We start from the raw sequence: 72,089 nt of genomic DNA, 5'->3' as shown, positions 1-72,089 counted from the left end.
GACCGAAACCGCACCTATAGGCCTATAGGGAACCTAAACCACAACTATTGGCCTATACGGGACCTAAACCACATCTATAGGCCTATAAGGGACCTATACTACACCTATAAGCTTATATGGGTGTTGTATGGTATACTATAGTATCGTATTATATTGCATCGTATTGTATTGTGTAGTGTATAGTATAAGTCTCGTATAGGTTCCCTATAGGCCTATACAGGACCTAAACCACACCTATAGTACTATACGAGACCTATACTACACCAATAGGCCTATACGTGTATTATATCGTATAGTATATGATGTGCACAAAATGCAACATATAAATTACATCAATTGTGGCATAAAACTAACCCTTTTTTAGTACTAATGTTGGAAAAAGTATGCTTTTGTCTTCCTTTTGTATTTTCAGGATTAAATGAGCTCAAATGAACAAAAGAAGCAAAAAGACAACTAAATCTAACATAAATACAAGAAAAGGAACAAACGTGGCATGCCCGACCTCCCGACAGCATCTTCCCAAAGCAAAACAAGAAGACAGAAGACTAAACACGCCCCGTGCTCAGTGAGCACGGGCGCGTGCCCAAGTGTCAGCAGAAAAAACAAAGTGGTAGAAGCTTCTACTGCCCACCACGGGGCCGTGCTCAGTGGACACGGGGGCGTGGTCAACTGTTACAGACGCATTTAATGAAATTGCGAATTGCAATTAATGAATAGAAAGAGTCGGATGGACACGGGGCTGTGCCCAGTGGACAGGGGGTCGTGCCCGAGCTTCTGTTCAGCCTATAAATAGGAGTGCTTGGAGCTCTTGCAACTCATCCCTTGGCACACCACCTCTCTCACACTTCACCCACCACCCACCATCATCCACCACCATCATCCATTGTCCATCATAGAGTGTGTGAGTCGTCTCGGGATCCAAGATTGATCGTAAGAGTTCTTGACAATCAAAGGCCATGTTTGCCTAAGTCTCTTACATCACTTGGTGAAGACAAGTGTTTAGTGTAATACTTTTTATTTTTAATCTTTTTCACTTTTTAATTGGTTTTGTATTAATGACTTTAATTACTAGTTTCTTATGTTGAAGGTGATTCTTCCTTATCGTTTGTCCGTGGTGTCTTGGCATTATTTTACTGTCTATATAAAAAAAAAGATTTTCACCATTCATATCTCCACGGTCTATATGGAGGTATGTTGGCTACCTGGTCGGGGGTTAAGGGAACGGTTTGGTAACAGTCTTGCCATTGTTCAGTGTATAGATCCTGCAAAGGACCTAGGTCAAATTTAGTAGGACCTCCTTCAATACCCAACGGTATTGGATGGCGGGGGTCCAAACTCTTTGATCCCCTCATAAGTTAAACTACTATTAAAACTTTAACCCGGCTACTTATGATTGTATCCCTGCTAACTCAGACTACTTAGCCGAGGGTAACGTCGCCTTCAAAAGAGGGGCCTACCACATTATGCATTAATAACTTAATTAATTATCTTTCAATAATCCGACCCTTTAGGATTGTATCTGTAGGATCGTTTTCAGACCCAAACGAGTCGATCAAAAGAGTTTTACTCAGTTTGAACGGCGGAAACAGACAAACTGAGGTCAATTCAGTAAGAAGATTACTTTAAACTGTCTTTTTGATTGATAGAATGACGTTTACAGCGTGATGACACTTCGGCAGCACTTCGTTGCAAACCGAAAGACTGAACTATGTGATTTCGCTCGAGGCTGCCTATTTATAGGCTTTTGATTCCGCTTGAACATGCCATGTGCATTTCAAGCGGAATAACATCAACGATCCAAGCGAAATCATCACTTACAACTCGAGCGGAATCAATACCATGTGATTTCGCTTGAAAATGACCTAGGTCATTTCAAGCGGAATCTCCCTAATTTCTACTATCTCGTTTTTCGTGCCCTGATCTAACTAGCTCTATACAAGACTCGATACAAGACGAAGATGACAGACGGATGCACCAACAAACTCCCCCTCGGATGTTGACGGAGTCTTCAGTGTCGAGTCTTCGCATCTTCAGTCTTTATCAGCCTTTGGGCTTTTTTCTTTGAAGTATCTGACGTTGTAAGTATCCTCAAACTTTATCTTCTCTTCTCTTTCATCACCAACAAACTTTTTCTCTCGGATATTGACTTCTTCTCTATTCATTTGCACCAACATACACTCCCCCTCGAGTGTTGAATCTTTAAATTCATCAACAGCAACAGACTCAGGATCAGAACCTTACTCTTTGTCATTCAGACTCCCCCTCTCAATCAGCTGGGATCGCAGTCTGGCTTTCACAGGTTCAAGATCGTTGCCTGGCTCAATATTCTGCTTAGGATCGAAAACCTAGCTCTTACTAAGACCTGCAAAAAATCTCTACCTCAAACATAAGTTTTCTAATATAAACCTTTAACTCACTCAGACACCACTTGTAGAAATCATAAAATGATCTAACAATCCGTCTCTGATGAACCACTTGAAAGATTTAAACTCTTAAACACACTCTCCCAAACCAACTGTCGTCATGTTTAGCACTTGAAATTTTGAAAATCAGCTCTTCAACACCAGTTGTCGAAAATCTTTTTGGATTTTTTTCAAAATTTTATGCTAAAACACACACAAAATCTTTTTGGGATTTTTGAATAAAAAGAAATGCAGTAAAGAAATATTTACAAACAATATTTTTGTGAGTTTGTGTAAGAGGATCATATCAATTTATGAGACATATCACCAACACCGTTAAGCTTCATTTCATTTTAAGTTCTAAACAATTCACCTAGATTGTCAGTATACTGGTCCTCTTTAAATTTTCACACAAAGTTCAATTGTTCCGAGATACGAATTAGTGTCTTAAGCACTTAAACTTATTCGCGTGTCCCACTACTTGAATATACTCTCGTATCCAGATCCCAATATTCAGTCTTACAGGTGAGTATACCACAGATGAGATCTGTAAAGGGGTTAGATGCGAAACCGTGAGAGCTCAGGTCAGAACTTCCGTTCAGCAGAGAGATGAGGGTTCGACTTTTGGTGTGTCCCCTTTAGAGGATCTTTTCTTCAACAGCACATGATTAGCATTTTTCAATGTTTCATCATTTTTTATGCTGAGGATGGTGCTATGTTTCAAGCATTTGCAGAAAGTATTATACAGGGACTAGGTCAGAATTTCCATTCAGCAGAAGTCCCAGGATAATACCCCAGATATCACTGAGTATAAAGACCTAGTATCTCAGAAAGAGGGACCTTTCAAAAAAGATTTCGGGGGTTACCCATATATCCAAGAAATGTTACCCACAAAATAAGCAAGTTTGAATTTAGGTTTATATCTCGTCACAATCTACTAAATGTGTAAAAACCTACTGACATATCCACAGTGAGATTGTTTATCACATTTGACTTTTCATATCTGTTGGTGCACTGAATGTCTGTTAACTGCGTCTGTATCGAGTCTTAGGTCTAGATAGGTTAGATTGGAGCACGGAAATCAAAGTTAAGGTTTTAGAGTGTGATTTCGCTCCAAATGACACTTGTGTCATTTGAAGCGAAATTAGATGCATTGATAATTTCGCTCCTGATGTAATGTTTATGATTTCGCTCCTAGGGTTCATAGGGGTTTCGCTCCTAAGCTTACTTGGTGATTTCGCTTCTAAAGATCACATGGGGTTTCGCTCCTGTCGTTTGGAGCGAAATCAGCTGCACTATATATACCCTATGTGTGATCTCATTTTTAACGTTTGAAGCAAAATTAGGTCATGTGCTAGGTGTCAAAACGCTGTCAAAATTTACTCAGAAAGCATTAATAGAGAAGGAAATTGAAAGGAAAAGATGTTGTGACTTTGTTTACATTGATTCCGCCTCTGTACACGAAGATGAACTGCCTTAACTGACTATTTAGGGTCGCACACGGTCCAACAAGTGGTATCAGAGCTCAGGACGAGGAGTTCATACCATTACAGCTTGATTCTACCAGATTTTCTCACTTCTACTCACTTCTTCTCATACTTTTCTGATTTGAACTAGTTCCTATGGTGGAAATGACCTGAATTTCGAGTATATTGTGTAAAACATAGAATTAACAAAGCCTAGAAAGAATCAGGTCAAAATTCGGATTAAAATTGGTAAAAATGGCCTAAAAACCTGATTTCGCTCGAAAAATGAATCGCTAATTCCGCTCGAAAATTCTAATTTCGCTCGAAATACTCGTGGTCATTTGGAGCGAAATCTGATTTCGCTCAAGTGAAAGTTTTGATTTCGCTCGAAAACACATAAAAGTCTAATTTCGCTTGTGAGAGCACTTCTGATTTCGCTCGAAACCTTCCTAATTTTGTTCATAACTGAATATCTGATTCCGCTCGAAATCAGATTACTTTCTGATTTCGCTCGAAAGCTGATTTCGCTCGAAATTGTTGTTTTTCAAAACTTTGAAAATTTTCTAAGTGTTTGCTGATTTTTTTTCAGGTACGTGCAAGATGGATGATATTTTCAAGAACCCGTTTAACGACATGTATGCGTTTGCTGGAAATTCGGGAGACGATACATCTTCAAGCAATACCAATGAGAACGCGCAGAACTCAAAGAAAAAGTTATCGGATGCTTTGGAAGTTGAAAGTGCTTTCGGAACTTACAACAAACCACAGAAGTTGATGGCTATCGAGGAATATAGCTGGTGGGCCAAGAAGTTCGAAGATTGGTTAAACGCCTTTGCCTTTCCCAGCTGGAAGAATCTAAAAAATGGATACCAGGATGGAGGCAAAAGTGGGGAAAGTTTAACTTCACCTGAGGAGATAGAATCGTTTGTTGCTGAGCAGAAATGTGTTGCGTTGTTATTTCAATCCGTTCGAGAAGATATAATATCTTTGATCGAGTATTCTACTGCTAAAGATCTCTGCGATAAGTTGAAAACCAAATGTTTAGGAAGTACAGAAATTGTGAAAAACAAAAAGAAACTACTTAGAAAAGAGTTTGATTTGTTTGGGTGTTTAAAGAATGAATCTGTTTGTAAAATGATTGAGAGATTTGGGCACCTAAAGCTGGAACTAGCTAGACATGGAATTACTTATTCTGAAGATGAGCTAGTTGACAAATTGTTCGACTCGTTACCAGACGAGATGGATTGGCAATATTATGCGCTGATGCTGAAAAATACTATCAAGGCACCAGAAGTGTTGACTGTAGATTTGCTGATTGAGAAACTCGAGAGTCACGAGCTGGAATTGAAGAAGACATATAAAGTAAATCACTCATCTTACCAGCAGAACTTGGATTTGTATATCCAAAAAGCATGATGCCAAAGAACACATCTCCCAAGACGGCGTTTTCTGCTGAGAATGTCTCCACAACAAACAAAGAAAGTCAAAGCAGTGGATATCATAATGGTTATCACAGTGGATCTTCATCATATTCAAACCAGTCTGATGCAAAGAATTTATTTCACTGCAACGTCGCTGTAGACATGAAGAACGCTCAGAACTTCAGCGAAGAGTCGGCAAAGCAGCAGATGGTTTTCTTGGCGTCGGTGTTAGAATCCTATGAAAGTCTTGTAGCAGGGAAGATAGGCAACCCCAACTTGATGAAAGAAGATTATGATAAGATAGATCCTGAGGAGATGGAACTGATCGACATAAGATGGTGTATGGCCAGTGCAGTTCGCCGTGAACAGCGTTTCATGGAGATCACAAGGAGGAAGTCAATTGTTGGGCCTTCTACCAAGTTGGGCTTTGACAAGAGTAAAGTGACGTGTTTCAAATGCAAACAGAAAGGTCATAATAAGCGTGAATGCAGAAACGCGTATGCTGATGAATCTGAGAACCCGTTCAGAGAAGATTACTACAAGAAGGCGATTTATCATCAGAATAAATCAGAGCCGCCAAGATTGAAGCAGCTGGAGGAGAACAAAGAGAAGTCTAGAGCTCTTGCAGTAATTCACGACGATGAAGGCTACGACTGGAGTGAGTTGTTACCTGAGGAGGATGCGGTTGAATATGCATTCATGGCAAAAAACAGAACCTATTCCTTGGAAAGACAACAGAACTGAAGAACAAAAGTACATTTACAGAAGGTCGTTGGCCTCGAACAGATTGGTCAGATTAGCTGGTATTTTTAATGAAGCAGTAAGAGCTAAGAGATGGGATCCAGATAGGGAACGTTATCTTGACCCATATGGAAACATTGCTGTTGACCATAAAACTCTTGATGTGGAAACTATAATCAAAGAGTTTAAAGACGAAGATGAGTATTGGCAGAAGAAATGGTGGGGAAGCGGAGATGAGAAAGAGATAGAAGAAGAGAAGTCAAAGAAGATTGACACTGGGATCATTGACACGACGCAGGAGTTGAATGCTGAAAATCTTGGAAAAATGGCTGACAAGGTGCTGGCAGCTAAGGCGCTTGAAATAGATTCTAAATCCGTCTCTGAGTCTAAAGGACAGGTCAGTTCAAACATGCCAACGACTGAGTCAGGTATGAACGTCAATGGTGATGTTGTTTGCAAAAATTGCATCAAGGAATGCAAAGTTTGTAACACAGTCACTTATCGCAACATTAAAAAAATTGAGGATTTGACTGCGAGAGTCAGAAACGTTGAGGATCAAATCCTTGATCGTGATAAAAGGGTTAAAGCTTCCACTGAATGGTTAAAAGAATTAACTAACAAAATTGAAAATGATAAAATTGACCATGAAAAGGTTAGGCAAGAAAATGAAAGGTTAGTTCTTGAAAACCGTCAGATCACTGAAAAGTTTGAAAAACTTAAAAGCACAATGAAAGATAATGATGACAGGAATGGTAAAACATATAAAGAAAATGTTCAACTAAAAACAGTGCTTTGGTTAAAAGAGGAATCAATCAACCAACAACTCGATGAAATCGCAAAATTAAAACTTAAAGTTCAAGAGGCTGAAATTGAAAATGAGCGAATCCAGTTGAAGCTTAAGAGTTACAACTCCGCAAGCTTTGTTTTGCAACATATTGTTCCCAAACCCATCGGGAAAAACAAAGTAGGCGAAGATGTTTACTCTGATTTAACCGGGGTGGGTTTTCATCAAATTCCACCACCAGTTCTTGACAATTATTCGAAAAAGCAATCTGGGTTGGTTGAAATTGGAGAAGAGAATGAAGTAAAACTTCCTGATTCAATTGATGTTACATTTTCTTCTTCATCATCTGATGATAGTGTTCAGACAGAAATTGTTAAAAGCACAGCTGAAAGTGTTTTGATGTCTGATTCAGCTGAAGATGATGGATGTTTCTTGGACAAATACATTCCAAAACAAAAGTCCAAGAACAACTTACATGAAGAACCAAATCTTGTCATGTACAAGATGTTGGGTTCAGATAAGTTGTTTTCGGATTCTGAGTTTCCCATTGAGAATGTAAATGTGAACAAATTGACAAACGTTTTCAAATTGGTTGAAGTTGAGTTGTCAGAAGTGAACAATCTGAGTCAAATAAAGAGACAAATGAATTTTGAGAAAGATAAAGCTTACTACAAGAAACCTGTTGTTCCATCGCGTTTTTATAATAACAGACGAAACAATTGGTCGGGTGGTTATCAGGGGGCTAAGTCTTATCAGAAGAAGAATGTTCAAAACAAGAAGTTTGTTGAAAAGAAAATGTTTGTGAACAGTTCGAGTTCACTTGCTGATGAAGAGAAAAAGATTTTTTTGAAATCGAATGAAGAGTTCTTTAAGAAGAAAGTCTCACAGTCTCAGTCTGAAGGCACAAGTCGGGTAGCTGACACCCGAACATGCTTCAGATGTAATCAGGTTGGACATATTGCACGAAAGTGTAACAACATGAAGCCTAAGACTGACACTGTGAAGATTCAAAAGAAGAAAGTTGATATGAAGGGTAAAGCTTCAGTGGTTGTTGAGAAAAAGAGTTTGAAAAATGACAACACCAAAGTAAAAAATGAACCCGTAAAGAAAGTGGTAACTAAAAATGACAAGTTTTACAAACGGGTAGCATTATCTCAACAAGTTTGGAAATCTAAAACTAAGACAAAAATTTCAACTTCTGAGGAGAAAGAGGTTGAGGATTCAATTCCAATTGAGTATGACGCAAATTTTCCACCTCTTAAGGCTGAAAACTTTAAAATTCAAATTGTGAGAGTCAAAAGTACCAAGGTTACACCCAAGACTGATGAGGCTTGGGTGGACACAATGTTTGACTAAGCAGTTTGAATTGCCGGAGCTTCCTGGATCGCGAAGCATGAATCGGCATCTTTATTGAAATTTTTAAAATCAATTTGGGTTATGTGCAGGATCTTCCAAAACTTGTTTCGAGATGGATCATGGATAGTGGAGCTTCCAGACATTTGACAGGGAAGACTGCATTGTTGTATGATGTTAGAAATATCAATGGAGGTTATGTAGGATTCCCAGGTAATCAAGGTGGTAGGATTATTGGTGAAGGAACGTTATCCAATGGGATTGTGACGTTTGAAAGAGTTAACTACATTGCTGAGCTGGAGAATAATCTGCTAAGTATCTCCCACATATGTGACAGGATGTATACTACTCACTTCACTGATAAAGAATGTTTGATCTTGAAGCCAGGTTTTGTAATCCCTGAGGAATGGATTTTCATGAGGGCACCAAGAGTAAATGATCTGTACGTGTTGGACATGAGCATAGCTACTACAACCATGGGTCAGGCTCATTGTTTTGTGTCCAGAGAAACTGAAAAAGAATCGAGATTGTGGCATCGCAAGATGGGGCATATTCATCTAAGAAAAATGAATCACTTGGTGCACAACGATTTGGTTACAGGAGTTCACGTCAAAAGTTTTCATCTGGAAGGGGAGTGCATTAGCTGTGTAAAAGGCAAGCAGAAGAAAAAGTCACATCCTACAAAGCAATTCAATTCAGTTTTAAGACCTCTGGAAAGACTTCACATGGATTTGTTTGGTCCTGTGAATGTCAAAAGTATTACAGGAGACTACTACTGTTTGGTCGTTACTGATGATTATTCCAGATTTTTGTGGGTATAATTTTTGAAGTCGAAAGATGAAACATTTGATAGTTTGATGGCGTTGTTCAAGAAGATTGAGAATCTGTACCAAAGGCGTATCAAAAGAATTCGAAGTGATAATGGTACTGAATTCAAGAACAAGAAGATGGAAGAATTTTGTGATGAAAGATGTATATTGCATGAGTTTAGTGCTCAGTATACTCCACAGCAGAATGGAGTCGCAGAACGCAAAAACCGGACACTAATCGAGACGGCTAGAACAATGCTCGCAGATTTAAAGTTACCGATAAATATTTGGGCTGAAGCTGTTTCCGCCGCATTCTATACGCTCAACAGGGTTCTCACTATCAAAAAGTTCAACAAAACATGCTTTGAGTTGATCAATAATCGCAAACCTAATTTGAAGTATCTAGAACCGTTCGGGTCACCCTGTACTATTATAGAGCCTCATGGAAAGTTTGGTCCGAAGTGCATCGAGGGTATATTTGTTGGTTATGCAACTCCTATGCGACGTGTCTTCATTCCAAGTGAGAAGCGGATTATTGAGCATGCAAATTTTGAATGTCAAGGTAATACAATGCCGCCGCAGAATCCTGGAGATTCATGGCGTTATCATTATGACAAGTTATGGGATTCGTTTGACATGAGAGAAGAATCAGAGGAAGAAGAAGATTTCTTTGATGAGTTGGATATTTTGCGTGAATACGAGTGACAGCAAAGGTTCCCAGCTGAGTATTCTAGACGACCACGGGAAACTTCAAATAATGATGAAGCAGGTCCTAGCAATGCTGGAGAACATGATGATGAAGTTGCTCCTGGTAATCAGTCGACAGAGAATGATAATCAAGAAGCTGAGAACATGCCAGTATTTGATCATGGAGATTCAGATTCTGAGGGGGAGTAGATCCAGTTCTCAAGTCAAACAAACCAAGTCGGTGAACAAGATGCAGATCAGAATGTTACTAATCTGGAAGGCAATGTAGATGTTCCAAGTGAAGTAATGCCACAAACTCTTTCATACCATCCAGAGGAGTTGATCATTGGAGAGTTGCAATTGGTCGTTCGTACGAGACGTCAAATTGACCAAGGGCTTACATGTTTTTACTCTACAGTAGCACCTTTACAAACTGAATTTTCATTGAGTTGTTTTATTTCGCAGATCGGACCGCGAACTTATAAAGAGGCGCTTACTGAAGACTCTTGGGTCATTGCAATGCAAGAAGAGTTAAGTTAGTTGAAAAGTTGGGAGTGTGGAAGCTAGTGGATTTACCGGATGGTCACAGGAAAATCAATACAAAATGGATATTTAAATGTAAGAGAGATGATCGAGGAGTTGTTGTACGAAACAAGGCTCGACTCGTTGTCCAGGGCTTTAGTCAACAGGAGGGGATTGATTTTACAGAAGTCTATGCTCCTGTGGCACGACTAGAAGCAATCAGAATTTTCCTGGCGTTTGCATCTTGGAAGAACTTCAAAGTATATCAGCTAGATGTGAAATCGGCGTTTCTTTATGGGAAGGTTAAAGAGGAGGTTTATGTCGGACAGTCGTCGGGCTTTACCGATCCAATCCACAAAAACAATGTCTACTTATTGGACAAAACGCTGTATGGTTTACACCAGGCCCCGAGAGCTTGGTACGAGACTTTATCTCAACACCTACTAGCCAACAGCTTCATTTGTGGAAAAGTGGATGCCACTCTCTTCACTAAAGAGGTCGACGGACATCTTCTGATAGTACAGATTTATGTGGATGATATAATTTTTGGGTCAACAAATGAGAGTCTGTGCAAAGACTTTGAATCAGTGATGAAGCAAAAATTCGAAATGTCATCAATGGGGGAGATGAAATTCCTTTTGGGTCTACAAGTTGAACAACTACCTGAGGGAATTTTCATTCACCAGACGAAGTACGTGCATGATATTCTAGAGAAATTTGGAATGTCAAGTTCTACTTTAGCCGGTACCCCGCTTGCAACAAATCATGGGATTCACCCAGATCTCACCGGAGACAGGGCTGATGAAACGTTTTATCGATCCATGATAGGTTCATTGATGTACTTAACTGCTTCACGTCCTGATATCATGTACCCAATGTGCCTCACAGCAAGATATCAATCTAACCCGAGAGCTTCACATATGATTATTGTGAAGAGGATATTAAGCTACCTGAAAGGAACTCCTTCATTGGGGTTGTGGTATCCTAGAAAAGGCGACTTTACGCTCGAAGGGTATTCCGACTCAGATTTCAGATGCTGCAAAGTCAATTCAAAATTAACAACTGCAGGATGCCAGTTCTTTGGACCTCGTTTGGTTACCTGGCAGTGTAACAAACAAACGTCTGTGGCGCTATCTACATGTGAAGCGGAGTATGTATCTGCTAGCAGTTGCTGCTCTCAGATCCTGTGGATACAGCAACAGATGCGCGACTACCGTTTGCAGTTTCTTAACATACCTCTTTTTGTTGATAATGAGGCAGCAATAAATATAACAAAGAATCCAGTATATCACGCTAAAACCAAACATATAGAAATTCGTCATCACTTTATTCGTTATTGTTTCGAGAAAAAGTTGATACGAATTGAGAAAATCCACACTGACGAACAGAAAGCTGATTTACATACCAAAGCTTTTGATAAAACATGTTTTAAATATCTTTTAAAACTGAATGGTATGAAGCTTCTTTCGGTGTCGGATAGCATTATTGGCGTTGATGAGGATATTGTTGCGGATGAAGATGAGAAACAATCTGCAATGGTTTGTCGATTTTTTACTTGTTTTGGTATTTAGGGGGAGTAAACATATTTTTAGAAAAATACAAAAACAGTAAAAAAATACAAAAATACAAAAACATGATAAAATTTTAAAATCCAAAAACAATATAAAATCTGAAAAGAGCTTGTGTAAAAAGGGAAATGATAGTACATCGGCTTGACAGTTACAGTATGCTAAAGATTTGTAAAGAATTAAAAGCGTTAAATAGTCTCACTGATGATATGTCGATAGGTTTTCGCACATTTAGTAGATTAGTTCGGGACCAAATTATACAAAAATTCATTCTTAAAAACCTCGTATATTACACGTGTTGAATAGATCTAAAAAAGGGTTATATCTTTAAAAACCATGTGTATTACACAGATTAAATAAAAATTTCAAAACGAAACTTATTTCGTGGGGAACACTACTTGGATATATAGGTAACCCCTGAAATCTCGTTTGAAAGGTCCCTTATTCTGAAATACTAGGTCTTTATACTCAGTGATATCTGGAGTATTATTCCGGGACTTCTGCTGAATGGATGTTCTGTCCTAGTCCCCGAATAATACTTTCCGCAAATGCTTGAAACATAGCATCGCCCTCAGCAACTTGATTAAACAATAAAATTGATAATCAGTGTTGTTGAAACAAAAGATCCTCTAAAGGGGACACACCGAAAAGTCGAAGCCGTCATCTCTGTACGTATACGGAAGTATCGACCTGAGCTCTCACGGCCCTCGCATTTAACCCCTTACAGATATCAGCTGTGGTATACTCACCTATAAGACTGAATATTGGGATTCTGGATACGGGAGTATACTCAAGAGGTGGGATACATGAATGAGTTAAGTTTCTAAAACATCTAAATCGTATCCTGAATTAATTGAAATCTGTGTGAGAATTTAAAATGGATCAGTATATCGACAATCTACGTGAATTGTTTAATTCTGAGTATGAATTAAAGCTTAACAGTACGTGTAATTTGTCTGATAAGCTGATATGATTCCCTGACATGCTCACCAAAAATATGTTTGTAAATAGTTTACTTTCTGCAATTTAAGTTTCTGCATCTCATTTCCTAGTTTAGAAACATCATAAAAATCCAAAAAGATTTTTCATTTCTGCTTTTTTTTACGACAAACCAAAGTGGAGAGTTGATCGTTGGATTCTCGAAAGTTGAAGCAGATGAAGGAGAAGTTCTGGACTGGAGAATGAGGAGAGCTTATCTTGATGAAGTTTGGGTTGTTGAAAAGTCAAAAACAAGTTCATTAACTTGCTACTTGTTATTTTTAGAAAATGTTTGAAAATGATTATCTAAATCAGTTTGTTTTGTCTGAAATCAACCAAGGTCATTAAGTTGAACTTGGTAGATTAATTGAGTAATCAGGGTCATTAACTTGGACCTGAATACTTGAGTGGATTTCTAAAGCTGATTGATTTTGTGATTTATTGTTAAAATCAATAGTTTGTAATGTTATTGGTTAAGTAGCAGGTTGTAGATTCTATCATCTCTGAGGATCAAAAAGTCAAAGCTTGAACCAGACAAAGATCCTAGATCCCAGCATACCGAGAGAGGGAGTCTGTGAAAGGGGGAGTCTAGAGTTCTGGATCAACAGTCAAAGGGGAGATTGTAGATGGAGCCAGGAAGAGTTCCTGAACCTGTGAAGATAGAGTTGTTATAATGAGGAGACAGAGTTGGAGAAAAAAAACCAAGACTGAAGACTCGACGCCGAAGACTTCGTCAACATCCAAGAGGGAGTTTGTTGGTGCACTGAATATCTGTTAACTGCGTCTGTATCGAGTCTTAGGTCTAGATAGGTTAGATTGGAGCACGAAAATCAAAGTTGAGGTTTTAGAGTGTGATTTCGCTCCAAATGACACTTGTGTCATTTGAAGCGAAATCAGATGCATTGATAATTTCGCTCCTGATGTAATGTTTATGATTTCGCTCCTAGGGTTCATAGGGGTTTCGCTCCTAAGCTTACTTGGTGATTTAGCTTCTAAAGATTACATGGGGTTTTGCTCCTGTCATTTGGAGCGAAATCAGCTGCACTATATATACCCTATGTGTGATCTCATTTTTAACGTTTGGAGCGAAATTAGGTCATGTGCTAGGTGTCGAAACGCTGTCAAAATTTACTCAGAAAGCATTAATAGAGAAGGAAATTGAAAGGAAAAGCTGTTGTGACTTTGTTTACATTGATTCCGCCTCTGTACACGAAGATGAACTGCCTTAACTGACTATTTAGGGTCGCACACGGTCCAACAATATCTTTAGCATGTTGTGATAGTCCACTGATGTACTATCATTTCCTCTTTTTAACAACAAAACTCGTTTTTCATTTTATCATGTTTTTGCCTTTTTTCAAATTTTCTAATGTTTTTGGATTTTCTGAAATTTTTACTCCCCCTAAAATGCAAACACTTTTAAAGAAATTTGAAAACAAACTTTACAGAAATATGACAACTGTTGTTTCAAGCTTCAAATCGGCCATCCACTTGGCATAAACAATCAGAACTCCCCCTCTCAACGAACTATTTTTCCATTTAGATTTCAAAACACTTAAGTTTGTTTTAATCAAAATTGTTTTTCCGGAAAATTAGTTTAGTTGATTTTACCACTTGTAGGGATGGGGATGTGGTTCATCATTTAGTCTTCAACCACTTGTAGGAAATCAAGTACAAATTAATGCCCCTGATTTACCACTTGTACGTAAAACATAATCAAATACAAAGAATAATGCCGATTCATGTTCCACACTTACCAGACCAGCCTTGGGTGTTACCGAGTCATCAACAATCGGTTTCTTACCTCCCATCTTCTTCTCGTAGAACTCTTTAACCCCTTTGACTTTTCGATCAATCATTTTACCAAAGATATGTTTTACCTTGGGGTTAAATGCTTTTTCAACATCAAAAACCTGCTTATCAGAATAAAATTGGTTTGAAATCTCAACTTTACCAATTTTCTTTGTAAAATGTTCAGCCCGAAGTGGTGGAAAATTCTCATCATCCACAGTCGGAACTGATTCTTCACCATTTACCTCAATCCGTGGCTCCTCTGACTTTATGGAATCAGATTCATCGCCAGAAGATAGCTCCTCTGATTTCGTCCTATCAGAATCATCGCTAGAACTATCACCAGACTTCTTAACAACCCATTTCTAGTTGTCAGATTTGGCTCTCTTCTTGTAAAACCTGTTTGAACATTCACCAATTTCAAATTTTGAGTTTATGAATAATTTGGTTCGGTCAATTGGCGGTTCAAACTCAACCACTTTCTCTTTCAGCTTAGAAACTCCCTGTTTGGTTTGAATTGCTTGCGAACAGTTCACCGCAAGATGTCCAATTCTACCACATTTGAAACAGATTCGAGTTTTCTTTCTCTGATCAGCAGTCTTCATTTCTTCTTGCTTCTTGGCAAGGAACTCTCTGTTCGACTGCTTTCTGAATATTTTTTCTTTCTCTTCTTCAGAAGATGTACCTGAAACAAATGTCATCTTCGATTTAAAATCTCGAACATATTTTTCATTTTTCTGTTTCTCTGTTGGAATAAAACCTAATCCTTTCTTTTTGAAATTACCGTTATAGTTTGGTTTCTTTTGAAAACCAGAACCAGAACTGTAACCCTTTTTCTTGTTTAATCTTTGTTGAATTCTTGAGGTGTATTTTTTAGGTTTATCAGTAAGATTTAAATCTTTTATTTCAGAAATATTAATTTCTGTTAGTTTGAAAACCTTTTTGAACAATTCAGTTTTGACACCTCTTATTGGAAATTCCTCATCAAAATATAATTTGTCCGAATCATTTAAAGTATATGCCACTTTAAATGTTTCATCATTCAAATTAGATTTTGATAACAGGAATTCTTTATCATAAACTCTTTTGCCCTGTTTTTCTTTTTGACCCGGAATGCTGGACTCAGACTTTGACTCTGAACTAGACTCCGACTTTGACTCCTCAGTTTCATCGTTATCTAACACATGATCCACCACTTTCTTCATCAAATGAGATTGTTGATCAGTGTCAGACGATGTAAACGTGACATCAATATTTTCTGGCAAATTGACTAACGACTCTGACTCCCACTGTAAGTTTGTAGCTTTTTGGACTCTTTCAGAATTTGGATTTCTGGGCAAATATCCATTTTCCAGCGGGGGTGGACACTTGTTATAACTAACACCTTGTTTCTTACCAGAATTCTTTTTGTCAGTCTTTTTCTTTGTGTCATTCTTCTTAGTCTTCTTTTCAGGAGTCTTCTCATCAGTAACTTTTCTAGCATTCTTTTCTTCAATTACTTCATCCTCTTCAAATGCCTTCATGCCTTCAACAGTAGGATAGATCCTGTCAATGACATAAGAAGTACATGAGTAACTTTTCAACAAACGATTAACCCTTTCTGTTTTAATTCTTTGTAACTCTAGCTTTTGTTCCAAAGCAGCACACTTCTCGATGTAATTGTTCACAACTTTTTGTTTAATCATGAAAGCTCCCTGAAGTGTCTTCATTGCTGTTGCCTGCTCTTCACTTGTGTCATTATACATGTTCATGGCTTTGTTCAGCACATCATATGATTCCTTTAATCTGTTCATATTGTGAATCCACGAACTATTTTGTTTCTTCATTGCTTCACAGTTTTCACACATTACTAGACACTTTTTCGCAACAGTTTTTTCATCAATGTTGAACTTTGGAACTTCTTTCACTTTTCTTCTCACTACTGGTACTGTTTCTTCGTCACTTCTCACCGGTGTCTTTACCTTTTTCTTTTTCTTTTTGGCTTTCTCATCTTCACTATCACTTTCTTCCATCATCTTCAAATGATCTCTCATTTGTTTAGCATAGTACTCAGCACCATCATCACTATCTTCTTCGATTCTGGCAACAAAAGCTATGTGAACTGGAGCTTGGTCAGGAATATAATCATCCCAAGTGAAATTTTCCCAGCTAAAACCTTCAGGTAATTTTTCGAAATCTTGATCAATCACACATGCTTTGCCATCAGCTGGTATATATTTATCCCAGTTGAATCCAGTTGATGAATTCTTCTCATCTTGATTCACCATACAAGCTCTCTTTGACGAATCTTCAATCACATTTCTTCCATGTGCAGTTTGTGCCTGATGTTGTTGTTGTTGAGTTGGTTGTTGAGCAACTTGATGGTAGATGGCCTTCCGGTAGTAATCATTGTTGTTGTTGAAAGGATTCTGAGCTCCACTTGCTTCGCGATTGGTGCACTCTCTCTTGAAGTGTCCTTTCTCCCTGCAACGAAAACAAGTGACTTTAGATTTATCAAAACCCAAAGTAGAAATATTAGCTTCACGAAGATCATTTCTTCCTGTGATCTGCTTGAATTTCTCAGCTCTCCTCAACACACTGGCCAAACACCATTTTATATCCATTAGCTCCATCTCTTCAGCATCTATTTGATCGTAATCCTGTTTTGTAAGCATTGGATTCCCGATCTTTCCTGCAACGAAACTACTATAAGATTCTAACACCATACCCAACAAAGACATGTGATTCTTAGCAACTTCCTCTGAGTAATCTTGATCATTTCCAAGATTTAAAACAATATTGCATTGAAGTTTTCTTCCATTCTTTGTTGCTGAAATGTTTGGATCAAATGATGGAAATAATGAGAAACTTGTGTTGCTGCTTGATCCTGTTGAAGAACTTCCAGATGAATTCTTGGCATTGAAAGCATTTTCCACTTTTGGAGAAAAATTTGTGGTTTTCTCATTCAACCCTGTTTTGTAATACGATCCAATATCCTATTCACCATCGAAATCTTTCGTACGAACAATCTTTCGTTGCTCCATCTCTTGAGCTTCCAACTTTTCAATGAATTTACTCAAAGTTAGCGTGTTAAATCCTTTTTTGTTTCTGAGCATCATTAGATATGTACCCCAAGTTTCGTGTGGCAATGCATCTGCTAACTTTTCAATCAACTCCTCCTTTTATCTTTGTTGATACTCACCCTTCTCATGTTAACCAACAAATTGCAATATCTTTCTATAATCTGCTTTGTGCTCTCATTCTTCAAACCACGAATCAAATCAAATTCTTTCTTCAAGAGCGATTTCTTGTTCTTGATCATTTCCTGACTACCAACAAACTTTGATCTTAAAGCTTTCCAGATTGAATAAGAGCTTCCGTTATGTTGCAATAAGACCATGATATCTTCTTTCACAACTTGTTGTAGTAGATTTAACATCATTTTCTCATTCTTATATTTCTTTTTGTCATCCGCACCCATATCCTTGATAGCAATCTCCCCTTCATCATCATTTAACGATCTCACATATTTCGTCTCTACACACTCACAAGCATCCAGATAATTAGCTTGTACCTAGTTCTCGAAACGACCTTCCTAACCCTTATACTCTTCGATGTTCATTAGTTTAGGTGGTTTTTTCATAGTTCCCGTTTCGTTTTCCAACATCGTGTTTTGTGCAAGACTGATCGGGGTAACCGGAGTAGTGAATGCGTTATAAAATTCTTCTTCCATGGTTCGGATTTCAACAAATTTTCAAGAAATTTTCAAGACTGTCTTTCAAGCGAAATGACCACACTTCAAACAATAACTGTTCAAGCGAAATCACTAAACACTGATTCAAGTGGAATCAGTTAAAACTTGTTCAATCGAAACCTTGATTTGGAGCGGAATCAAAATGAAAGTTTCAAGCGAAATCAGCTAAAAACTTTCAAGCGGAACCTGTTTTGTGCGAAATCGACAGATATTTTCAAGCGAGATATCAAACCCAAGCGGAATCAGCTAGTACTTTCAAGTGGAATCACGCTGATGTCATCATTCTCTCGAAAGGTTTCAAGCGGAATAGCTAAAAATATCAGTTTTAAATCGAATTTTAACTTGAAACTTTTAAGGTTTTGTTAAACTACAATTGCGAGTGCACTGTGTGAATTTAAGCCAATATTAACCGTGAAAAGATGTTTAATTTGAAAAAGAAGGTGTAGAAGTCAGAAAAAGCAGCTGAATTGGTATGAACTCTTCCTCTTGAGATCTGATACCATTGTAGGATCTCTTTTCAGACCCAAACGAGTCGATCAAAAGAGTTTTACTCAGTTTGAATGGTGGAAACAGACAAACTGAGGTCAATTCAGCAAGAAGATTACTTTAAACTGTCTTTTTGATTGATAGAATGACGTTTACAGCGTGATGACACTTCGTTGCAAACCGGAAGACTGAACTATGTGATTTCGCTCGAGGCTGCCTATTTATAGGCTTTTGATTCCGCTTGAACATGCCATGTGCATTTCAAGTGGAATAACATCAACAATCCAAGCGAAATCATCACTTACAACTCGAGCGGAATCAGGACCATGTTATTTCGCTTGAAAATGACCTAGGTCATTTCAAGCGGAATCTCCCTAATTTCTACTATCGTGTTTTTCGTGCCCTGATCTAACTAGCTCTATACAAGACTCGATACAAGACGAAGATGACAAATGGATGCACCAACAGTATCCTTGCTGACTCAAGCTACTGGGTTGAGGGTAACGTCACCTTCAAAAGAGGGGCCTACTATAATAACCAAGATAATCTCTTAAACAAGTGCAAAAGTGCGAAAATAATCAAAGGTTACACTACACACGAGTCGGATCCAAGTGATTCATCTTGTCTATCTGTTTTTATTTTTATTTTCTTTTTCAGCATTTTAGTTAGTTTTATTTTTATAGTTTAAAAATCTTTTTCTAACATTTCGATTTGATTAGACGTTGAGGATAAACCGGTACTAAAAGCTCTTGTGTCCTTGGACGACCTCGGTATCTTACCAACACTATACTACGTCCACGATGGGTGCACTTGCCCATATGTGTGTTTAGTGTTAGTGAATATCGTGTTTATAAATTTAAAACTTGGCTAAAAGTGTAAAAAGGACTTAAAATATACACCTAATATATATAACACTTCACACGCATCAAGTTTTTGGCGCCGTTGCCGGGGACACAAGGATTTTAAGAAAGTTAGGAATCAGCGGCCTAATCATTTTTTTTCTATTTTATTTTTATTTTTTTAGGATTTTCTTAATTTTTCAGCTTCTGCAGAACTCAGCACGGGCCGTGCCCACTGAACACGCCCCGTGCCCAATCATTGGAACTGGCAATCTTGTTATAAGTCAGATAGTAAGCTGAACACGGGGTCGTGCCCACTGAACACGCCCCCGTGCCCAAGATTCAGTTACTGAAAACAGAACTGTAAGATCCTGATGGTTGGTAATTTCTGACACAAACATGAGTGATAATGATATTTTTTACTTTCGGCACTCTTATGGTACGTGGTGTCAATTATGTGGTGGCGGTCATAAAGAATTAGAATGTTATTTTCTAAACTATAAGCCCCACTATATGGACCCATCGTTTTCCTGTAGCCCTAAGATGGGCGAAAGTAAAAATAACCCTTATCTCTCCCTCGAATGCGCTCAACCAGATATTCTAGGAGAAATGCTCCTCTACGAACTATTTCAACTAGAAGATCTAGTTCTTAATTGGTTAAAAGAACTTAAGATGGATTTCCTTAATTCATCTCAAGACGATGACCAAGAAGAATTGTTGGGTTCGCATTCAAATAAAAACAACCTCGTTGCTCCCAACAATACCTTCCACTCTAGCGAGGACTTGGACGATAGTCGTCCCTGTGCCGATTGTGCCGTGAAGGACTCCTCATCGACTTCGTTCGATGCATACATAGACCTGAGCGATTCGGCATACACCTTCTTTAACGAGAGCCCGGAAAAGGGTTGGACTTGTCCACCTACATTTAGCATAGAAATCACCGTCTCCGACAACCTCTTGCGTTCTCGTCTTAATCTAGAGCAATTAAGGTATCTTAGGCACTTTGGGGTTGTTCCATCCAGTAAGGAACCGCCCAATCTGGATAAGTTCCTTGAAAATAGGCAATTTCCATAAGACAGCTTCCAGACACGAGGCCGTGCCCAGGTCAACACGCCCCCGTGTCCACCAAAAGATTCTCTTCTGATTTCATCAGAATACGGACAAAAATGTGTCAGGATTCTGTCTGCACACGGGGCCGTGCCCAGCCAACACGGGGCCGTGTCCAGCGTGCTGTCGTTTTCTATAAATGCAGCAAGATTCCGGCTCATTTGGACCACTTCAAAAGACAGAGATTCCTGAGATCTTCACTCATACTATCCTAGGTATGTTCTAAAAGAAGGTTCTCAAGAGCCATCTTATCTTTTACACTTTTGTTCATTGCCTTCTTCCTCAATTTTCAATCACTACTTCCATTAAAGGTTGGAAGCTTCATGATTCCAACCTTTATTGTGGTGTTTGTAAGGTTATTATTCAAGGAATCTTGTTTAAAATAAGTTGTGCAACTTTGTTTTGAATTATTTATGCTTAAAATTAACCTATGAACCAAGAAAATAATTTAAAACTCCAAGATTCCTTGCTTTGAAAACCTGCAGACGACTGGACACGGGGCCGTGTTCATTGAACATGGGGCCGTGACCGAGGGACTGTTTCGTAAAAATTGAGCTCTTTTCGGTCTGTTTTCCCAGAATGGCGAGCAGACTCTCTTGTAAACTATGTTTACGCCTTAAGAGAAGCTATTGATGAAATGACAGGGGTGGAAGAAGCATTGGTCGACCGTATCAATCACCTAACGGTGGGACTGGAAGGGTGTCTCCGGGAGGTCAACCTCTTGCACCAGAGGTTGAACATTCTCGCATCTCCTCCTTTAGTGCCTATAATAACCCAAAGGGCATGGAACGTGGTGCCTGAAGTCATCATACCAGCTGAGTGGTACACCATGCACCCGGGGCCTCCTCGAGACATTTTACAAGGGGTCCCGGTTGGTGTTTCCCCTCCTCCGCAAGATGTTGAGGGAAACGAAGCCGCCTTCTTCCTCCCAAGAGAGATAGAAGAATGGCTTTAGCAACATCTAGGAAGATAACCCTCGGCCAAGAGTCCTACGACACTCCTCAATACCGGAAAACTAATTCCGGGATTTTGGCTCTTAATGAAAAAGTAGGACTCCTTATGATAATTTTATGTATCACTTGACCTATCTAGTTTAGGACTTTTAACTTTTTATTTCTCTTCTTTGTTTTTTAATTTTCTAGGAACGTTATGTATCTCTCTATGATTTGAATGAGATGATGGTTTTAATGTTTGGATGGTGTTGTAATGAATAAAACACACTCGGGATGGTCAAGGATAACAAGGGAAACGAGAAACACCATCCCATGCACGAAAACAGGGCCATCCGACAAAAATTTCTTCATTACAGCAAGTTCAGCACGGGCCGTGTCCGCCCAACACGGCCCCGTGCTGCACAATCTGCAGAAATCGCCCAGTTCAGGTAACTGGACACGGGCCGTGTTCACTGAACACGCCCCCGTGTCCAGGCTTCTGTTCCTCTGTATTAAATTTTGTTACTGGCACCTGAACACGGGGTCGTGCCCAGTCACCACGGGGCCTTGTCCAGAGTGCCAGTGACATAAAATTTTTCTTTTAACACCCTTTTACACATTCAATCAACCTAAAAACTTATTTTTGGGACACATTGAGGACAATGTGTAATATAAGTGTGCGGGGGATGCTAAAACTTTGAATCTTGCAAGTCCTAATTAACAAGCCTTACACAAAACTCTGTTGGAACCGCTAATCACCCCAAATTTTTTTCAAAAAAAAAATTCATTTTTTTTACTTGTCTAAGTTTAAGTTGGGAATTTCAAGTTCTAACAAGGTTATATTTTTACAAGTTTACAACCGATTGCGTCGTGATAAAAAGAACCAACATAAGAAAATTATGGAACGGCATGACAAGCTTAGTTAAAATTTGATTATATATACTCTATCACATAAAAACGCATTCCCACAAAAGTGAGTTTTGAGCCTTTATTGAGCATACAAATACATATCTTTACACTAAATGCTCATTTTTCGTTTCTTGTGTGAATAGCCGCTTGGTTCGTACGACTCTAAAACTTGCCACGACAATGCATTCCCGGTCCTTACCAACTTAAACCCGAGTAAGTAAATGATGGAGGCATTAGGACCCCTTTTTTTCTTTCTACACCATTATTTTTCATTTTTTTTTAACCACCTACCCAAAATCCCCCTAGTTAAACCCTTTAAGCCTAAACCTTTTCATTTCTTAATCCAAAACAATCACCCCTTTTACCCACCTAAACCTTTTTTATTTTAACCCTTTCTTTTAGTAACAAAGCTCGGTTTTTCTTATAAGTTTTCAAAAATAAAATAAAAAAATAAAAATAAATAAATAAATAAAATAAAAAATTTTTAGTTGATGAAACCAAATAAACAAACAAGTTCATCAAAATCAACCTTGTTTGAAAGAAATGGTTCATCAAAATAAAAAAATAAAATTGTGAAAAATAAAAAGTCTTTAAAAAAACCGATGCTTTTTACGTTTTTCGCCCTTTTACTAACCACTAACCCAACCACCCACCTTTAGCCCAAGCCTAACCCTTCAACCAAAAAGTCCTCTTGATATTTACAAAGGTATATAGTTGAAAAGGAGGAGGATTGATTGCTTGGCAAGCCTATAGTAGGAGTAAGTTCCATGCCGCTTTCGAGTGATTCACTAAAAATACACATTCGGCCGAGTGTTGAGTTATCCCTCGTGAGGTATGTGAACATGTATATAAATGGAATTTTAAAAAAGGCATGTTATGCCCTAATAAGTTATTTATCTTATGAAACGTTTTTAATAAATCATGACGAATAGGATTGTAAATAAATAAAAATAAAACTTAAATAAAGAATCTTGGAAATCCCGACACTCTATGACAAGCCCAAAAACCTTCTCTTCTACCCATTCCATTTGGGAGTCAAAAAGCCACATTATAAAGAGTTTTGCTTGAGGACAAACAAAGATTCAAGTGTGGGGGTATTTGATGTGCACAAAATGCAACATATAAATTACATCAATAGTGGCATAAAACAAACCCTTTTTTAGTACTAATGTTGGAAAAAGTATGCTTTTGTCTTCCTTTTGTATTTTCAGGATTAAATGAGCTCAAATGAACAAAAGAAGCAAAAAGACAGCTGAATCTAACATAAATACAAGAAAAGGAACAAGCGTGGCATGCCCGACCTCCCGACAGCATCTTCCCAAAGCAAAACAAGAAGACAGAAGACTGAACACGCCCCGTGCTCAGTGAGCACGGGGGCGTGCCCAAGTGTCAGCAGAAAAGACAAAGTGGTAGAAGCTTCTACTGCCCACCACGGGGCCGTGCTCAGCGGACACGGGGGTGTGGTCAACTGTTGCAGACGCATTTAATGAAATTGCGAATTGCAATTAATGAAGAGAGAGAGTCAGATCGACTCGGGGTCGTGCCCAGTGGACACGTGGCCGTGCCCGAGCTTCTGTTCAGTCTATAAATAGGAGTGCTTGGAGCTCTTACAACTCATCCCTTGGCACACCACCTCTCTCACACTTCACCCACCACCCACCACCCACCACCATCACAACACCATCATCCATTGTCCATCATAGAGTGTGTGAGTCGTCTCGGGATCCAAGATTGATCGTAAGAGTTCTTGACAATCAAAGGCCATGTTTGCCTAAGTCTCTTACATCACTTGGTGAAGACAAGTGTTTAGTGTAATACTTTTTATTTTTAATCTTTTGCACTTTTTAATTGGTTTTGTATTAATGACTTTAATTCCTAGTTTCTTATGTTGAAGGTTATTCTTCCTTATCGTTTGTCCGTGGTGTCTTGGCATTATTTTACTGTCTATATAAAATAAAAGATTTTCACCATTCATATCTCCACGGTCTATATGGAGGTATGTTGGCTACCTGGTCGGGGGTTAAGGGAACGGTTTGGTAAGAGTCTTGCCATTATTCAATGTATAGATCCTGCAAAGGACCTGGGTCAAATTTAGTATGACCTCCTTCAATACCTAACGGTATTGGATGGCGGGGGTCCAAACTCTTTGATCCCCTCATAAGTTAAACTACTATTAAAACTTTAACCCGGCTACTTAGGACTGTATCCCTGCTGACTCAGACTACTTAGCCGAGGGTAACGTCGCCTTCAAAAGAGGGGCCTACCACATTATGCGTTAATAACTTAATTAATTATCTTTCAATAATCCGACCCTTTAGGATTGTATCCTTGCTGACTCAAACTACTGGGTTGAGGGTAACGTCACCTTCAAAAGAGGGGCCTACTACAATAACCAAGATAATCTCTTAAACAAGTGCAAAAGTGCGAAAATAATCAAAGGTTACACTACACACGAGTCGGATCCAAGTGATTCATCTTGTCTATCTGTTTTTACTTTTATTTTCTTTTTCAGCATTTTAGTTAGTTTATTTTTATAGTTTTAAAAATCTTTTTCTAACATTTCGATTTGATTAGACGTTGAGGATATATCGGTACTAAAAGCTCTTGTGTCCTTGGACGACTCGGTATCTTACCAACACTATACTACGTCCACGATGAGTGCACTTGCCCATATGTGTGTTTAGTGTTAGTGAATATCGTGTTTATAAATTTAAAACTTGGCTAAAAAGTGTAAAAAGGGCTTAAAATATACACCTAATATATATAACACTTCACACGCATCAGTATAGTATATTATCGTATCTTATCGTATAGTGTAATATAATTCTCATATAGGTCCCTTATAGGTCTTGTATATGCCTACGGTACTACATCTATAGTTCTATACGAGGCTTATACGGTGTCACACCCCCAAAATCCACCTGCGGAGTATCACCGCTTGGGAACGTGACTGACCAGGATCAAGCCACCAATCATATTGAACAATATAAATAATTAAAGAAATTCATAAACCCAATTCAATACAATTGATGTTCCAACAAAACATAGTTTAAGTAGCGGAAGCATGTAAATAACCCAACATAGTTAATAGTTTTAAATGTCATAACAGTTCAACATAGTAATCACGATCCTTGTCCACAACGACCGTGCCTCCAGTGCAAGCTCCATAAGTACCTAAGGTCCTGCAAGGCATGCAGCAACGAGTCAACAACTAGTTGAGCGAGTTCACAGTTAACAGTTCAGTAATAGTATAGTGTGAGTAGTAGTATGTTCGTTTGTTATGTCATGTATCGTATTAGTTTCCATCGCGGCCTCCCAGGCAGGTATGCGAAGATATTAGGGGATGTTCATCCCGAGTATTCTAGACTAGGTTTATCTGTATCGCGGCCTACCAGGCAGGTGTGCGAAGATTAGTAAATTTCAGTTCGCGGCCTTCCAAAGGCAGGTGTGCGAAGTCAGTCATAATATCGCGGCCAACCCTTGGTAGGTGTGCGAAGATCAGTTCAATAAGTGTTACTAGTCTAGTCGTAGTTCTATCAGCGGAGTATGTACAATAGTTCATCAAATCCCATTCCCACCCGGGAACCCCATGCCTTGGCTGTGTGAACTCACCTTGGTTTGCTCGGTATGCTTAACTATGTGCTTGCAATTAATCAATCGAGTCCTATAGTATGCATGTATATTAAATCAGTTCATGTTCGTAACGATGTGCAGGTAATCTATGTCACAAGGCGTTTGACAGTTATCATCATGTATCACATAAACAGCTAATCACATTTATGCAGCTTAAGCTTTACAATCAGGGTTGTTCTCAGTCGTTTTAACTCAGTTATTCATCAACAGTCTTAGTAATTTTAATCGTGTTATATCGTTGCTCAGAATTACAGAACTAGCAAGCATAGTAGCGTTAACACACGTAACAGGTTTAACACATCAACAGGGTTAACATACTAACAAGGTTAGTGTGCTTTAATAGTTGCGGCTCATAAATATTTGTTTAGCATTTACAGTTGTCGGCAACTTTAGAAAGGCCCAATCAATGCACTTTGACGGCCCATGTGCAAGAATATCATGATTTAATACAAGTGCCGTCCACAAAATAAAAAGGTCCAATGAGAGATTACTTGTGCCGTCCGCAAAATAAAAATCATTTTCTGTATATAACCGACCCACTACTAGTATTTGGTCAAAGCACATCAAGAAAGTCAGACAAGTATAATCCAATTAAAACTCGGACCACCTTTGTATTAAACAAAAAGTCGGATCCCCTATATTTTACAAAATTCGGACAAGACATTGAGTTTAAAAACTCGGACAAGCTTCCTTATAATAAAAATTCGGACTTGTCATTTCATATATAATATTCGGACCCTTAAGAAAACATCGGACATATCCACTTTACATTCAAGAAGTCGGACTACATTTTGTAACACAAAAGCTCGGACATCACACACTCTTTAAAAGTCGGACCACACATGGTGGGGTGTCAAAACTCGGACTACATGTGTGATAATAAAACTCGGACCACTTAACACTTTAAAGATCAGACACGCTATCAAATAACAAAGGTCGGACCTATTGATAAAGAACTCGGACAACCACAATGTGCTATGAAACTCGGACTTATGTGTTTGTTTAAAACTCGGACATCATAGGTGTATACATCATCAAACTCGGACTGTTTGCTTCTTGTATTAAACTCGGATCAAAATCCTTCCTTATGATAAAACTCAGACATCACAATAATCAAGAATTCGGACCATGCATAACATTATAAAACTCAGACTATTATATACATTAGGGTTACGAACTCAGACATTAATAATACGTGAATTCCAACCTTTTCACAGAATCAAGAGGATCAAATCAGTTACGTTCTATATTATCAAAACCCTAATTCATACACTTCGCAGAGCAGCAATCAATCATCAGTCAATCATTCTAACATTCCTTGTATCTTAACATCATGCAAATGATCATTCACTAATCAACATCATTATCATAATACTCAGAATCCAAAAACAACAATCACAGAACATCACATGAAAGCTAGGGTTTACAAGTATTCCAATAATCAAGAATTGATACAATCAACAATCAATAAACAGTAATCATTTACCTTGTGTTGATTCTAGAGAAAATGTGAAATCGAAAGTGATGAATAGCTTGCCAATGATGATGTGATGATTGCCAAAGAAACCAAAGAATGAAAGTACGTGCCTTGATTCTTGTGTGAGGTTTAGTCAAAAGGCTAGGGTTAAGTATCATATAAGTTTCACTAATCACTCTACACACCCTTAATTATTACATTTTACACAAGCACCACATCTCACAACAATTTCACAGTTTCACCACCAAGTTTATGCATTTGGCAATTCTTTCACAATTAACACATAACCATGTATAATCACATAATACCGTTTCATTGCATCAAACGTATACAATTCAAAAGCAAATCAATTGTGCAAGTAAACAACTAAATAATAAATGAACGTGCAATGAATCTTGGAAATTCGAGTTGTCACATTATCCCCAACTTAAAAGAAATTTCGTCCCGAAATTTGATACGCACTCACTGAGGAAGCTAGGTAAGCTATATTGTTCACTGGTTTTCCTGGGGTGTCACATCATCCCCCCGTTCATTTGGAATTTCGTCCCAAAATTCAGTAGTAGTAGCTTCAGCCTCAATAGTGGTTGCATGGTTTTCAAATAACTGGGGGTACTTCTCTTTCATTTGGTCTTCGCGTTCCCAGGTGTACTCTGGGCCACGTCGGGAGTTCCAACGAACTCGGAAAAGAGGGATTCTCTTGCTTTTGAGGACCTTAACATCCCGGTCCGTGATTTCAACTGGCTCTTCGACGAACTGCAACCGCTCGTCGATAGTGAGTTCCTTAAAAGGAACTATGAAGGTCTCGTCTGACAGGCACTTCTTCAGATTCGACACGTGAAATACATTGTGAACTGCACCGAGTTCAGCTGGTAGGTTTAGCTTGTAGGCCACTTTGCCTATTCTTTCAATGATCTCAAACGATCCGACATACCGCGGATTCAATTTGCCCCGTTTGCCAAAACGAACCACACCCTTCCAGGGTGAGACTTTAAGTAAAACCCGATCCCCGACCTGAAATTCCAATGGCTTCCTACGCTTGTCCACGTAGGCTTTCTGACGGTTGCGTGCTGCCTCCATGCGTTGTCGTATCTGTGCAATCTTTTCCGTGGCGTCCATTACAATCTCTGGACCCGTAATCTGACTATCCCCTACCTCTGCCCAACAGAGAGGTGACCGGCATTTACGTCCGTACAATGCCTCGAATGGAGCGGCTTGTATGCTGGTGTGATAGCTGTTATTGTATGAGAACTCCACCAAAGGGAGGTGCTTTTCTCAGCCGTTGCCGAAATCAATAACACATGCCCGAAGCATGTCTTCAAGAGTCTGGATCGTTCGCTCAGACTGCCCATCCGTCTGAGGATGATATGCTGTGCTCATGTCTAACCGTGAGCCAAAAGATTTGTGCATCGTTTGCCATAGCTCTGACGTGAATCGTGCATCCCGATCCGAAATGATGGAGGTGGGCACCCCGTGCCTCGAAACAACTTCTTTAAGATGAACGTCTGCGAGAGTGGAGAACTTATCCGTTTCCTTAATAGCCAGAAAGTGTGCAGACTTGGTGAGTCGATCCACGATCACCCATATAGTATCATTCCCACGCTGGGATCTGGGTAGGCCTGTAACAAAATCCATGGAAATTTCTTCCCATTTCCATTGCGGTATCTTGGGCTGCTGAAGTAGGCCCGCTGGTTTCTGATACTCCACTTTGACTTTTGCACATGTCAAACACTTGCCGACGTAAGTAGCAATGTGGGCCTTCATGCTAGGCCACCAATACGTAGTTCTAATGTCGTGATACATTTTATCCGAACCTGGATGTATCGAGTAGCGAGACTTATGAGCTTCATCCATCACAAGCTCTCGTAAACCGCCATAAAGTGGGACCCAAATGCGCCCCGTCACATAGTATGCGCCGTCTTCCTTTTGTTCCATTCGTTGCCTTGAGCCACGTAAGGCTTCAGCTTTGACGTTTTCGGTTTTCAATGCTTCTATCTGAGCAGTTCGTATCTGTGCAGGAAGATCAGACTGAATAGTGAGCTGCAAAGCTCGTACACGCTTAGGTAGAGTGTCTTTCCGACTGAGAGCGTCAGCCACAACATTGGCTTTGCCTGGATGGTACTTGATGGCGGATTCGTAATCATTAAGTAACTCGACCCATCGTCGTTGACGCATATTCAATTCCTTCTGCTTGAAGATATGCTCGAGACTCCTGTGATCGGTGTAAATTGTGCACTTGGTACCGTACAGGTAGTGTCGCCATATCTTAAGCGCGAAAACAACAGCTCCCAGCTCTAAATCATGCGTCGTGTAGTTCCGTTCATGAACCTTGAGTTGCCGCGAAGCGTAGGCAATAACTTTATCTCGCTGCATCAATACACAACCAAGCCCCTGTATCGATGCGTCACAATAGACCACAAAATCATCTGTGCCTTCTGGCAATGAGAGAATAGGTGCGCTGCAAAGCCTATCCTTTAAGTACTGAAAAGCGTTTTCCTGAGAATCTCCCCAACGGTAGGTGACACCTTTCTGTGTCAGTAGCGTAAGCGGCTGCGCGATCTTCGAGAAGTCTTTGATAAATCGTCTGTAATACCCCGCCAAACCCAAGAATTGGCGTATTTCCGTTGGTGTACGCGGTGCAGGCCAGTTCCTGATCGAATCTACCTTGGATGGATCGACATGAATCCCATCCCTGTTCACCACATGGCCTAAGAAGTGGACTTCACGACGCCAGAAGTCGCATTTAGAAAACTTTGCGTACAATTGCTCCTTTCGAAGAAGTTCCAAGATAAGACGTAAGTGCTGCTCGTGTTCCTCCTGACTCTTGGAGTAGATCAGAATGCCGTCGATGAAGACAATGACGAACTTGTCAAGATAGGGTTTGCACACCCTGTTCATAAGATCCATGAAGACTGCAGGCGCATTCGTAAGCCCGAATGGCATGACAAGAAACTCGTAATGGCCGTAGCGAGTTCTGAATGCTGTCTTGGAGACGTCCTCATCCCGGACTCTCAACTGATGATAACCAGACCTTAGATCAATCTTGGAGTAGTAACTCGACCCTTGCAACTGGTCGAATAAGTCGTCAATACGAGGAAGAGGATAGCGGTTCTTCACCGTCACTTTGTTGAGTTCACGGTAGTCGATGCACATTCTGAACGTACCGTCTTTCTTCTTCACAAATAACACTGGAGCTCCCCAAGGCAAAGAGCTTGGACGAATAAAGCCCTTTTCCAAGAGCTCTTGTAGCTGCTTAGACAGTTCTTCCAGTTCAGTTGGAGCTAAACGATACGGTGCGCGAGCTATAGGTGCTGCTCCTGGAGCGAACTCGATCTGAAATTCGACTTGATGAAGAGGCGGTAAACCGGGTAAATTTTCAGGAAACACCTGAGGAAATTCGCGTACAACTGGAATATCCCCAATTCTCTTCTCTTTCGTCAATGCATCTGTAACTAATGCCAGAATAGCAGTGTGCCCTTTCGTAAACATTTCTATGCCTTCAAGAAAGAGATGATGCCAACCACAGCACCACTCTTGTCGCCCTGAACTTCGAGAGGTTCTTGACCAGAACGGGGAATACAAACAATCTTGCTCTTTGCATAGGATCTCCGTTTGCTGTTGGGATAACCAATCCATCCCAATGACGATGTCGAAACTACCCAAGACTAGGGAATGAGGTTGATGGAGAGTGTCTGACCAACTAAGACGAGGTTACAACCCTTGACTACCAGAAGATTGCTGACAAGTGCTCTGATAGTCATCAATCTTTCGCTGCCGTGCCTGAGACTGAACTGAAGTTGAACCCTTGCTGAAGGTTCCATCCCACCTTCTCTTGTTGTCACTGGGAATAGCAGAAGTAGTAGTAGTAGCACCAATGCGTCTAGGCAGCTTGTTCTGTTCCACTGCCTAATCTGTGAGGCGATGAGCAAAATGAGTAACATCCTGGATAGTAGCAAGGTTGGCCGATGTCACATAACTTTGAATCTCCGAGGCTAGACCCTTGAGGTACAATTCGATACGCTTGATCGGAGGGTCCACCATGGTTGGACACAAGATGGCCAGTTCGTTCGACCGTTTCGTATAAGCTTCAATCTCTGACCCCGTCATCTTCAAATGATAAAGCTCCACTTCCAACTTGTGGATGTCATCGCGTGTGCAGTATTCTCGTTTGATCAGTTCCTTGAAATCTTTCCAAGGTGTGGCGTTAGCAGCTGCCAACCCTAGAATCTGTACTTGCGCGTTCCACCAAGTTAGCGCTATTCCTTCGAGAGTGCCAGTGGCGTACTTCACCCTGCGAGCCTCAGGGCATTCACACATTTCGAATACTGATTCGAGCTTCTCAAACCAATGGAGTAGTCCCACTGCTCCTTCCGTGCCACTGAACGTGCTTGGTCGACAGTCCATGAAGTTCTTGAATGTGCAGACAGGTGGCTGAGCGTGTTGACCTGTCGTGTGCGTAAGAGTAAACATACTTGAGCACGAGTGTTGGTTTACGAGAGTAGAATCTAAAGATCCTAGAGTAAGTGGTGATGGCAGGTTACACCTCCTGCCTGGGCAGCTGCGAGTGCTGCAGTAACTTGTTCAGTGATCGAAGCCGCCAACTGGGCTTGAGTTAGGTTAACGCGTCCACTCATGATCTTGATATCAAGGAGAACATGAGTGAGAGAGGTTCGCGAATAGTGCGATGACAGAAGAGAGTGAGCACACAGGTGTTTCAAGCAATAACAAGTAGTGAGCAATGAAATCTAAGCATACTACGAGCAAAGTTCTATGCAATTCTAGCATGTAGGCAATAAACATAAACCTTATTACCTAGGATGTTGAGTCTTGCACGTGGAGCGAAGCGTCGTTGTGGATCGTTGAGAGCACTGTTCTGGTTATAGTCTGGTTTTAATAAAAACATTTTCCCATTTTAAAACCAAGTTCTCTATAACCAATGGCTCTGATACCAATCTGTCACACCCCCAAAATCCACCTGCGGAGTATCACCGCTTGGGAGCGTGACTGACCAGGATCAAGCCACCAATCATATTGAACAATATAAATAATTAAAGAAATTCATAAACCCAATTCAATACAATTGATGTTCCAACAAAACATAGTTTAAGTAGCGGAAGCATGTAAATAACCCAACATAGTTAATAGTTTTAAATGTCATAACAGTTCAACATAGTAATCACGATCCTTGTCCACAACGACCGTGCCTCCAGTGCAAGCTCCATAAGTACCTAAGGTCCTGCAAGGCATGCAGCAACGAGTCAACAACTAGTTGAGCGAGTTCACAGTTAACAGTTCAGTAATAGTATAGTGTGAGTAGTAGTATGTTCGTTCGTTATGTTATGTATCGTATTAGTTTCCATCGCGGCCTCCCAGGCAGGTATGCGAAGATATTAGGGGATGTTCATCCCGAGTATTCTAGACTAGGTTTATCTGTATCGCGGCCTACCAGGCATGTGTGCGAAGATTAGTAAATTTCAGTTCGCGGCCTTCCAAAGGCAGGTGTGTGAAGTCAGTCATAATATCGCGGCCAACCCTTGGCAGGTGTGCGAAGATCAGTTCAATAAGTGTTACTAGTCTAGTCGTAGTTCTATCAGCGGAGTATGTACAATAGTTCATCAAATCCCATTCCCACCCGGGAACCCCATGCCTTGGCTGTGTGAACTCACCTTGGTTTGCTCGGTATGCTTAACTATGTGCTTGCAATTAATCAATCGAGTCCTATAGTATGCATGTATATTAAATCAGTTCATGTTCGTAACGATGTGCAGGTAATCTATGTCACAAGGCGTTTGACAGTTATCATCATGTATCACATAAACAGCTAATCACATTTATGCAGCTTAAGCTTTACAATCAGGGTTGTTCTCAGTCGTTTTAACTCAGTTATTCATCAACAGTCTTAGTAATTTTAATCGTGTTATATCGTTGCTCAGAATTACAGAACTAGCAAGCATAGTAGCGTTAACACACGTAACAGGTTTAACACATCAACAGGGTTAACATACTAACAAGGTTAGTGTGCTTTAATAGTTGCGGCTCATAAATATTTGTTTAGCATTTACAGTTGTCGGCAACTTTAGAAAGGCCCAATCAATGCACTTTGACGGCCCATGTGCAAGAATATCATGATTTAATACAAGTGCCGTCCACAAAATAAAAAGGTCCAATGAGAGATTACTTGTGCCGTCCACAAAATAAAAATCATTTTCTGTATATAACCGACCCACTACTAGTATTTGGTCAAAGCACATCAAGAAAGTCAGACAAGTATAATCCAATTAAAACTCGGACCACCTTTGTATTAAACAAAAAGTAGGATCCCTTATATTTTACAAAATTCGGACAAGACATTGAGTTTAAAAACTCGGACAAGCTTCCTTATAATAAAAATTCGGACTTGTCATTTCATATATAATATTCGGACCCTTAAGAAAACATCGGACATATCCCCTTTACATTCAAGAAGTCGGACTACATTTTGTAACACAAAAGCTCGGACATCACACACTCTTTAAAAGTCGGACCACACATGGTGGGGTGTCAAAACTCGGACTACATGTGTGATAATAAAACTCGGACCACTTAACACTTTAAAGATCGGACACGCTATCAAATAACAAAGGTCGGACCTATTGATAAAGAACTCGGACAACCACAATGTGCTATGAAACTCGGACTTATGTGTTTGTTTAAAACTCGGACATCATAGGTGTATACATCATCAAACTCGGACTGTTTGCTTCTTGTATTAAACTCGGATCAAAATCCTTCCTTATGATAAAACTCAGACATCACAATAATCAAGAATTCGGACCATGCATAACATTATAAAACTTAGACTATTATATACATTAGGGTTACGAACTCAGACATTAACAATACGTGAATTCCAACCTTTTCACAGAATCAAGAGGATCAAATCAGTTACGTCTATATTATCAAAACCCTAATTCATACACTTCGCAGAGCAGCAATCAATCATCAGTCAATCATTCTAACATTCCTTGTATCTTAACATCATGCAAATGATCATTCACTAATCAACATCATTATCATAATACTCAGAATCCAAAAACAACAATCACAGAACATCACATGAAAGCTAGGGTTTACAAGTATTCCAATAATCAAGAATTGATACAATCAACAATCAATAAACAGTAATCATTTACCTTGTGTTGATTCTAGAGAAAATGTGAAATCGAAAGTGATGAATAGCTTGCCAATGATGATGTGATGATTGCCAAAGAAACCAAAGAATGAAAGTACGTGTCTTGATTCTTGTGTGAGGTTTAGTCAAAAGGCTAGGGTTAAGTATCATATAAGTTTCACTAATCACTCTACACACCCTTAATTATTACATTTTACACAAGCACCACATCTCACAACAATTTCACAGTTTCACCACCAAGTTTATGCATTTGGCAATTCTTTCACAATTAACACATAACCATGTATAATCACATAATACCGTTTCATTGCATCAAACGTATACAATTCAAAAGCAAATCAATTGTGCAAGTAAACAACTAAATAATAAATGAACGTGCAATGAATCTTGGAAATTCGAGTTGTCACATACGGGACGTATACTATACGATACTACACCATACGGGACATATACTACGCTATGCGATACGATATCACACTTATAGGCTTATACGAGGTCCATCTGTGACCTATACTACACCTATATGATACGATACGATATTTGTAGGATCGTTTTCAGACCTGAACGAGTCGATCAGAAGAGTAATTCACCAATTCAAGAGGCGGAAACTAATGAATCAGTGTTATTTCAGCCGTTTTCACTTTAAACTGTTGATTTTATTGATATACAATTCTTTTACAAGCACGACAACACTTCGGCAGCACTTCGTGGCAAACCGGAAGACAATGTTACTGATTTCGCTCCAAGATACATATTTATAGGCCAGCATATTCCGCTTGAACATGACATGTTTGGTTCAAGCGGAATCAGAACTAAACATTCAAGCGAAATCTGTATTGGACCATTCGAGCGGAATCAAGATTAAATGAGATTTCGCTTGAAATGACAAGAGATCATTTCAAGCGGAATCACTTACAATGCATTTTCTTGGATTCCGAGCCCTAACTTATCTAAAACTATACAAGACGAAGTCGACAGACGGATGCACCAACAAACTCCCCCTCGGATGTTGACGGAGTCTTTAGTGTCGAGTCTTCGGTTGTCAAACCTTCAGTCTTTATCAGTCTTTGTGCTCTTTCCAAAGTATCCTCCTTTGTAAGCATCCTTACTCAATCTCTATCACCAACAAACTCCTCTCCCTCGAATGTTGAATCTTTAAAATTCATTAGCATCAGCGATCTTAGGATCAGAACCTGGCATTTTGTCCTTCAGACTCCCCATCTCAAAGTACTGGGATCGTAGTCTGGAAATCACAGGTTCAAGATCATTGCCTAGCTCTTATCCTACATAAATCTCTACCCAACACATAAGTTTCTCCAAAGTTTAAATCTTTTAAAGTTTAGAAACCATTTGCAAGAAACATTCAAAAATGATTTATCCTTTGAAAACCACATGTAAAATAACTTCTTCATACACTCTCTCCCACACCTGTTCATCAAGTTTAGCACTTGGAATTTCAAAAATCTGCTTTTTAAAACCAGTTGTCGAAAATATTTTTAGATATTTCAAAAATTTATGCTAAAACACACTAAAATCTTTTTGTATTTTTTAACAAATACAAGTGCAGTAAAGAAAATATTTACAGAAAATATTTTGTGAGTTCGTGCAAGAGGATCATATCAGTTTTTTAGACAAATCACTAACACCGTTAAGCATGATTTCATTTTAAGTTCTAAACAATTCACCTAGATTGTCAGTATATTAGTCCACTTAAATTTTCACACAAAGTTCAACTGTTCCGAGATACGATATTAATGTCTTAAGAACTTAAACTTATTCGCGTGTCCCATTACTTGAATATACTCCCGTATCCAGATCCCAATACTCAGTCTTACAGGTGAGTATACCACAGATGATATCTGTAAAGGGGTTAGATGCGAAACCGTGAGAGCTCAGGTCAGAACTTCCGTTCAGCATAGAGATGACGGCTCGACTTTAGGTGTGTCCCCTTTAGAGGATCTTTTCTTCAACAGCAATGATTATCAATTTTATTGTTTCATCATTTTTGCTGAGGGTTGTGCTATGTTTCAAGCATTTGCAGAAAGTATTATACGGGGACTAGGTCAGAATTTCCATTCAGCAGAAGTCCCGGGATAATACCCCAGATATCACCGAGTATAAAGACCTAGTATCTCAGAAAGAGGGACCTTTTAAACAAGATTTCGGGGGTTACCCATATATCCAAGAAATGTTCCCCACGAGATAAGCAAGTTAGAAATTTAGGTTTATATCTCGTCACAATCTATTAAATGTGCAAAAACCTACTGGCACATCCACTGTGAGATTGTTTATCACATTTTTACTTTACATTTCTTTAGCATGCTGTGATAGTCCACTGATGTACTATCATTTCCTCTTTTATGCAACAAAAACTCATTTTTCATTTTACCATGTTTTTGGCTTTTTCAAATTTTCTAATGTTTTTGGATTTTTCTAAAAATTTTACTCCCCCTAAAATTCAAACACATATAAAGAAAATAAAAAAAAATAAAAAATAAAAATTGTACAAGAACATGACAACTGATATCGAATTGCCTCAATTCTCCATCCACTTGGCATAAACAATCAGAACTCCCCCTTACAACAAACTATTTTCCCATAATGATTTCAAAACACTTAAGTTTATTTTAATCAAAATGGTGTTTCCGGAAAATAGTTTTGTTGATTTTACCACTTGTAGTAAATGGGGATCAATTCATCACATTGTTTACCAATCTTTTGAATGATAGTTAAATCAAGTTCAACTTGATGACCTTGATTAACCTCTTGTAAGATCAAAACTCAAACACTTGTAACAAATCTTTTCAACCAATTACCACTTGTTGGTTGAATTCTCAAGATGCCGATTTCTACTCCACACTTACCAACCTAGGAGTTCCGACAATTCACACTTCTCAATTTAAAATTTCCAAAAATACTTTCAAGAATGATGCCCATTCATGCTACGCGATTACCAACTTGGGAGCTCCGGCAAGTCAGGTTTCTATTTAACGAAGAATATATCCACCCAAGCCTTTTTTATTGATAAAAATCTTTAACCCCTTTAGCCTTCCCCTCAATCATTTTTCCAAAAATGTTTTTCACTGCAGGGTTAAAGGCTTTTTCAACATCCAATTCTTTCTTTTTAGAGAAAAATTGGTTTGAAATTTCAACTTTCCCGATTTTAGATTTCAAATTTTTAGCATTTAGTGGTGGAAAATTCACATCATCCACTGGCAGAACTTTCTTCTCTTCTTTGACAACCATATGCGGCTCCTCTGATTTTATGGAATCAGATTCATCACCAGAATTTTCTTTTGATTGCTTAACAACCCACTTTTGGTTGTTAAGTTTCTCCTTTTTTCTGAAAACATTTTTCGAACACTCACCAACTTCATAAATTGAATTTTCAAAAACTTTAAGTTTGTTTGTTGGTGGTTCGATTTTCTCAACAATTTTTCCTTTCAGTTTCTCAGAAACTTCCTGTTTTGGTTTGAATGTTTTCAGACAGTTCCTAGCAATATGACCAGCAGTTTTGCACTGAAAACAGGTTCTCGTTTCTATCTTTTTCTGAGCAACACTCTTCTTCACTTCTTCTTGCTTTTTAGCAAGGAATTCTTGATTTGTCTACTTCCTGAATGCTTGCTCGTTTCATCCTCTGAAGATTTTCCTGAAACAAACACAGTTTTTGGTTTATAAATTTTTCCATTTTTATGATTTTTCGATTGATTAAAACCAAGACCTTTCTTTTTGAAATTACCATTATGGTTTGGTTTCTTTTGGAAACTATAACCACAATTGTAACCCATTTTCTTGTTAATTCTTTGTTGATCTCTTGAAGTGTACTGTTTAGGTTTTCCAATAAGATTTATATCTTTTATTTCATAAATGTTAATTTCGGTGATTTTGAAAACCTTTTGAATCATTTCAATTTTAACACTTCTTATTGGAAAAATCTCATCATAATATAATTTGTCAGAATCTTTCAAAGTATATGCTACTTTGACCGGTTCGTCATTCAAATTAGATTTTGATAACAAAAATTCTTTATCATAAACCCATTTGTTCTTTTTGATTGATGACTTCGACATGTCGGACTCAGACTTTGACTTGGATTTGGACTCCATTTTTGACTCCTCTATGTCATCTTTATCCAACACCTGATCGACCACACTTTTTATCAACTTGGACTCATGATCAGTGCCGGACGATGTGAACGTAACATCAATATTTTCTGGCAAATTATCCGACGACCCAGACTCCCACTGTAAGTTGGTTGCCTTTTTGACTGTTTCAGAATTTGGATTTCGAGGAGAATATCCATTTTCGACCGGGGGCGGACATCTATTGTAGACAACACTTGGTTTCTTACCAGAAATTTCCACTTCATCATCTTCTTTTGTCTCGGACTTCTTTTCTTTTGAAGTCTTCTCTTCATCCAACGTCTTCAGTCTTTCCACAATCGGATAAATCCTGTCAACAACAAAAGTAGAACATGAGTAACTCTTTAATAAATTGTTAACTCTTTCAGTTTCAATTCTTTGTGTTGCCAACTTCAATTCAAGCTCAGCACACTTCTTTGTGTAGTAGTCGACATTGTCAAGCTATCTCATGTATGCTCCTTTGAGTGTATTCATTGCTACAGCTTGTTCACTACTTGACTCGTTGTACTTGTTCATTTCTCTGTTCAAGGTATCATATGATTCTTTCAGCCTTTTTATGTTGTGTAGCAACTCGTTGTTTTGCTTGATCAAAGAATCACAATTCATGCACTTTTCAGGAACTTTGACTGTTTCAGTATCAGCTTTGATCTCAAATTCTGGAACTTCTTTGACTGTTCTCACTTGAATTACTTCTGCTCTTTTCTTCTTCTTTTTCTCAGCTTTAGCTTGTTTCCTTTCTTCTTCTTCTTCTTCTTCTTCTTCTTCTTCTTCTTCTTCTTCTTCTTCTTCTTCTTCTTCTTCTTCTTCTTCTTCTTTTTCTTCTTCTTCAATTCTTCTCCATTTCTCCTCTTCAGCTTCCCTAATTCTTCTGTATTTTTCTGCCCAATATACATCAGAAGCATTAGCAATAAAAGCTTTAGCGTTTAACATTTCTTTTTCCATGAATTCTTTGTTTGGGAAATAGTTGTCCCAACTGAAACCTTCTGGCAATTTTTCATCATCTTGATCTGCCAAACACACTTTACTATCCTTTGGAATATATTTATCCCAACTAAAATCACTATCCTTGCCCTGATTAACCAGACATGCTCTCTTTGAGTCTTCAATTTCTTTTCTACCATGTGCAGTTTGAGCCTGTTGTTGTTGATATGGCTGTTGTGTAACTTGATGATAAATCGCCTTTTTGTAGTAGTCATTGTTTCCGAAAGGATTTTGAGCTCGACTCGCTTCACGATTTGTGCACTCTCTTTTGAAATGCCCATTTTCCCTGCAACGAAAACATGTAACTTTAGACTTATCAAAACCTAAAGTTGAAACATGTGCCTCGAGAAAATCATCTCTGCCTGTAATTTGTTTGAACTTTTCAACCCGTCTCAACACACTAGCCATGCACCATTTTATATCCATCAATTCCATCTCCTCAACATCAATTTGATCGTAATCCTCTTTCGTGAGCATTGGATTCCCGATCCTCCCTGCAACTAAGCCTCTGTACGATTCAAGCACCGTCACCAACAAAGACATGTGACTTTTAGCAACTTCCTCAGTATAATTCTGATCATTTTCAAGTTTTAAAGCAATGTTGCATTGAAGAACTTTTCCATTCTTTGTTGTAGAAAACTGTGGATCAAATGTCGGAAATGAAGAAAATCCTGTTGTGCTGCTTGATCCCTGAGATGATCTTTCAGAAGAACCTTTCGCATTAAAAGCAGTTTCAACCTTTGGAGAAAAATTTGTCTTCTCACTAACACCATTTTTGAAATACAAACCGATATCTTGTTCTCCATCATAGTTCTTCATCCTAGCAATTTTTCTCTGTTCCATCTCTTGAGCTTCAAGATGTTTGATGAACTCACCCAATGTTAACTTTTTGTATTCTTTTATGTTTTTTCTCAGCATCATCAGATAAGTTCCCCAAATATCATGTGGTAACGCATCTGCTAGTTTCTCAATCATCTCATCTGTATCCTTTTTTATGCCTAATTTCGTCATATTTCTCACCAAGTTACAATATCTTTCAATAATCTGCTTGGTGTTTTCTGATTTCAATCCACAAAATAGATCAAATTCTTTCTTCATGAGTGACATCTTGTTCTTGAGCATATCATCACTTCCCAGAAATTTTGCTTCCAATTCATTCCAGATCGAATAAGCACTTCCATCATGTTGAAGCAGAATCAAAATGTCCTCTTTAATCGCTTGCTGTAACAAACTCACCATCAATTTCTCATCTCTATACTTCTTTTTCTCATCAGCATTCATTTCTCTGATTGGCGTTAACTGATTACCGTACTTTGTTGGCCTTTCATATGGTATTTCAGTATGTTCCCAAGCATCCAAATGATAAGCTTCAACCCAGTTTCCAAATTGTTCGGACCAACCGTTATAATCATCAATATCCAAAAGCTTAGGCGGTTTTTGTGATGTCCCTGTTTCATTTTCAAGCAATGCACTCTGAGTAATGTTCATTGGACTAGCAAAGGTATTATAAAACTCGTTCTCCATGATTCAATATTCAAAAAGTTCACAAATTTTCAATTTCAAGCGAAACCCTCCTTTCAAGCGAAATAGAACGAATACACTTCAAGCGAAATCTCTGTTGGAAGCAGAATCTAGAACCACACTTTCAAGCAGAATATGCACTTGAAGCGGAATCACAAAGTTTTTCCAAGCGGAATCAATCTTGAAGCAGAATCAGGTGATTCTTCAAGCGAAATCACAATTCGAGCGGAATTATCTCAAATTTTCAAGCGAAATCTCGGTTTCAAGCGGGATTAGATGAAGTTTTCAAGCGAAATCAAAGTTTTCAAGCAGAACCAAGTGCTGATTTCAAGCGAAATCACAGTGACGACATCATTTCGAACATGATTTCAAGCGGAATATCAAAAATATCAAGTTTTACTTCGATTTTAATTCTGAAACTTTCAAGGATTTATTAAAACATGATTGCGCGTGATCTGTGAAAAATTTAGCTGATTTTACCGTGAAAAAAATTTCAATTTAGAAGAAGAAGGTGTAGATAACAGAAAAACAGAGCTAAAATAGCAAGAAATCTTCCTCCTGAGCTCTGATACCACTTGTAGGATCGTTTTCAGACCCGAATGAGTCGATCAGAAGAGTAATTCACCTATTCAAGAGGAGGAAACTAATGAATCAGTGTTATTTCAGCCGTATTCACTTTAAACTGTTGATTTTATTGATATACAATTCTATTACAAGCACGACAACACTTCGGCAGCACTTCGTGGCAAACCAGAAGACAATGTTACTGAATTCGCTCCAAGATACCTATTTATAGGCCAGCATATTCCGCTTGAACATGACATGTTTGGTTCAAGCGGAATCAGAATTAAACATTCAAGCGAAATCTGTATTGGACCATTCGAGCGGAATCAAGATTAAATGAGATTTCGCTTGAAATGACAAGAGATCATTTCAAGCGGAATCACTTACAATGCATTTTCTTGGATTCCGAGCCCTAACTTATCTAAAACTATACAAGACTCGATACAAGACGAAGTCGACAGATGGATGCACCAACAATATTTATCGTATAAAAATGATTAATATTGTATAAAAAAGCTTGTAAGAAATACATATGTTTTTATTTATTTAAAATAGAATACTTTTTTTATAAAACTTTACTAAAACCATCAATATTGTATAAATGTTTCTAAAAAATCCTTTATATATGTTGTGTGTAGGTCTATACGCAGCGTATATAAAGGGTCAAAAAGATAATTTTACCCCTGGTTTGGGTTGCGTATAGCCCCCAACCCAGGGGTAAAATAGTCTTTTTACCAAACTAGCCCCATATATACGTCACATACAGGGCTATACGCGGTGTATAGTAAAAAAGACCATTTCACCCCTAGATTGGGGGCTTTAAGCAGCCTGAAACAGGGGTAACATTGTCCTTTTGACCCTTTATATACGCTGCATATAGGTCTATACGCAACGTATATATAAAGTGTAATTTTTTTAACCCCAAGTCTATGGTAAAATTATCTTTTTGACCCTTTATATACGTCGCGTATAGGCCTATACGCAACTTATATAAAGGGTGTATTTTTATAGAAAACAATTTTATTCATTATTTATCGTTTTAGCAAAGTTCTATGATAAGTACTTTAAAAAGACATTTTTATGTATCGTATAAACCTCGTATAAGTCTCATATAGGTCTGATATATGCCTATAGGCCTATACGGGACCTATACTACATCTATAGGCCTATACGGGTGTTCTATGGTATTCTATAGTATCCTATCGTATTGCATCGTATCGTATCATATAATGTATTGTATAAGTGTCGTATAAGTCTCATATAGGTCTTGTATATGCCTATAGGCCTATACAGGACCTATATTACACCTATAGATCAATACGGGTGTTCTATGGTATCCTATAGTATCGTATCGTATCGTATTGCATAGTATCGTATCGTATAATTTATAGTATAAGTCTCGTATAGATTCCCTATAGGTCTTGTATATGCATATAGGTCTATACGGGATCTATACTACACCTATAGGCCAATACGGGTGTTCTATGGTATCCTAAAGTATCGTATCGTATGGCATCATCGTATCGTATAATGTATAGTATAAGTCTCGTATAAGTCTATATATGTCTTGTGTATGCTTATAGGCCTATACAGGACCTATACTACACCTATAGGCCTATACGGGTGTTCTATGGTATCCTATAGTATTGTATCGTATTGCATCGTATCGTATCATATAGTGTATAGTATAAGTCTCGTATAGGTTCCCTATAGGTCTTGTATATGCCTATAGGCCTATACGGGACCTATACTACACCTATCGGCCTATACGGGTGTTCTATGGTATCCTATAGTATCGTATCGTATTGCATCGTATTGTATCGTATAGTGTATAGTGTAAGTCTCGTATATGTTCCCTATAGGTCTTGTATATGCCTATAGGCCTACCCATTTAACTTTACGCAACATTGGTTGAAAAATAAATAATTACACTTTTACCCATTATTTTAAATTAACTACCCTACAATTTATACAACTATAATTTTTTTTCATATGTTAATACTTTTCTAAAAAAATACATTATTAAAACGAGTATTTTATTCTCTTTAATTCGAGTATAGTATGTTAAAGTTTTTCTAACTTAAAATCAATTGATATGTTATGTGACTAATAGTGTCTATGAGTGAGAATAACTGAATCGTTAACCAACCGAAACTGAACAAAAAATAGATAAAACCGTTAACCGTAGTCGAACCCAGAACAGACGAAACAGAAAACCGAATTAACGAAAATCTGATTAACCAAAAATTGGTTATTTGCTTTTTCCGAACCACTCATATTTTCATATGTTTCATATTTTATACTTTCATTTTATTTATTTCATGTTTCATACATTCATTTTATGTATGTATACCTTCATTTTATGTATTTTAAGTATTAATAGTAGCCTAAATTTAGTTTTGATTATTAACCAAATAACTTGCAAATATGAAATAACATACCAAATATAGAACACGAGATATATGATGATAAATAGATAAAGTAAACAGTAATAATTTTGGTGAATCAGAATAATATAACTAACTATAACAAAACAGCCATGGAAGATAGTTTTCAAGTGTGTTTTTTTTAAGTTGTGACAATAAAATAATCAAATAGTTTAAGTGAGTGACAATTCTAGATTTATTATTATTGTGGGATTTATAAAAAAATAACAATTTGGAGGAAAACAATTGTTTCTAGGTAGACCCATGCCAAATAAGTACCTGTTTCATTTGTTTATATTGACTATATTCCAAGCGGTTGTTCTCATTACGCGATTAGCTTTGTTGCATGTACAGATGCGGCATCCAAACCAGCTAAAGGCAAAGAGAATGTGTTCGATGATAAGCTGTGGAATGAAGACACGACATGATGCAGAGCATCAAGATGATCGAATTGCAGCTGACCTCTCATCAAGATCACAAGGATCTAAAGATTTGAAGATCAACGTCTCACGAGCAACGTTCAAGGGGGAGTTTTGCTGATGCACCTCTTGACTATGACAAGTGAAGACATCTGAAGATCCAACAATGTGAAGAACGAACAATCACGAGGAGCATCCAATGGGGAGTTTGTTGATGCATATTGTGGATACGGCTCGTTACGGTTCGGCTCAGTTACGAAGTGAAGACCGAGGTCAATATATCCTCCTATCTTGACCCGGTACGACGTGTAGATTATATTCGATGTAAAACAGTTGCGTATGTGCAAACTGTTAGCTGTTATGTTATTGTTTCCTGCTGCTTGTTTTATGCCTGCTAGTCTCCTCTTTCTGTCCTGCAAAACCACGAAAAACCAATGGACGAAGAACCATGCACATGCAATACCACGAATAACATTCTTCACATGATAATGTTTCATCAGTTTGGGTTTGGACGAAAAACCCACATGTTTCGTGGGTCATGGTTATTCGCAGGAAGTCCACGAAGAACCATATCTTCGTGGGTCATCATCTTTCGTGGGTCATTGTATTGGGCCCAGTACCTGTTTCATGGACATGTTGGATCTTTGGCTATAAATGGAGACTTGCAGCATAGAACAAAATGGAGAGCACACCAGAGAGAGTTGTGAGACTTTTCTTGTAAAACCATTGTATTGTAACTCTTCTGGATCTATACACATTTGAGCTCAAACTTTGAATCTTCTTCTTGGGTTTGTATTCTTTGGCTTGGTTTACATACCCACTTAGATTCCACACTCGTGGGTGTGCTATATAACAAGGAAGTAGGTTAACTTGATCCTCCGAGTGGACCTACAAGTGGTATCAGAGCATTGGCTCTCTTCCTTGTTAAATCCAAGCTTAATATGTTGTGTTTTGGGCAAAATCTTTGAAGTTTCTGAAAGTTACTTGAGTTGAAAACAAGATTTTCAAGTTTCTGAAATTTAAAATGGGCTAAAAGCTTTGGAAAAACTTATTGTTTGTTAAACATTTTCATAAAACCTTGTTAAAATACATGGAGACATGTTAATATTCGGTTTTTCTTAAAATTTCTAGCAAAATCTTGTTCGACAACTTTTCCGGTGAGGTGTTTAGCCAGAAAAGTCACCAGAATATTCTTGTTGAGAAGATATCCTTCAAGTCTTTTTGAAAAGTTGAAATTTCGCTTGTCTGTTTTTTAACTAAATCTAGTATTACATTTACCAACTTTACAAATTCAGAAAACAAGATTTTCCTTAAAATAGAAATATTTCCACCAACTTTCTTACGAAAAACCAATCTCAGCTTATCCATACCTGTGAAACACTTAGTCTTACGAATAACCTTTTTCATCAATTTCATTTTCACGAAATATATCTCTCACAAATCACCTGGTTTTTTTGTCTAATTCATTTTTGGTGGGCCTATTCTTCACGAAAGACCTAATCCTTCTTCATGGGCCTTTTCTTTTCATCTGGGCTTGGGCCTCACAAAAGAATAAGGATGAAACATTGGTATTTCGTGGGTTCATTCTTCGTTGAATTTTCTTTCACGAAATATACATATTCTTCGTGAGGTTTCATTGATGTCTTTCATGGTCCATTTTTTGTAGGTCCATTTTTCGTGGGTGAGTATTTGATTTGGGCTGGGGTTATTCGTCTGGTCTTGTTTCTTCGTGGGCCAGTCTTGGTTGATGTTTAGTGGGCCTGTCTTTCATTACATGCTTCGTGGATTTTGAAACTGCATCTCACGAAATATAAGTATTTCGTGGTCAATCTATCGTGGACTTGTTACTTTTTTGTGGATTCTATTCTTGCACAGTAGCTTCACAGAAGCTTCACCATTGGCTGTTAAGTTGTTTGTTTTCTATAAATCATGAGTACAGACTGGTGGGGTTGGACTCCTGATGCTAGTACGGACAACTTGTATACCGGAAAAGGGTTTAGCGCCTTCATGGGCTCAGTCTCCCACACCCTCATCCTCATCACAAGAGAGTTTAATTACGGCAAATCAGTAGGCATTTGTTACTAACCAAAACCAAAGTATTCAAAGTCTTCTTTTGAGCAAAAATGAAACTAGAAGTAACAATCGTCCACCAAAGCTCATGCATATGAACGAGTATCCCGGATGGCAAGATAGATTTTATACGTAAATTCTTGGGCAAAATACGGAGTTGTGGTTATGTTTTACTTTGGATTTCGATCAAGCACTTGAAGAAGCCGGTTCAAATCCCGCGTCATTTGCGGATCTTACCGCCGATGAGAAGAAGGCATATGATTTAGAGAAGAAGGCGTTCTCAATTCTAACTCAAGCCTTAAACAAAGATATTTATCATCAGTTTGTGAGATTCAAAACAACAAAACGTTTATGGGATGCGTTAAAGGTGAGAGGTCAAGGAAATGCGGCGTCACGCAAACTTAGACATGATTTGCTCAAAAAGGAATTCAACGGCTTCATGTGTACGGAAAGGGAGTCGCTGGGAGATATGACAAGTTGATTTTATCACTTGTTGAGTGAGTTGGGTAATTATGGGGTAGTGGTAACTCTAGAAGAGGTTGTTACAAAGTTTGCCGATGCATTGCCAGTTCAATGGAATGGATTCCTGGTGATTCTGAACTATAATGGCACTTTGGCTATGACTAACATCCAAGATTTCATTCACCTTTTGGAGAACAAAAATCAAGAAGAAATCAGGAAGGCAAAAAGAGTTCTGGTGCCACAAAATCCTGAGATGTATTATGGAAATTGTGGAAGTACTAGGACTATTGCAAGACCTGCTCAACATGCTCAGCTACAAACGGCTTTTGTCTCAAGCACCAATATGTATGGTGAACCACAACCAGTTGCCTCAGAGTAAAGTTATCGGTCTACTGGAGTATCATCATTTCTTGATACAAACTACAAAGGTCAACAACAAGCTTGTTATGGAAACACTTCATCAACACTCAATGCTGGTCAGTCAACTACTCCAAACACAGTTCGGCTAGACACTTCAAGTTTCTCAAAAGTGAGTGTTGAGGTGGCAAAGGAACATATGGAGCTATTAAACACTTTGGTGAGCACATACTGTGGGTTAGTAGCAGGGCAAATTGGAAACATCAATTTGACTCATGAAGACTATCAGCAAATAGATAAGGATGAAATGGATTTGATGGATATCAAGTGGGCATTTGCTAGTGCAGTGAAGCGAGCGCAAAGACTTCATGGAAAGAACTGGTAGAACAAGCTTGGAAAGCAAGAAGGACACCAAGTATGGGTTCGATAAGTAAGTGGTCAAGTGTTTCAACTGTGGTGAACGAGATCATCTCAAATAGGAATGCACTAAGCCAGCTTAGCATGGGAGCCAGAATCCGTTCAGAAATCAAGGAAACCAGCCGAATCAGAATCAAACCAGGAATAATGAGCGTGCCTTAACGTGACATCTGTGTCTCCACGGCCATCAAACAAATACCAAATCAATGAAATACTGTATTACATATTTGGGATTTGTATAAATATGTGTATCATTTGCACATATCAATTCTTGTTCGATTTCGAGCTCTAAATCGCTTTCTGGAAAGTTATACGCGAACTGATGCGTAAACGTAATCAGTTTAACGTGACAAACACTCCGGAATAGTGACATAGGCTTAACATACCTTAAATAACTGATGACAAACGAACTGAAAACTGCGAATGAAGAAAGGCGGACCGCTTGAACGGGACCTATTCAGCTAGATCGATTCCAAATGATTAGTAGCACGGCACACTTTTTATCTCTCCTCCGTCTTCTTCTTCTTTACATTGCATCGCTTGGCGACAAAGGTAGAATGCCTGGTCGAAGGTCATAACTTAGAAATAAGTTTTGGAAGGTTTGGTGTGTCGAAATCAAGTTTATTCGCTTACAGGGACTAATTTTGACAAACTGCGAAAGTATGCCAATTCGTACTGTAACGAACATTCCAAAACTTGATCATATCGCAAAAATAAACTTATTTGATCAACAGGGACTAAAAGCGTCAAAAAGCGCATAAGTTTGCATTTTCGCGCATATCTTACGTTCTGAATATATCCGGACATCCAAAAATTTATGTAATCATTAAAATGTTATATTTTAGTGATTGGCATGGTAAAATTCCATTCGTCGCTCAATTTGGATCGTTTTTGCGTTCGTTACGACTTCCGTCGTAATTAACCAAACAACGCAACCGTACGACCAAACGAGCAGACATCCGAGATGTTTTTAAGCATATTTTAAGTTCCCTATACTTTAACTTCATTTTAGAGCTTTGAAATGGGGTTAACGGGGCTTAAACGTGTCAAAAATGCATCGAAAACCAAGTTTGGGGCTTCAGGGACTAAATCTGCCATTTTTGAAACTTGCTGGTCTGCAAGGTCCTTACGGACCGTATGGACATATGCTTACGGTCCGTAAGCAGTCCCCAGATCAGCATAAATGCAGAAACATTGAATTTGGTCCTTTCCACCTATTCCAATGGTTTTGATCTCTGGTTTTTCATGTTATGGGCTGGTTTGTGTGATGAACAAGTCCCCCAATCATTCCTTGACACTTGTATGGCCAAGATTGTGCCCTCTTTTCCAAGAAATGATCCTAACGGTTACCCGAAAACTATAAATACCCCCACCCTCTCATTCATTTCTGCACATTTGATCTGAGATTTCTCTAAGTGGTTGTGATTATTCACTACCTACCTGAGAATACTTAGAATCAAATCTCTTTGGACACTTTGTAAGTCCTTTTTCATTCTTTTATACATTTTTAACACGAACGTCAAACTTTGTTTAACTTTCTGCATTGACCAGTTTATGGTCAACACGAAGTTTGTTTGAACTTCGCAACGTGAGTGTAATCACTATGGTTATAGTCCTTAGTGACTATACCTACTGATTACCACGTTGACTAGGCGTAGTGACGAGTCGTAGTTTCGGTCAAAATGCGCATTTAAGCATATTTTGCAACCAAACTACTCTTGGTATCAAAATACTTTGTTTTGATATCAAAACCTGTTTTCTAACTTAGTTAAACATGTTTTAACATGCTTAGCTCGTCACTTTTAGTTTAGTGCATGTTTAGAGTCGTAAGTCAAGCGGTCTAAACCACCACTTAGACTTACGAACACGACCCGTTTGGTCGATCACTAGGATCTGACCAAGCATGTTTAGTGACCATAGTTGTATAGGGAATAACCTTCCGAGGTTATACCTTATGGTCACATAGTTTAAGTAGTTGTATGATAGGTAGTTTATATGCCTTAGGAAAATGACCAAAATGCCCTTTTCATGCATACTTGGATTTTAAGCATATGTAACCTAAAAATTTGTCACCTAACTGATTATACAACATATTTAAACATGTTTAGGCATATAATACTTGTCATGGGACTAGTTAGACGTCTCAAACGCGCGTTTGCGCGAACGACGCGTTAAAGTAGCGTAAGCTACCTTAATGGGTCGTAATGGGTCAAAAGCACTTAGGTTAGGTTTCGATTTAGTATGTAGGTGTTGGGATTGAACCCTACCAGAGGAACAGATAATGTAAAGCCAAAACCGGATTACATCTGAGGACTTCAAATAAACAGCAGTTTACACTTTGCTTTCCCCTTGAATGTGGCTCAAACATCTGATATGCTCCAAAGTACTGCTTCTATAATCATCTGCTGACCTACAACTGCTGATTCTACACAAGGACTGATGAAGACTAAAAGCTTTGCTGCTCAATCTACTGCCTTGGTTCAAGCACTACTGATCATGACAAGTACTGCTGGGTTCACAGCAGTGGAAGGATGCAGCAGCAGTTTATATTTATCTCATGTAATACAATATAATATCAATAGTTAGCAAAGCAGTAGTTGTATAGATCAGTAGATAGAGTTTGTTAGGTTGTTAGAAGTCACTTTCATGGTGACGTCAGCTGAGATGCTTCAGTGGATTGGATTGCCTATAAATGGAACAGTACTCTGTACTGTTACATTTGATTGACTGAGTGGATTCTTCTTCTTCAGTCCAATCCTTTTCATCTTGTGCAACCAACCTTGGGGTATCAGGCTGAGGGGGAGCTTAGTATTGTAAGCATGCTTGTAATCATTTGCTTTGTAATTCAATCATTTGACTTAATGTGAAGCAAGTGTTTATCATACTATTCTCTTCTTTGGATTGTGTTTACAAAGTTTGTATTCATTTCCGCTGCACTTTTTACTGTTTTATATTCTCTGAATGTTCAATTTATACAAACAAACACAATCATGAGAGCCTCCGAACATAACAATTAGTATCAGAGCTTGGACAGTCAAATTCGATCTAACAATCAATTTGACATAACAGTTCAGCTCACAATTGATTGATACTAAGGCTGGTCGTATTTTAGTTGAAAAACAGAGTAACGAGAAATCATGTTCAAAGTGATGACTCAAAAGCTCTGTAAAACAACCAAGATGTCATAAGATTCACAAATCTCATACAGCTGGTGATGTCATGCACAAATCACTCATAGTTTCCAGATCTGGAAACTTATCTGGTAACTATGGTATGTTGATCTTCATTCAAAATTGGTTTCAACTGTTGTTATGAAATCTGTGATGTTTTCATCATATTTTACACTAAAGTATGCACCTCAGATTAGCAGAACCTATGTTCATATAAACACTAGTGTTTTGCTAACATAGAAAGAAGGAAATAAAAGCTTTAGTCAAAATTTCTTATGTGGTAAAAGGCAGGTTGAGAATCCTCAAAAGGACCAAATCAACTTTGTCAAAACACATTAAGAAAATAAGGTGTCAAAACAGTCCAAATCATACGTAATGTGAGAATTGGTAATAAAACATGTACAAACGTGGCCAGATCTCTCAAAACATTACTTCAAAATGATTCTGGACTAAACTTCTTCAAAAATAACATCTCCCGGTGAGTATTTCTGTACTTGTGAATGGGAAGGGTAAAAAGGGAAAAAGAAAATGAACAAATCTCAAAGTGTGCTTATCTCAAAACTTTTGAAATCAAAAGAAAAGAGTATAAGCATAAAACACTATTGAGGTTAAAGTTGGGTAAAACAATGGAATCATGCAACTGTGTGCATTCATCAATACAGGATTTGTTCATGTAACAATGACATCCTCAGTGATTGTTCTTAAAAGAAGAATTTACAATCAATTGTCTAGAAAATGACCCCAAACAATGGTCAAAATAACTTGAGAATGATATGAGCATGAACTTACTTGAAAAGCTGTCAGATCCTTTCGATGATTTTCAAAACTTCCTTTAATTTTTTTAAGGTGTTTTTTTTTTCCTAAATAAAACCAGATATATATTACTTTTTATAAAATATATTTTGTACTTTTACTCATTTTTTATAGTAAAAGTTCTTCTCTGGTCAGGATGCAATTTCCTTATTTTTGTGTGAAATTACTATCCTAAATCTGATCAAAAGGAAATGGCACACATATCAAGGTCATGTTAAGCTCAAGTTTGGTTATCACAGATCATAAATTGATTGCAAATTGATTTTGAACTACTGAGATACTCATGTTCTAGTTCAAGTAATTAGACACAAAATGAGTAGCTCTAGTAGAAATGTCTTCATCATCTGGGATGCTAAACCACTGTCTGGAATAATGGACATTTGGCAAAACCTTGAACAAAATTTCTGTAGATAACTACTGACAATTTAATCTTGATAATATACATCTAAAATGTATTTTGTTAAAAATAGCATCTCTGGTGCTCAACAGATGTTAGATAAGATATTGTGCTTTCATAAGACAAAATCAATTCCTACATCTGAACAAGCAGATGCTAAAATTATTTGTCAAAAGTCAAAACACTGTTGCACAAACAGTTGTTATACTAATGATCCTCATTATTGTCTTTAACCACTGTTGTACCTTAAATGTTGTTGTGTTTCAACATCTGCTCTCTAAAGTCTGTCCACTGCTGATAGTCAACCTCTGTTCTTGCAAAAACACTGATGTTTAAAATCATTGTTCCATCCACTGATACACCCACTGCTTCATTTCATTACCGTTGTAACTACTGATGCTTGATCCATCAGTGGTTGTCAAAACAACTGTCCTCCATTAGTTACCATTACATTAGGGGTTGGCACGTGGTCAGTTTTTAGCCGTCAGATCATTATAACCGATGCCACATCAGCATTCATTTTTTCCCTAAAATAAAACCCTGATTAAACCCAAACAGAGGCTCACACTGTCGAATTGAATTCCAAACATTCTCTTCACAAAGCAGTTTCCCTCTCATAACTCCAAAAACCTTCTTCGATCTTCTTCATCAAAAATGACGAAACCAAAATCGAAGTCAAAATCAAAACCATCGTCTTCCTCCACCACAACAGATGCCACTCAAATGGCCGCTGAAACCACAGAGATTCGCTACAAATCTCCACACAACTATGTGCGTATACTCACAAAACCCACAACTGACAACACCTTCGACTCCATCATTGACATCTTATCTGCGTCAAAGTACAAAACTTTGATAACAGCAGACGCTCCTATTTATCTTCAAACCCAGAGAGAGTTCTGGAAGAATGCCACCCTTGAAAAACAAGGAGACATCATCACAGCCATCAACTCCTCGATACAGGGTAAGAAGGTTCAAATCTCTCCACAATCCATTTCTGAAATCTTTAAACTCGATGATTTGAAAGGAAAAACCTCATTTTCTAAAGACGAGTTGAAAAAGGATTTCATAAACAGGGGCTATGCAGAGCAACCTAAAAGGGATACCTTACAAAAAGGTTATTTTCCTTCTGCAGCCAGATTTTTATTTCACACACTATTAATGTGTGTTTCTAATAAAACAACGTCTTTTAATGAAATACCAACAAAAATTCAATGCCTGGGGTATGCAATTTTAAACAACAAAAACTTTAATTACTCCCAGGAAATATTTGATGATTTGGTAAAAAAACGTTGATAATAAAGCATTTCTGCTCTTTCCACGATTTCTAAGCTACTATTTTGAACAAAAATTTGTAGAGAAAGATGCTGATTTGCCCAAACAAGGTGCTTCTTTTAAAATAAACGGTTTAACACCTGAAACACTCTCTAGAATGTTGGCACCAATAAAAACAAAAGCAGAGGTGCCTGAGCAGAATTTAGCAGATGAAACTGCTCCTCAGGTATCTGCTACTGAGCCCACTGCTCCAGGTGATCAAAGCAGCACACCACACCCACTGTTTTGAAACCCACACCTGCCACCACAAAAAGAACCAAAAAGAAAATATCCAGAAAGCCCACCAAACCCAAAACAAAGGCATCTCTGGAAGATGAGATCCCAGAGACAATGCCAGTGACAGCACAAAAGTCACAAATAACCACTGCTGCTACTTCCTCACAGCAGTTGAAGAAAGATCTCAACCCCAGCCTCAAACTCCTCCTGCATCCTCACAAAAGGATTAGGTTGTATTGACAGGGACACCACAATATGAAGCTCTGGACCCACTCGGATCCATCTTCCATAGTCCTAATCCCAGGGACATGTCTCTTTCAACCCCTTTACCCTCACCCATCACATTCCCACAATCAATAAAACCTTTGTTGCATACAGATGCTATTACTCAGACACAAACCAGTTCCACTCAATCACCTATCACTAAGAGTATACTCCCACAAGTGACTGGGTCTGATGTTGATATCTCTGTTATCCCAGCAACAATTGAGGAGGTTACACTACAGGAATTACAAGTAATTCCTGTCAGTAGTTCAAGTGGAGCAGCCACTACAAGTGTTGAATCTACAGGTTTACACTTGGACAGTGGTTTCATTAGTAAGACTCCCTTAAAGGCAATTTCTTCTATAGCACCACTGAGAACCACCAGTGAGTTTGTTTTGACTACTGGCAACATCAAAAGGTTATCAAGTGCTGAAGAAAGAAGTCCCCAGTACCAAGAACAAGGGGCATCAATGGCTGACTTTTGGGACTCTGTTCCTAAGTCATTCATTGGTAAAACCACTGCTGGTGGGGATTCAGATGATCCTGTTAACTCAGGTGATGATTCAAGATATCAGGAATTGACGGGCAGGATCGAAAACCTTGAAACCTCAGTTACTGAAATAAAAGATATGGTGCAGCAGCTGTTAAAAGCTCAGAAAGCCCAATCAACAGCTCCTCCTGCTCAAGCATCTGCTCAACAAGCACCTGCTGCAAATGAGTTATGGAACCTATGTCAACCACTGCTGGAAAGACAAAAGCAGATGGCAGATCAGCAGCATGCCATACATGTTCAAAAGCTGACCAATATGGTGGAATCAAGATTCAAGGATACTCAGGCGGATATAAAAGCTATAAAAGCTCACATTCAAAGTGCCTCTGGAAAGGTTCCCTCCACTGTTCTCTTCAAGAACGAACCCTTCTCAGATAATGCCAAAAAGGGGGAGAAGATTAAGTGGAAGAAAAAGGGAATTGATGATGGTATATATGTTGAGCCAGAAAATAGTCAAACCAAAACTGCAGTATCAACACACACCACATCACCACACACCACCACAACTAATGTTCCACCACCATTTGTGTCTACAGCACAAAAACCACCATTACCATCACAAACAGCCAAACCATTATCACCCCCTGCCAAAAAGCAGAAGACAACAGATGTTACAACATCTGTTGTAATGGCAACAGTGGTTGAAACACCAGTTGTTTCAACTACTGTTAGTCAGCCACTTATCACCACTCAAACAACTGCCATCATAACCCCTGCTCAAAAGCAGAAGACATCTGCTGATACATCAGTAGTTGTAATGACAACAGCGGTTGAACCACCAGTTGTTTCAACAGCTATTAGTCAACCATCCACCACTGCTCTCACCTTTCCTACATCACAACCAAAGTTCTTCAACAGAAAAAGAAAGCCAATCTCTGCCGATGAGGGTATACATGATCCTAATGCTGCAAAATATCCACTAGAACTTGAAGCTATCAAAAAATGAGATGAGGCAATTCTATACAGAAGAAGATCCTTCAACAAGAAGATTCTCCTCACTCATAGGCTACATGGCACCAGAGGATATGGATGATTACCTCAAAATCAAGGCAAGGCAAGCTAAACTAAGAGCTAAAGTTGAGAGTGAAAGTGAAGGTCTAAGCGAAGAAGGCATTGCTAAAAGACTAGATTTCTTCCTCACTAAAGTAAAGCAGATAGAAGAGTTTGCACAAGAACTGAACAAAGAAAAGGCTGAACAACGAAGAAAGTTAAGAAAACAATACCTAGCCTACATCATGAAAGAAAAATTCTATCCTGCTGAAGAAAAACAGTTTGAAGAATGGCCACTAATCGCTCTAAAGCATGAGGCTGACAGGATTGACAAAATCAAGAATGATCCTACAAAGAAGAAGAATGCTCCAAACTGGAGGAAATTCAAAAAGCTTATTGCTGACCTCACTGCTGAGTATAAAAGAAAGAAAAAGGAGCTGGTGGATGCAAAAATGGATACTGCTGAAGCCATATCAAAATGGTCAAAACAGCAAACTGATGAAGCCCATGAAAGGCTAAAGAAAAGAAAGATAACTGTTTCAAGTGCTTCAAAGAAATGTGAACAAATGATGAAGCTTGAACAGCAGATTGAAAACCTCAGAACATTGTTCAAATCAGCAGACAAACCTATTCTTGTGTCAAACCAAGAAGAAGGTAAACAGCTGACTGAAGAAGAGGTCAAATAAAAGGAAGCAGAGTACTTCAAGGACACCATCATGAAAATGGGTCTAAAAGAAGACATCTCAACAAAGCTTCAAAACCTTGTTAAGAAGGTATTAAACAAACCTGCATCACCAAACACTGCAACAGACATGACAGAAATTGAAAGGCAAGAGCAGATTGAGAAAGAAACTGCAGAAGACATAGCTGCAGCAAACAAAGTCATTGAAGAGGCCTTCAAAAGAATGTCTGAAAGTCTGCAAGTGTTCACAAGGCCATTATCTCCTAACTCATCTAAGAATAAATCTCTCCCAAGAAACCCATTTGGTTTAAAAATACTAAAGTGGATATCTGATCAAAAGACCCACGTATTGACTCTGGTCAGAACCAATGGTGAAGTGAAGTACATATCAAGGAAAGAAGCACTAGGCCTTAGTGTTGAAGATTTGCAGGATCTCCTAGAACTTACACTGTGTAGGGATCAAGATGATCAGAGTTCCAAGGAATTTGAAACTGAATTTAAGAAACAAGCTAAGGAACTCTTGATGAGAAATAAAGGTCCTGAATAATGAAGGGTTTTGGCATTATCTGTTCCAGGGGGAGATTGTTGGGATGAACCCTACCAGAGGAACAGATAATGTAAAGCCAAAACCGGATCACATCTGAGGACTTCAAATAAACAGCAGTTTACACTTTGCTTTCCCCTTGAATGTGGCTCAAACATCTGATATGCTCCAAAGTACTGCTTGTATAAACATCTGCTGACCTACAACTGTTGATTCTACACAAGGACTGATGAAGACTAAAAGCTTTGCTGCTCAATCTACTGCCTTGGTTCAAGCACTGCTGATCATGACAAGTACTGCTGGGTTCACAGCAGTGGAAGGATGCAGCAGCAGTTTATATTTATCTCATGTAATACAATATAATATCAGTAGTTAGCAAAGCAATAGTTGTATAGATCAGTAGATAGAGTTTGTTAGGTTGTTAGATGTCACTTTCATGGTGACGTCACCTGAGATGCTTCAGTGGATTGGATTGCCTATAAATGGAACAGTACTCTGTACTGTTACATTTGATTGACTGAGTGGATTCTTCTTCTTCAGTCCAATCCTTTTCATCTTGTGCAACCAACCTTGGGGTATCAGGCTGAGGGGGAGCTTAGTATTGTAAGCATGCTCGTAATCATTTGCTTTGTAATTCAATCATTCGACTTAATGTGAAGCAAGTGTTTATCATACTATTCTCTTCTTTGGATTGTGTTTACAAAGTTTGTATTCATTTCCGCTGCACTTTTTACTGTTTTATATTCTCTGAATGTTCAATTTATACAAACAAACACAATCATGAGAGCCTCCGATCCTAACAGTAGACTTTGTTAAACCATGCCATGTGAGTTCCAATAACTCATTTGGTTTACAAGACCTCATCCTATCCGATCTTCCGACTTAGGTCCGGTTTAATTATATAGTTATTAAGTTGCCGATTGATTTCGTGCTCCCTCTAGCCTTGCTTGGTTGTTGTTCAAAAACCACTAAGCATTCTCAAGTGAGTACATAGTTCCCCAATTTTACTGTTTTCAATTGTTTTGGGGTGATTCATATGTATTAAATGATTTTGATGTTTAAACGATGGGTTTTTTGAAAACGATTAAAATGGTTTATATTAAATTAATAACGATTTTGATAAAGTGAACAAACTTGTTGGTTGTAAATACATAACGAATGACATTCATTAGCATTGATCAAGCCGACCAGTATTAGGTTATGGTACCATAGGATCTGACAAATCCCGTTATCAGACTACACCCATGGTTATGTGTGGGGGTTATGTAGGTAACGACCGAATCTGTGATTGTTAACTTACCCTTTGGTGGTTTGTTAATACGAAAAGCGAGGTAGTCGAGTCACGAAGGTTTGAATGTTATTAGTGAGACGACCAAAAGTAGTTTCACAATTAAAACGAGTTAAACGATTTTGGGACAAGTTAGACGATTTGAAACGACTTAATTGAGATAAACGATTTGGTTAAACGATTGGTTTTGGGTTGTGATTAGATAATGGGACAGGTGTAGCATGATAAAATCATGGTAGATATGCCGCTGGCACATCTTATATATAAGTGCTCTCATCATGTTACATTTTGTGTCATTATTTAGTTCACTAGGGAAACGATTTTAAAATGATGTCAAGAGATTTTCGAAATGATATAAACCATACGAGTTTTATTAACAAGTTTTTACGAGATGTTTTACAATTTGATTTAATTAAATAAATGTTTTGGGTTAAGAATCATGGCTACGAGATTTTATAAATTATAACCAATTTGATTTGAGTTGGTTAATTATGTCGCAATACTATATTTTTCGAAACAAGGTTTTTAATTAAGTATTGCAGCAGGTAAACTAGCCATGAATCCGACACTCTCATAAAACCTATGTACTCGCCAGCATTTCTTTGCTGACTTAGTTTTTACATATGTTTCAGGTGTTGTTGAATAATGTTGATTGCTAGGATGCATACTCACATAGGACTGGATGAGGCCTTAGTGACTTAATAACAATAATAGACTATGTTTAACTTGTTTGTTTAGATTTCAAGACAATGTAATTGTTTAATCTTTAAATAAAACAAAACTTCAAATTTCCATGTGTTATGAATCAATGATTCTGTTACAACACTCCCCGACGTTTCCGCCACGATTTGTTGTTTTATCGTGGTCGGGGTGTGACAGAAAAGTTGGTATCAGAGCTCATGGTTATAGGGAATTAGGTTATTAGTAATGCTTTGACCTAGTCTATAACCTTCCTAGGACCCTAACACAAGTTATCTTGTGTTTAGATCTTAAAACAATACCGTCACCTATCCTTAGGTGACAACCACAATAAGAACATAAATTTCGAATCTGCTTTGAAAACCAATCATCTGTTCTAGGATGATTTATTATAAGGTTTTGAACCCTTTGAATTTTCAAAATCTCGTCAAAGTTTGGGTCTTATATTGTGAACACGTGCAAACTGGAAGGGTGAATGCCTGTACCCTGAGTTTTCTGTCTAAGGCTAGAGTGTTTGTACAAATCTGCTGTATCGGACCAGTCACTCTTACCTGGGAACTCTTGGGGTGAGTGTTCACTTATAGGCGAGCATGTCTTCAGTGATACATTAATATGACCCGTTTACTTTGATTAGTCACCATCTCATTTGTTTGCCTTAGGTAACAAACAAATGATCACAATTTCATGCTTTGACATTCTGTTTTGACTGCCCGATAGCATTTCATTCGTTTCTTCCTATGTCTTCCATTTCCTCAAGAATGTCACTTCATTGCAACGACGCTCAGATGTCCGAACAGGCTACTAAAGTTGCCCAGCGAATAGGCGAAGTAATCCTGAAAACTGCTGAATTAGCTGTTGCCATGTCCCGTCTCCAGGATGAAACCACCCGAGAAGCATCAAAGGAAGTAGAAGCCAAGCCTTCGAAAAGGTCAAAGAAGCGTAAAACCTCAAAGAATCCTCCAGTTGTTGCAACAAATCAAGCAAGACCTGGTCAGGTGGCAACACCACCAGCCAAGAAGTCGTACTTGGGAACTGCTCCTTGGTGCAATCAATGCAACCTTCATCATCCGAATCAGATACCATGTCGCAAATGTACCCACTGTGGACGATGGGGACATTTGGTTAACACGTGCCGCTTTGTCATCCAAAACAAAGCTGTTGAAGGTCTTACTGCTGCTCAAGCACCATACGAAGGAACAGCCCCTTTTTGCAATCAGTGTAACCTCCATCACCATGCCAATATCAAATGCCAAAGATGCTTCAAGTGTGGACTTGTTGGTCATATGGCAAGAGACTGTCGTTCAGTCGTTGTATTAAACCAAACTATTCAGAACCCTGTTTAACTTCAAGCAGATCCAGCACAAGCTCGTTTTCCTCTTGGAACTTGCTACTTCTATGACGAGACGAGTCATTTCAGGGACGAATACCCAAAGTTTGTCAATGCAAATCTGACCCATGGATGAGCATTGGGCTGATTAGAAGATGCTGCTGCTTTGAATAATTGGAAACTTATGCTTTTTGTTTCTTTTGTTGAACTCTGAAACAACCTGTTTGGTTTATAAATAAATCGTTGTTCACATTTCTGATGTATAAGTGTAATTACATGTGTGTATCGCATACCCCTATAATACCTACACCAAAGAACTATGTTCTTTACAAACTACTCTTGTAGTTCTCCAATTCATGTGATCGCTCATGATTTCCTCAAAAATTCTAAGTACTCGTTTCAAGAAACGAAGTACCGAATTTAAGTGACATTTTGAATAATTACTTTAAACCCTTGGTTAAATAACTAGGGGTATTTTTTTCAATCTTATACTCAACCTCCAAATTTTGCTTCATATGTCACCTTGGCATATCTAGCACCTCAACTTCATGAGGATTCTACCTCGTGCGTTGACATAAGCATGTCTAGTGCAAGGTTTTGAAGCGTCTCCTGCTATTCGAATTCCAAAATCCATATAGGATCTTATTATCTTTACAATTAGATCCTTGTGGAATGATTATCGCTCAAATCAAAGCCCTTGATTGGATTCCTTGTACGCCTTAATATGTACATTACAATTCAATAAGGACAAGCCGTATTCCTATTAAGATCTTCCTATCTTCATAGTTAGATTTTGATATGTTTCAAGAGCCAAATGAAATCCACGGATTGGATTCCTGGTGTGCTTTATGTGACACCTGTGTCACTGTAACCATCAAACAAATGCCAAACCAAGGAAATATTGTATTTCATACTTGGGATTTGTATAAATATGTGTATGCTTTGCACATATCAATTCTTGTTCAATTTCATACTCTACAACGCTTTCTGGAGAATTATACGCAAACTGGTGCATAAACGTACTCAGTTTAATGCGACAAATACTCCGGGAGACCATCATACACTTAACATACCTTAAATAACCTTTATATAACTTAGAAATAAGTTTTGAAGGCATTGGTATGGCAAAAACAAGTTAATTCGCTTACAGGGACTAAACTTGACAAACTGCGAAAGTATGCCAATTTGAACTGTAACGAACATTCCGGAACATGTCCATAAGTTAAACATACCATATATATCCTTTACATAGCTTAGAAATAGGCTTTGAGGGGTTTGGTATGCTAAAACAAACTTTTGGATCATTCAGGGACTAAAAGTGTCAAAAAGTGCATAAGTTTGCACTTTCGCGCATAACTCACGTTCTGAATACATCCGGACATCCAAAAATTTATGTAAGCATCCTTATATTATGCCTTAGTGTTTGGCATGAGAAAAATCCATTCGTCGCGTCATTTGGATCGTCTTTCACGCTTATGCGCATTCCGTCGTAATTAAGCGAACATCGCGATCGTACGGCCAAACGAACCGACATCCGGAATATTTTTGAGCATATTTCAAGTCCCCTACACTTTAACTTCATCTTAGAGCCTTGAAATGAGGTTAACGGGGCTTAAACGTGCCAAAAATGGGCCAAAATACGTGTTTCTGAAGTGCAGGGACCAAAATTGAAAATTCTGGTCTGGGAACCTTAGGCGGGGCGCGTAAGGATTTGCCAAATCCTTACGCGGGGCGCGTGAACATGTCTGACAGAAAGATTTTGCAATAAATGCAGAATCTGGCCTTTCGTTCGATCAAAGGGCAATGCCTCTTCACCCAATGAAGGGCCAAAGGCCAAGTTCTCTGAACTTATCCACTAGACACATGTACGCACGAGATCAAAGCACGATATTCGATAAAACGATCCTAACGGTTCCACTTTTCCTATAAATACCCCCCCCCCTTTTGTGTAAAAACCCACAAATCAGATCTAAATGCTCTAAGTTGATGCTTTTGCTTCATACCTGAGCTATTGGATCTTGATTAGCACTCGGGGACCCTCCGTAAGTCTTCTTTCGCTCTTTTATTCGCTTTTCGAGTCCGAAAGTCAACGTTTTGTTGACTTTCTGCATTGACCAGCCTATGGTCGATGCGAAGTTCATGGAACTTCATAACGTGAGCGTGATCACGATGGTTATGGTCCATAATGACCATACCTACTGATCACCACGTTATCTAGGCTCAGTGACGAGTCGTAGTTTCGGCCAAAATGTGCATTCTTGCATATTTTGTAACCAAACTACTCGTGGGCATCAAAGCCGTTTGTTTTGATGCCAAACCTGTTTCTAAACTTAGTTAAGCATGTTCTAACATGCTTAGCTCGTCACTTTTAGTTTAGTGCTTATATAGGGTCGTAAGGTAAGCGATTTAAACCATCGCTTATACTTTCGAACCCGACCCATTTGGTCGGTCATTAGGACCTGACCAAACACATTAGGTGACCATGGCTATAACCTTCCGAGGTTATACCTTGTGGTCACGATGTTAGGCGTTCCAGACGCGTTCTACGCGAACGACGCGTAAGGTGGCATAAGCTACCTAAACGGGTCGTGATGGACCGTAAGCACTTAGGTTAAGTTTCATTTTAGTATGTGGGCTTTGTTAAGCCATATTATACGAGTCCCCATACTCGTTTGGTTTACGAAACCGCGTACTGTCCGATCCTTCCGATTTGGTCCGGTATATTAACATAGCTACCTATTAGGTGCCGTTGATATTCCGTGACCTCTAGCATTATCTGGTTGTTATACAAGGAACTCAAAGCAATCTCAGGTGAGTACATAGTTCCCCTCTTTTACTGTTTCTGAACTGTTTTGGGGTGAAGCATGTGTACCTATCTGTTATTTTCATGATTTCAAAGTATAATTGATTATACATGATAGTATTTATCTTTTGACAAACTAAATGACTATCTATGGTTTAAACACTGATTTCTCAAAAAATTACAAAAGTAATTGTTGGAATAGTACCTATTTTGTTCACCAGACCGATTGGTAGTATGATATAGCGCTATAGGACTAGACACCCCATTCCTGTTGTCATGGAATGTCTGAAACCAATTCGTTTCTCCATCCAAATAGGGATTTCCTTTGTGGTATCCCTATAGTCTCAAAGGTGTAGTTTGATGCACCAGGTCTGAATGAATTCTTAAATCGCACCTTTAAAGTATATTTTGATATACTCCCAAAAAGTATAGTTTGATATACTCTCATGTGTGGTATTGTACAGAACCAACATATATTTTGTAATCATCCAAAGCATATTGTGATATGTTACTTACATAACTAAAACATAGTTTAATATGTTATTTATCACATCCAAAGCATATACTGATATGTTAGTTACAAAACTAAAACATGGTTTAATATGTTATTTATAAATCCAATGTATACTTGTAATATACTACTGAAAACTATTATTTTGAACAACTAAAGTATATTTAATATACTATCTATCAAACGATTTGGTTTTGGTTAGTGTTTAGATAACGGAACGAGTGTAATGTGATGAAAACATGGTAGATACGCCGCTGGTACTTCTTATATATAAGTGTTTTCATTGCATTACATACCGTGGCGTTATTTAGCACACTTGAGTTAACAATATTGGAACTGAAATATATTTTAATATATTACTTATTCAACTTTCTTAAAACCAAGGTATATTTTATATATACCATAAACGTTTTATTAAAACATTGTTTTTCAAACAACTTAACTTATACAAACTCATTTTACATGGTTATTCAGTTAACCCTACATTATTCTCTTATTTATACATATCATCTGATCCTATCGTTTTTCAAATGATTTACAAGACAAAGCAAATTTACAAAGTTCATGACTAAACATTTTCTCAAACATAAGTCATGAACTCCGTTTTCACAAAACCTATGTATCTCACAGGCATTTTTATGCTGACGTACCTATTTTTACACATGTTTCAGGTGCTGTCTTGAGATGATTGTTGATGCATGCTACATTTAGGATGGACTCGTGCCTTAGCAACTTTAAAACTTGGAAGATCATAGTTGTACTTATGTGATTGTAATAGAACAACGAGTTCATTTAATCAATAAAACAATATTTAAATTTCCATGTGTTATGAAACAATGATTCTGTTACAACACTCCCCGACGTTTCCGCCACGTTTTGTTGTACCACGTGGTCGGGGTGTGACAGAAAAGTTGGTATCAGAGCTCATGGTTATAGGGAATTAGGTTATTAGTAATGCATTGACCTAGTCTATAACCTTCCTAGGACCCTAACGCGAGTTTACTTGCGTTTAGTCATAAAACAACACCGTCACCTATCCTTAGGCGACGACCGCAACAAGAACATAAATTTCAAAACCGCTTTGAAAACTAATCATCTGTTCTAGGATGATTGATTACTAGGTTTTGAACCCTCTGTTATAAGGTTTTGAACCCCTTTGAATTTTCAAAACTCTCGTCAAAGTTGGTCTAAATATTGTGAACACATGCAAACTGGAAGGGTGGGTGCCTGTACCCTGAGTTTTCTGTCTAAGGCTAGAGTGTTCGTATAAATCCACATAATCGGACCAGTCACTCTTACCTGGGAACTCTTGGGGTGAGTGTCCACTTATAGGCGAGCATGTCTTCGCGATACATTATTTTGACCTATTTGCTTTGATTAATCACCAGGTCGTTTGTTGCTTTGTAGTAACAGACAGACGGCCACTATCCTTGCTTTCATCAGATTTGTTCCATCTCATTCTTTTCGTCTAATTCTCTCACTCGTTCCCTCTCATGTTTCCTCTTTTAGAATGCCTCCTCGACGCGACAATCAGATGGCGAATGCCGAACTGGCGGAAATCATCGCGCAACAAATGGCTGCTGCCTTCCCAATTCTTTATGCTCAAATAACTCAAGCCATCAACAACAACAATGCTCCATGCAATTTCAAGATTTTTAACTCAGCTAAACCGCTCAAGTTCAATGGTTCTGAGGGAGCAACTGGTCTTCTTCAATGGTTCGAGAGCATTGAGAACACTTTCCGTCACGTTCAGTGTCCTGAAAATCGCAAGGTCGAGTTTTCTTCGAGTGTGTTTCAGAAGAGGGCTCTTACATGGTGGAATGGGGTTATGAGAGACCGCGGTGCAGAGGTTGCATTAGCACAGACTTGGGCCGAGCTTAGGGCTCTTATGATGAAGGAGTTCTGTCCTCGTCATGAGCTTAGGGCTCTAGAAAGGGAATTTGATGATTTAAAGCAAGACAGTGGGGAACATCGAGCCTATACTGATCGCTATGAGGAATTGAGCTTGTTATGCCCTACTATGGTTACGCCTCTGGATAAGGCGATTGAGAAATACATTGATGGGCTTCCTGACGTAGTTCAGGACATCGTTACTGGCAGCAACCCTACTACTGTCAGACAAGCCATTGAATTGGCTGCCACTCTGACTGAATCCCAAATCAGGAAGCGCAAGCTGTTTCGGAAGGGCGACTTAAAACCATCTGACAAGACTGCTCATGTGGAACCAAAGGAAGAAAGTGCTGAGGTGTCCAAGAAGAAAAAGCGCAAAGCCTCTCAAAGCTACGCTGTAACTGCTCAAGACAAACAAGTTGCACCAAACCAGCCAGCACAACCTCGTAAAAGACAAAACTATGTTGGTACCGCACCTTTGTGCAACAAGTGCAACCGTCATCATCTAGAGCAGGAGCAGTGTCACAAATGTACCCACTGTGGGCGGTTGGGACATTTGATCAATGTTTGTCGTTATGCAAATCAAGCTGCTGCAAACCCTGCTGCTGTTCAAGCACGGTTCCCTCCAGGGTCATGTTATAACTGTGGTGACCTTACCCACTACAGGAACAATTGCCCAAGGCTTGTTAACATACCTCCAGCACGTGGACGAGTGTTCAACATCAATGAGGAGAACATGAACAATGATGCAGCAGTGAACAATTAGTGTTTTGTATTTCCTTAGTTGCTATCTTTTGACACTTCAAAGACAATTCCGTTGTTACATAAATAAAGATTTGTTGTTTTTACTTCTGCAAAATTTATGCGTTTGTATAAATGCTTGATGCAACTTTATGATGTCAGCCCAACGACAAACTACTCGTATGGTTCTGTCATATTATGATCACTTGTGATCTCCCCAAGAACCTTAAACTCTCGTTTCTTTTAAGAAACAAAGTCAAACACTTATTGAGAATCCCTCTATCTTTATAGATAGATCTTCATAAATCGTTAAAGTGCCAAATGAAATCCATAGGTTGGATTCCTAGTGTGCCTTAATATCCATACCTAAGGATAACAAAATAAAGAATCAAGTTAACTAAATTTGTGCTTATGTATTTTCTTACATGTTTTGTGGTTGTATGTGATCCATCCAAATCCTCATAGAATCTTTCATATCTTCATACGAGAGATTCATAATGGGATATCCAAAGATACTATCTTAAACCCTTAATGGATTTCAACAGTGTAGTTAAGTCCCTCGGGTTATAAAGTATTATTCTATAATTGGACCTCTTGAAAGGTCTGCTTAAACAGATTGATTTTGAAAATCTGATTAGAAATATCATGTGATGATATAAAAATGATCCCTTAAGCGGTCTATTTAAAGAGATCGTACGACGGTCTAGTTAAGAAGATCATGTGTTGATCTAGTTAAAAAGATCGTTCGTTGATCGAATTAAAAGGATCCTTTGGTGGTCTAGTCAAATCGCTTCATATTTATTCAAGTAATTTTTCCTACGGATTATGAAATGGACTGTGCGGACTGTGCAAGGAATTACGTAATTATGGAGGCCTACATAATTATGGAATTCAGTGCACAGGAACCACAGGAAGTTTCATCATGTGTTAAGACCTAGTGACAAGAATAATGATACGGGAGAAGTCTCGGACCTCAACCAATGTCATTTATTCTCACACTCCCCCAATTTTGATCTCAATCACGCACCAAGTTTTCCTATGATAAGCCTTCATAAGAAACGTTCGTCAATCAGTAGTTCAAAATTTCATGTTTTACTATTTCAAGGAATTCACTCTGAGGGTTAACAAATTCGCTAAGAATCCTAACATGGCCCAGGGTTTTACCTAAGGGTTCAATGGATCTATTATAAGGCGAAACCTTCACAGCTGTCCTCATGAGTTTACTCTAGAATTAAATTTCGGGACGAAATTTCCTAAAGTAGGGGAGACTGTGACACCTGTGTCACTGTAACCATCAAACAAATGCCAAACCAAGGAAATATTGTATTTCATACTTGGGATTTGTATAAATATGTGTATGCTTTGCACATATCAATTCTTGTTCAATTTCATACTCTACAACGCTTTCTGGAGAATTATACGCAAACTGGTGCATAAACGTACTCAGTTTAATGCGACAAATACTCCGGGAGACCATCATACACTTAACATACCTTAAATAACCTTTATATAACTTAGAAATAAGTTTTGAAGGCATTGGTATGGCAAAAACAAGTTAATTCGCTTACAGGGACTAAACTTGACAAACTGCGAAAGTATGCCAATTTGAACTGTAACGAACATTCCGGAACATGTCCATAAGTTAAACATACCATATATATCCTTTACATAGCTTAGAAATAGGCTTTGAGGGGTTTGGTATGCTAAAACAAACTTTTGGATCATTCAGGGACTAAAAGTGTCAAAAAGTGCATAAGTTTGCACTTTCGCGCATAACTCACGTTCTGAATACATCCGGACATCCAAAAATTTATGTAAGCATCCTTATATTATGCCTTAGTGTTTGGCATGAGAAAAATCCATTCGTCGCGTCATTTGGATCGTCTTTCACGCTTATGCGCATTCCGTCGTAATTAAGCGAACATCGCGATCGTACGGCCAAACGAACCGACATCCGGAATATTTTTGAGCATATTTCAAGTCCCCTACACTTTAACTTCATCTTAGAGCCTTGAAATGAGGTTAACGGGGCTTAAACGTGCCAAAAATGGGCCAAAATACGTGTTTCTGAAGTGCAGGGACCAAAATTGAAAATTCTGGTCTGGGAACCTTAGGCGGGGCGCGTAAGGATTTGCCAAATCCTTACGCGGGGCGCGTGAACATGTCTGACAGAAAGATTTTGCAATAAATGCAGAATCTGGCCTTTCGTTCGATCAAAGGGCAATGCCTCTTCACCCAATGAAGGGCCAAAGGCCAAGTTCTCTGAACTTATCCACTAGACACATGTACGCACGAGATCAAAGCACGATATTCGATAAAACGATCCTAACGGTTCCACTTTTCCTATAAATACCCCCCCCCTTTTGTGTAAAAACCCACAAATCAGATCTAAATGCTCTAAGTTGATGCTTTTGCTTCATACCTGAGCTATTGGATCTTGATTAGCACTCGGGGACCCTCCGTAAGTCTTCTTTCGCTCTTTTATTCGCTTTTCGAGTCCGAAAGTCAACGTTTTGTTGACTTTCTGCATTGACCAGCCTATGGTCGATGCGAAGTTCATGGAACTTCATAACGTGAGCGTGATCACGATGGTTATGGTCCATAATGACCATACCTACTGATCACCACGTTATCTAGGCTCAGTGACGAGTCGTAGTTTCGGCCAAAATGTGCATTCTTGCATATTTTGTAACCAAACTACTCGTGGGCATCAAAGCCGTTTGTTTTGATGCCAAACCTGTTTCTAAACTTAGTTAAGCATGTTCTAACATGCTTAGCTCGTCACTTTTAGTTTAGTGCTTATATAGGGTCGTAAGGTAAGCGATTTAAACCATCGCTTATACTTTCGAACCCGACCCATTTGGTCGGTCATTAGGACCTGACCAAACACATTAGGTGACCATGGCTATAACCTTCCGAGGTTATACCTTGTGGTCACGATGTTAGGCGTTCCAGACGCGTTCTACGCGAACGACGCGTAAGGTGGCATAAGCTACCTAAACGGGTCGTGATGGACCGTAAGCACTTAGGTTAAGTTTCATTTTAGTATGTGGGCTTTGTTAAGCCATATTATACGAGTCCCCATACTCGTTTGGTTTACGAAACCGCGTACTGTCCGATCCTTCCGATTTGGTCCGGTATATTAACATAGCTACCTATTAGGTGCCGTTGATATTCCGTGACCTCTAGCATTATCTGGTTGTTATACAAGGAACTCAAAGCAATCTCAGGTGAGTACATAGTTCCCCTCTTTTACTGTTTCTGAACTGTTTTGGGGTGAAGCATGTGTACCTATCTGTTATTTTCATGATTTCAAAGTATAATTGATTATACATGATAGTATTTATCTTTTGACAAACTAAATGACTATCTATGGTTTAAACACTGATTTCTCAAAAAATTACAAAAGTAATTGTTGGAATAGTACCTATTTTGTTCACCAGACCGATTGGTAGTATGATATAGCGCTATAGGACTAGACACCCCATTCCTGTTGTCATGGAATGTCTGAAACCAATTCGTTTCTCCATCCAAATAGGGATTTCCTTTGTGGTATCCCTATAGTCTCAAAGGTGTAGTTTGATGCACCAGGTCTGAATGAATTCTTAAATCGCACCTTTAAAGTATATTTTGATATACTCCCAAAAAGTATAGTTTGATATACTCTCATGTGTGGTATTGTACAGAACCAACATATATTTTGTAATCATCCAAAGCATATTGTGATATGTTACTTACATAACTAAAACATAGTTTAATATGTTATTTATCACATCCAAAGCATATACTGATATGTTAGTTACAAAACTAAAACATGGTTTAATATGTTATTTATAAATCCAATGTATACTTGTAATATACTACTGAAAACTATTATTTTGAACAACTAAAGTATATTTAATATACTATCTATCAAACGATTTGGTTTTGGTTAGTGTTTAGATAACGGAACGAGTGTAATGTGATGAAAACATGGTAGATACGCCGCTGGTACTTCTTATATATAAGTGTTTTCATTGCATTACATACCGTGGCGTTATTTAGCACACTTGAGTTAACAATATTGGAACTGAAATATATTTTAATATATTACTTATTCAACTTTCTTAAAACCAAGGTATATTTTATATATACCATAAACGTTTTATTAAAACATTGTTTTTCAAACAACTTAACTTATACAAACTCATTTTACATGGTTATTCAGTTAACCCTACATTATTCTCTTATTTATACATATCATCTGATCCTATCGTTTTTCAAATGATTTACAAGACAAAGCAAATTTACAAAGTTCATGACTAAACATTTTCTCAAACATAAGTCATGAACTCCGTTTTCACAAAACCTATGTATCTCACAGGCATTTTTATGCTGACGTACCTATTTTTACACATGTTTCAGGTGCTGTCTTGAGATGATTGTTGATGCATGCTACATTTAGGATGGACTCGTGCCTTAGCAACTTTAAAACTTGGAAGATCATAGTTGTACTTATGTGATTGTAATAGAACAACGAGTTCATTTAATCAATAAAACAATATTTAAATTTCCATGTGTTATGAAACAATGATTCTGTTACAACACTCCCCGACGTTTCCGCCACGTTTTGTTGTACCACGTGGTCGGGGTGTGACACTTTAAATACCCGTGTCCAAAGATAACAAATTCAAGGTCAAGTTAAACGATTATGTGATTATGTGTTTCTTTTATGTTTTTGTGTAATTTGAGTTTTTCGTTATCCAAATCCTCGTAGAATCTTCCATATCTTCATATGAGGGATTCATAGTAGGATATCCAAAGGTACTACCTTAAATCCTTAATGGGCTTCTACATGTAGTTAAGACCATTGGATTATATAGTACCATTCCATAATTCGAAAAAGACCCTTTGGGTGGTCTAGTAAAAAGATTGATTCAAATCTGGTTAGGAATGACATGTCATGATATAGTTGGAAAGACTCCTTGGTGGTCTGTTTTAAAAGATCATTTATTGATCTAAAGGACTCTATGGTGGTCTAGTCACACTCATCACAGGTTTGTTTATTGGGTTTTCCTCTACACATTATAGAATGCACTGTGTGGACTATGCAAGGAATTGCGTAATTATGGATGCATACATAATTATGAAATTCAGTGCACATAAACCACAGTAAGATTTATCATGTGTAAGAACCGATAGTTACAACAATAACGGAACGTGAACAATGTAATGGAGGTACGGTGGACGCACCAATGACGCTTCACATACTTGTATATAAGTGTCCCTATTACATTGCAAGCATAATGTTATTAAAGTTACTAGAAGTTCAAAACCCTAACCGGTGTTGTCTTATCTTTTCGACTTTATGTTTCGAGCTCTCACAAGTTTCCTCTGATTAAATTTCGGGACGAAATTTCCTGAAGTAGGGGAGACTGTGACATATGTGCCTCCACGGCCATCAAACAAATACCAAATCAATGAAATAATTTATTACATACTTGGGATTTGTATAAATAGGTGTATCATTTGCACATATCAATTCTTGTTCGATTTCAAGCTCTAAATCGCTTTCTGGAAAGTTATACGCGAACTGATGCGTAAACGTAATCAGTTTAACGTGACAAACACTCCAGAATAGTGGCATAGGCTTAACATACCTTAAATAACCTTTACATAACTTAGAAATAAGTTTTGGAAGGTTTGGTGTGTCGAAATCAAGTTT

The sequence above is a fragment of the Helianthus annuus genome, chromosome 3 (assembly GCF_002127325.2).
Source record: "Helianthus annuus cultivar XRQ/B chromosome 3, HanXRQr2.0-SUNRISE, whole genome shotgun sequence".
Taxonomy (NCBI): domain Eukaryota; kingdom Viridiplantae; phylum Streptophyta; class Magnoliopsida; order Asterales; family Asteraceae; genus Helianthus; species Helianthus annuus.
This window is presented reverse-complemented; position numbering follows the sequence as displayed.